At 35.3% G+C, this 72,089-nt stretch overlaps 2 protein-coding genes, 2 long non-coding RNA genes, 1 other non-coding gene and 2 pseudogenes across 6 annotated transcripts; 3 read left to right on the forward strand and 4 right to left on the reverse strand.

Annotated features, from left to right (window-relative positions):
- Nucleotides 1-207: 207 nt before the first annotated feature.
- LOC146905715 (uncharacterized) lies at nt 208-3,852 on the reverse strand (annotated as a pseudogene).
- A 7,419-nt stretch (nt 3,853-11,271) lies between these two features.
- Nucleotides 11,272-12,538, forward strand: LOC146905716 (uncharacterized). Its single transcript, XR_015020405.1, has 2 exons — nt 11,272-11,628; nt 11,991-12,538. It is a non-coding gene; the product is annotated as an uncharacterized LOC146905716 (long non-coding RNA).
- A 740-nt stretch (nt 12,539-13,278) lies between these two features.
- On the reverse strand, nt 13,279-14,363 carry LOC146905717 (uncharacterized). 2 transcript variants are annotated; one of them, XR_015020407.1, is made up of 2 exons: nt 13,969-14,363; nt 13,279-13,762 (listed from the first exon to the last, which is right to left on the reverse strand). It is a non-coding gene; the product is annotated as an uncharacterized LOC146905717 (long non-coding RNA). The 2 variants fall into 2 exon arrangements; XR_015020406.1 differs by having other exon boundaries at nt 13,962-14,363.
- A 298-nt stretch (nt 14,364-14,661) lies between these two features.
- Nucleotides 14,662-26,540, reverse strand: LOC146905718 (ABC transporter B family member 26, chloroplastic-like). The gene is made up of 18 exons (XM_085729912.1): nt 26,137-26,540; nt 23,757-23,884; nt 22,918-22,960; nt 22,433-22,477; nt 22,188-22,310; nt 22,001-22,104; nt 20,357-20,411; nt 20,204-20,274; nt 19,065-19,167; nt 17,894-18,104; nt 17,738-17,811; nt 17,437-17,493; nt 17,283-17,357; nt 16,170-16,244; nt 15,813-16,094; nt 15,522-15,583; nt 15,385-15,445; nt 14,662-15,097 (listed from the first exon to the last, which is right to left on the reverse strand). Exons 1-18 carry the CDS (start codon nt 26,503-26,505, stop codon nt 15,017-15,019), a joined length of 2,019 nt encoding a protein of 672 aa, XP_085586038.1. The 5' UTR covers nt 26,506-26,540; the 3' UTR covers nt 14,662-15,016.
- Nucleotides 26,541-31,885: 5,345 nt separating this feature from the next.
- On the reverse strand, nt 31,886-32,856 carry LOC146905719 (uncharacterized; annotated as a pseudogene).
- Nucleotides 32,857-32,951: 95 nt separating this feature from the next.
- On the forward strand, nt 32,952-34,674 carry LOC146905720 (RNI-like superfamily protein). Its single transcript, XM_085724071.1, has one exon. The coding sequence runs from the start codon at nt 33,012-33,014 to the stop codon at nt 34,410-34,412; it is 1,401 nt and encodes a 466-aa protein (XP_085580197.1). The 5' UTR covers nt 32,952-33,011; the 3' UTR covers nt 34,413-34,674.
- A 22,998-nt stretch (nt 34,675-57,672) lies between these two features.
- Nucleotides 57,673-57,779, forward strand: LOC146905721 (small nucleolar RNA R71). Its single transcript, XR_015020908.1, has one exon. It is a non-coding gene; the product is annotated as a small nucleolar RNA R71 (small nucleolar RNA).
- Nucleotides 57,780-72,089: the final 14,310 nt, after the last annotated feature.

Below are 72,089 nucleotides of genomic sequence, written 5' to 3' on the forward strand. Positions count from 1 at the left end.
TGGATATCTAATCCATTTTAACACCTTATTAAGGGGTTTATAGTTTATAACTAATCTAGGAACACCTCGTTCCTTTTCAGCAGCATTATTAACATAAAAAGCAGTACAACTCCAAGGAGATTTAGATTTTCTAATTAGACCTTTATCTAAGAGACTTTGAATCTCCTTTTTACATAAATCAAGATATTCTTGATTCATTTGAGCCGGTCAAGCTTTAGTTGGGATTTGATTTTCATTAAAATCATCCTCATAAGGTAAAGAAATAACATGTTTCTTCCTATCCCAAAAAGCATTGGGCAAATTGTTACAAATTTCACTACGAAATTGCAGTTCTAAAATCTTAATTTGTCTTTTAATTTCTTCTTTATCAAGCTGATCATTAATATTAAAAAAACTAATTTCTTCTTTGAGAAAACATAATTGTTTTTGCTTTTTAAGAAGGATGTCTTTAACTTCATTTAACATCCTAGTGTGAGGATCAGAAATGAATTCAAAAATAATTCTTTGATTGTTGATAAAAGTAGTAATTCCCTTTTGGTCAATATTAGTAATAGGCATAATATTATGCAGGAAAGGAGTTCCTAATATAATCCTATGAGTTAAATTTTTAACTAAAATGAAATGAGTAGGTAAATAAATATTTTGGTTACAAATATAAGCATTAGATAGTTTGTAATTAACTTGGAGTTTATCTCCACCAGCTTGGGTAAGAGATTGAGTAGTTTTCGAAAAATATTTAGTAGGGATTATCCCTTCTTGAATGCAGTTAAGATCTGCACCGCTATCAACTAAAGCAATTTCATTTTTCAAAACAAAATTTTTATTAACAACTAAAGTGATTCTTATGAACCATTTTTGAGAAGTGACCCTATGCAAAAGATTTAAATAGGTTGCACTAGAATCAGAAGGAATATCATCTTTAGAAGTACTAACTTCTTTTATTTTAGAATTTTCTAAAATACTAATTCTATGGGATAATATATTATTATCCTTTTTAATCTGAGATATTTCGGTTTTTAAGAGATTTATTTCTCTTTTTAAGTCAGTGGTAGAGACAGGTGTCTCTCTAATATTAGACTCTTGAAATCTGGATAAAACTTAACTGATTTTGTAAGGAGCTTCTATAATTTGAGGAGCTTCCTTTTTAGAATTGTCCTTTATGAGAAATTCTATCATTTTTCTCTTCAGATTATTATCTGAAATGGATTCTAAAGCTTTTAAAGCTTCATCATGTTCAGCAGTGAGAACATTTAAACCATTCATTTCGACAATTGATTTCCAGTAATAGATTTCATCACTACATTGACAATTATTATTATCAGAAGAGGATCCATCTTCATCAGAAGAGAATTCATTAACAACTTCTATGTTATCAGAAATATCTGATTCAGAGTCAGAATTAATTAAAAGAACTTTCTCTAATTGAGTACGAAGATTTTCATCCTAATTTCATCAAGAGCCTTTTTGGTCCAACATTGGTTAGCATAATGCCCAGCTTTTCCACATTTGTGGCAAGTAATATTAAGCTTATTAGCTTTTCTTTTTCTATCAGTTTTAGGAAGTTTCTCTCTAGGTCTATTCTTAGAATAATCTTTTTTACGTTTCTTTTTATGAGAACTTTTCTAACTTTTATAAACTTTCTCTTTAGAAAGATTTCCTTTGTTTTTAGTTTTATTACCAGGAGGTTTTCCCAGATCAAAAGCAAATTGTTCACAAAATTCACCTAATTGGTGTTTCTCAGTCAGCTTTTGTTTCTTCAATTGGTTTTTGAGTTTTATGTCATTACATAAAGCTAAACCTTTCTGAATACAGGTATTAGTAATCTGCCCATAAGTTAGGTTAGAATAATTAATATTAAACCATCGCTTTTATTTCTTAAGGTTTGCCTAATTCTTTCAGCAAAAAGATGAGGTAAACCATCCACAAATTTGGCTTTCCAATGATCATTATTGAATTTTTTAACATTAACATAAACAATCTTGATAAAAAGGTATCTTTGTACCAACGGAAATGAGTCAGAGAAGGACATCTAAGATTTTGGAGTAAAGTGGCAATTCTTTCTCCTACAGGAACACTATTTCCAACAAAATTTTGTAAAATAGATAAACACAGCAGGACCACTACTACTAGTAGTTTCAATTTTAATAAGTTTCTTATGGGAAAGAATTTCTTTCCTTTGAGAATCAGTGAGATAATATTCCCACCCGCCTCTAAGTTGACCAACAAATCCTGTTGTTATAAAGACGGCTATGACACTATCAGAATTGCCTTGTTGTTTACAAATTGTAGAATACATAAGCATTTTCTGAGTGACATCTACGATTTGTTTTTCATTAAGGCCATCAATGTTCCATTCATAAATGGATCTTCCTGAAAAGGAGTTTTGATAGAAATCATTTTCTTCATAAAGTAAATCTTGAGGAGAAGGCCTATCATAGTAATATTTATCAACAGATTTTTTAGCATAAATCGGATTGATATCAGTTCTATCATGATTAATATCTTGATTAGCAAACATAGTAGCTAATTGATCTATATATTCAACATTATTAGAATCATTATTATCTGAGTCCACAAAATCATCAGAATTTTCAGAGTCTTCTTTTTGTGAAAGAACACTAAGACTCATTTTCTTAAGTTTTTCTTCTAAGATAGAAATAAATTCAGTAGTGTCGTTATCAATTTTAAAACCCTCTATATTAGGAGGAGGTTGTATAATAGGAGCCTCGCTAATTATAGTAGTAGGAATATTTTCAGAAGTTTGAGAACTATTTTTCTCATTTTTTTTTCTAAAATTAGATTTGATTAGCTATTTGCTTTTCAACCAAATTCTTAAGATCGATTAAATCTTTTTCAAGGGAGATAAATTGATCACCTATGCAAGTAAGAAAAGCATTCATAAAATTTTGAGATCGCACAATAGAGTTTAACTCTTGAAGGGTTATCTAGGTATTTCCAGCTTTTTGACCTATATGCGTATTAGCATAAGCAACTGCCTCTACATTTTTTTCCTAAACTAATGATTTGTTCAGGAGGAAAAGGAGCATTAACAGTATCTTCACCAAGAATATTCCAAAGGTTTAGATTTTAAAACTAAAGTTTCGTTTTTTGTTTTATTTAGAAAATAGTCTATAAACCATTTAATGAAAGGGACATAATTCTGAGTAATAGCAAGATTACTATAATAATCATCTTTAAACTGGGTTATCTCCCAAGAAGCAAACTTATTAAAGTACCATTTACGAAATTCAGAATATTTTTCTTTCATAAATTCATCATTGATGAATTTCCTCCAATCACTTCCTGGAGATAAATCCATAAAAAATATTGTTCAGGGAGATGAAAACTCATCTCTGATTCAGTAGGTGATTTCCTACGTTCATTCTGACTAACATTAGTCTGGTATATTCCATGAGGAATTTTATTCTCACTTATTATTATATGTTCAACTGTTTCTAAATCATCTCTGATTTTAGATATTGACTCAGAAATTGAAGTTCTAGACAAATTACTAGGCGCAGCGTAAAAATCATTTGAAGAGTAACGAGAAGATATACTTCTAGGTATTCTAAAACTTCTCTGAGGAGTAAATTTGATTTCAATGTCTCCTTCAGTAGTTTGAATAATCTAATCTATATCTTTATTAAGAATAGGTTCAGGTTCAACTTCTTGTGGTAAAGACCACGTTTCAGGAAAGTCTATTTCATTCTATTTTATCAACCTATTTGTTGCAATATTAGAGGTCAATAGATTAGTTTGAACTAATGTAGTAGTACCGGGAAAACTTATCTGTTTCGCTTTAGGATTAAGGGTGTTTAAAACTTCGTAATAAACTCTATAACAAACAGCCATAATTTCACTGCCAGTTTTAAAATTATAACCATTCGTATGAATATTCATTTGCAAAGCATTAAATAAATGCTTATCGGTCAAAGAGAGACTTAGATTAGGAGCTATTTCAAAATAAATCGGGCCATGACATAGGCTGGTTTCAATAACAGCAACAAGAGATTGTTTGAAATTATTACATCTACCATCTCTGACATATGCCATAAGACTAGTATTTAATCCAAGCATCGTTAAGGGTTTAATAGCAATTTGTATTAATCCAACATGAATAAAATTGTATCCTTTAAAAGATTCTAAATCTTTTTTTTTAATAAATATATAGTCTGAGTATTATCAGAAACTTGAATTGTTTGTTCTATAGTCTTAACAGCGAATTTAGACATTATGCCGAACATTCCCAATTTATAAATTTGTTTTGAAGGAACAGATGGGATAACCCATTTATTCAATTTCTCCAATTTTTTTTGGATATTCGAGTAATTCTTGATTCTTTATCAGACTATTCTGATTCTGATCTTGTTCAGGATCTTCCATAAAATTGTTAGGCAAACAGTGTTATGGTTAGACAGAATACTAAGTAAAAACAAATTATACAAGACTTTCTTATGCTTTTATTACCAATTAAATTAAACAATAAAAACTTTCTAAAAGTCTTTGTAAACATTTCTGTTTAAACTATCAACCCGAAGGGATAGAAGGATTACTCCCAAAACAAAGTCTTCAAACTATTCTGGCAAAAATTCAAGTTCAAAAATGACCTTTCCTTTATACTTCCTCCCAAGAGAAAAAGGAGATATGGTCGTGAACAAGAACACCAGAGTAGTTCCAAAATTCGTTTTGTTTAATTAAAAAGGTAAATTAGTCATAAGAACTTCTTATATACTTAGTTTCAACCAAGTATTTATCTGAACCATAACAAAAGTTTAGCCTCTAAGAGCACACACATCGGTTGAAAAAATGGGTGGTATCACACTACCCAATGCTACCATGTCATAGTATCATGGATATTTGACAATGAAATTGAGTGGTTAAACTTGCAATGGTAGCAATGCATTGCCACTTTGCTTTTGCTGTAGTTTGTCAGGTTTTAGAATACTTTTGATTTTTTTTCCTTCTTTTAATTACTATTTAAATAAGAAGAGGAGCCAACGGTTATATACATCATTCTTTCTTTTTTTTATTCTTTTAATTATGAGAATAACCACAACTAAAAAATATTTTAAAATTTAGTATGTTTTGAGGTAGTAGTTTATTTCGACGTTTAATAATATTATTAATGTATTTTCTTTTTTTTTGAAGGACTTTAATGTATTTTCTTATAACTTATTTGTGTCAAGTAGTACATTATTTAATATAATTTTGTATAATTTTAGTTTAATTTTATTTATTTATTAGATATTTTGATTCATTTTGAGTATAATGTGTGATACATTTTATATTTTTTTCATTATACATTTTATATATTAATGTAAAATATAATTTAAAGTATATTGTTATTGTAAGATAAGTGGGACCCATCTTAGAGTTTTAAAAGAGTGGTATGGATATTTAGAAAATGTAGTTGAGTGGTTTAAATAATTGGGAAGTGTGAAATATTATAAAAGATTAGGTGGGGTCCATTTATACCACAAAATAGAGTATCATGGATGTGTATGCTCTAATTGTCATTACAATAAAAGAAGAGTGTACCTGAATCGTGTAAAGGCTCTTTTTTTTTTTGGTTACAAGAGGAAAGAAACAGGAAAAAGAAACAGGAAAACGAGCAAAAAGAGACTAGCGTCTCAGGTACAAAGTCCCAAGAGCATCATTTCTCAAGAGAGGGCGGAGATCTTCTAGAGGCGAGTGATGGATCAGGGTGTCAGCATCTGAGATAGCTCCTAACTTAGCAAAAAAATCAGCACAATGGTTGCCTTCACGGAGAGTGTGGTGGAGCGAATAATTCGTCAGGGAAAGCTTGTCTTTGATGTCTTGAATGAGGACAGCATAAATATGGAACTTTGAGCTGTTGCCGGTTATGAGATTGATAGCTAGAAGAGAATCCGAATAAACAACCATGTCTGTGATGCCCATGTCTCTAGCGATACAAATACCATGAAGAATAGCTAGCAGTTCAGCTTGTAAGATGTCAGAAGAAGAAGGAAGGAAACCCGAAAAACCTGACAGATAAAAGCCGGCACTGTTTCTAAATAAACCACCAAAGCCTGCTCGAGTTGGAGAACCAAGACAGTCCCCGTCCACGTTCAGAATTGTACAATTAAAATTACCACTATTCCATCTGACATGAATGTCCGAAGCGGACACAGGCAAAGGCTGATGGAAACTGCGATTGATGTCGTCAACAGAGGAGTTAATATGCGATGCCAACCTCTGAAGAGAAATGGATTCATTGTTCAAACACTTGGCATTACGGCTCCGCCAAATCCACCAAAGACCTGATGCGAACGTACTTGCTTGACTGCCTTTTAAACCGTTCTTGATCCAGTCAACGATTCTTGTTGCTGCAAAAAATGAGGGATTCGAAAAACCAATGTGCTGCCATATGATCCAGTCAACGATTCTTGTTGCTGCAAAAAATGAGGGATTCGAAAAACCAATGTGCTGCCATATGACCCTGCTGAAACTACAATCACGGATACAATGAAAAACAGATTCATCAAGATCACCGCAATGCAAACACGTTGCTGAAGGAGTAATCTGCCTGTGATGAAGCAGAGACAATGTGGGGAGGGAGTTATGACAAGCCAGCCATATGAAAAATTTATATTTCTTCAGAATTTTTTGCCTCCAAATCCAAGACCAAGAATGAACATCAGAGTTAGTTCCGTTGAGGGAGAGCAGCCACTGGTAACCACTTTTAGCTGAATATATACCATTTTTGTTATGAGGCCAGATGAAAGCGTCATCAATGGCATCATTGAACCTGAAGTTGGTGTTGTTTATAAAATTGGACACAGCTGGAGGAAGAGATGTATACAACATAAGAGACTTCTGAGTATTAGTAGTAACATCTTTGACCGAAAGGTGAATGTCGATGATGGGGACAAGATGCCCAAGAGGACCGAATTCACTCCAAGAGCTGAACCAGAAGGAAGAAGAGCCGGATCCCGGACGCCAAGAATAACCGCTGATGAGAACATTCTTGGCACGGATAATGGAAGACCAGGTGGGGGAGCTGCTGCTTGTGACGGATGCATTAAGCAGATTCTGCCCTGCTGAATATTTGGCAGAGAAGAGAGAAACCCAAAGCTTTTTATTATTGTGAAAAAGATCCCAAACCAACTTCCCCAAGAGACAAGTGTTCGCCTCTCTTGCCGATCTTATACCTAAGCCTCCAAGATGCTTAGGCTTAGCGATTTTGTTCCACCCAACCAAGTGAACCCCTTTATCATTGGCACCTTTCCAGATAAAATTGCGGGTAGTTTGATCAATATTGGCACAAATACTTTGAGGGTAGTTTGATCGTGTAAAGGCTCTGATACCAAATATATATATATATATATATATATATATATATATATATATATATATATATATGGGGATGTATCAAGTGAGAGGAGTAAATATAATGAGAGGATGAGAGGATCAAATATTAGCCATTGGATTAAAATCAAAGGCTATGATTACATTTTGTTTAAAAAGTATCATGTAGGGTAGCGCTACCTTTTATCCCTGTTTGCTTCAACTCCCCTTCCTCTCAGTTCATTGCTTCGTTTTCCATAATTCTATCCCACTGTTTTTGATAATTTGCATGTTCTTTACACAAGCCATTCATCTCAGATTTTAATATCGTTCTTGTATTCCTTCCTAGTTTTTTCACCTTCGAATTTTAAATTGGAAATTGGATTTAGGTTTTCGTATTTGTGCTCTTACAAGTTCGGACCACCAAAATTTAATAAAAAATTCAATTCAAATTAAATCGTTTTCTTTAAACAATCGATTAGAAGAATAGAGGAATCTTCTTAATCATCATGATTTTTAATTCATGAATATCCATGGACAATTGAAAGTTTTCTAAGAAATGGAAAAACAGAAGAAAGGACAATTGAAAGTTTTCATCCTTTCTCAATGGAAAGAGAGAACAAATATTAATGGTTTCAGCCAGAAAGAAGACGCATTTACGTTTCTGCACTGAGGATGTTGTGAATGAGAATGATGTGCAGGGAGGAAGATGGAATATGGAATAAGAAACGTTTCAGCTTTCAAAGGGAAAAGAACTCAGAAGCGCGTAAACGTGAGAGGAGGAGTGTCACGACTCACGTGAGCTATTTTAGCTCTAATTTAATTACAACCATTTGATTTAATCTAAGGGTCATTATTTCACCCTCTCATCTCTCATTATAAATTGTCCTCTCATTTGATACACCCTCTATATATATATATATATATATATATATATATATATATATATATATATATATATATATATATATATATATATATATATATATATATATATATAGAGGGTGTATCAAATGAGAGGACAATATATATATAAGGTAGCGCTACCCTACATGATACTTTTTAAACAGGGACAATATATATATTGACCCTATATATATATATATATATATATATATATATATATATATATATATATATATATATATATATATATATATATATGGGGTTTGCTAGAACACACCCACTAGTTTTTATGTGGGAGTGTTTTAGCAAAGCTACACCTTAGGGTGTAATTAACCACTTTTTAGTTATTTACTTGCTAAAACACTCCCACATAAAAACTAGTGGGTGTGTTCTAGCAAATGCCTATAGGATTTGCTAGAACACACCCACTTGTTTTTGTTAGAAGGTGTGTTATAGCAACATACACCTTAGGGTGTATTTAACCACTTTTTAGTCATTTACTTGCTAAAACACTCCCACATGAAAACTAGTGGGTGTGTTCTAGCAAACCCCTATATGTATATATATATATATATATATATATATATATATATATATATATATATATAGAGGGTGTATCAAATGAGAGGACAATTTATAATGAGAGATGAGAGGGTGAAATAATGACCCTTAGATTAAATCAAATGGTTGTAATTAAATTAGAGCTAAAATAGCTCACGTGAGTCGTGACACTCCTCCTCTCACGTTTACGCGGTTCTGAGTTCTTTTCCCTTTGAAAGCTGAAACGTTTCTTATTCCATATTCCATCTTCCTCCCTGCACATCATTCTCATTCACAACATCCTCAGTGCAGAAACGTAAATGCGTCTTCTTTCTGGCTGAAACCATTAATATTTGTTCTCTGTTTCCATTGAGAAAGGATGAAAACTTTCAATTGTCCTTTCTACTGTTTTTCCATTTCTTAGAAAACTTTCAATTGTCCATGGATATTCATGAATTAAAAATCATGATGATTAAGAAGATTCCTCTATTCTTCTAATCCATTGTTTAAAGAAAACGATTTAATTTGAATTGAATTTTTTATTAAATTTTGGTGGTCCGAACTTGTAAGAGCACAAATACGAAAACCTAAATCCAATTTCCAATTTAAAATTCGAAGGTGAAAAAACTAGGAAGGAATACAAGAACGATATTAAAATCTGAGATGAATGGCTTGTGTAAAGAACATGCAAATTATCAAAAACAGTGGAATAGAATTATGGAAAACGAAGCAATGAACTGAGAGGAAGGGGAGTTGAAGCAAACAGGGATAAAAGGTAGCGCTACCCTACATGATACTTTTTAAACAAAATTTAATCATAGCCTTTGATTTTAATCCAATGGCTAATATTTGATCCTCTCATCCTCTCATTATATTTACTCCTCTCACTTGATACATCTCCTATATATATATATATATATATATATATATATATATATATATATATATATATATATATATATATATATATATATATATATATATATATAGGGTTATGTTACAAGACACCTTCATAAAAAGTAGTGTGGTGTCTTTTATCAAGTCACACCTCAAGGTGTGATTTTCACTTTTTTAGTTATAACTTTGATAAAAGACACCTTCATAAAAAGTAGTTGGTGTCTTTTAACAAATGCTCATAGAGTAACTTGATAAAAGACACCTTCACAAAAGGTGTCTTCTATCATAACCCATATATATATATATATATATATATATATATATATATATATATATATATATATATATATATATATATATATATATATATAGAGAACATATCTAGTGAGAATGAGTTTGTTATGTGAGAATGTGAGAATGCTTTATCAGCCATTAGATTAAAAATAGATGGTTGAGATTAAAAATTATCATTTAATTACTCATGTGTCTCTCCATAGTCTATTATATTTCCAAAATCCATTTCTCTTTCTTCTACACCGTGACTGACAATTTCTTTTCACCGTCTCCTTCCTTCCGCCGGTATAGAAACCCAAATCCAATCTTTGATTATGTTCTCTTTCCTTCATCTTCACCATGTATTCTTCTTTAATTAATTTAGGTCATATTGATATTTTATTTTTTTAAATTTCCAGCAAACCAGCAAAAGAAGAGGAAACATCAACCAATTGCATCAATAACACAAAAAGTATTCATCTCTAAACAAATGAAATCTGAAAACAGACGAAAATCCCAATTTTTATGATTTCAATCCAACGCTAAACCAGTAAGGGTTCATAAAAGGGATTGTCTCCAACATGATTTCCAATTTCCATTTTTTTTCCAATGAAATTGTGTTTATATAGATCCAAACAAACAAACATAATTGACCGTGAATGGGTGTGGCCGTGTGGGTATGTATGACTTGAAACACAAAGAAATTGACCGTGAATGGGTGTAGGAAGGTGGTGGCGGCACCTCGAATCAGTGGTGGAAGGTGGAGACGGCGGACTTTGCGCCGGTCAAGGTTGGGGTCGCCGGAGAAGAACATCGTTGTTGATGGGGAAGAAGAAACAGATCTCCAGAAGAAGAAAAATCTCAGGAAGAAGAAAAGCTAACACGTACTCGTAGAATGAAAAACGTAAAAAGAATTGAGTGACATTTGGTTAACATACTCACTTTTAATCTTAGCCTTTACTTTTTAATCTAATGGCTGATAAAGCATTCTCACATTCTCACATAACAAACTCATTCTCACTAGATATGTTCTCATATATATATATATATATATATATATATATATATATATATATATATATATATATATATATATATATATATATATATAGATTAAGATCGAAATAAAATATCAATTCTTACTCTTCTTTGTAAACATCATTTAAATACTACCACACCACAATCAACTTCAGGTGATACGTCAAAGAAGCTAGAACATGGATATCTACGAAGTCAATCAATAACAAAGAAGCCTAAATTAACTCTTTTGGCTCTATCTTCAGTGTACTTCCAAATCAAGCACTTAATCATTTTAAGGTTCTCTAAATCAGTAGCATATATTATGTTGAGTTCAGATCCTCTCCATTTGGAGAGTAAATGGCCATCTCCCTTTACTTTCATATCCAAGTGACATGTGGTTTAAATGAAAATCAATGGCTCAGATTTAAATTTATTTTTTTCATATTAATTAATAATTAAAAAAGGAAATGAAGAGACGCGCGCGGGAAAGGAGTTAGAGTTTCCAGAAATCACTCTTCTTCATCAGTGCAGGGTTCCCAGAAAATCACTCTCCTTCAATTTGCAGAGCTTCCAAAAATCACTCTTCTTCATCAGTGCAGAGTTGCTAACCTGGAGCACCATCTTTCTCTACAATTTGTCATTCTATCTCACTCCGGCGCTTTCCGCATCGTCGCTTTGGCTCATGTATGCGTCACTTTCCGCATTGTTATTTTGTTATCAATTTGTCCCTCTTTTGATCTTATTATTCATGTTACTATGTTATTTAACATCTCATGTCTTTCATTTTATACATGTCCCTGTTATATACTGGTTTCATGTCCCTGTTATATACTGGTTTTTATTGTTAGTTTGCTGTCAATTTGGCCCTCTTTTGATCTTATTATTCATGTTACTATGTTATGTAACATCTAATGTCTTTCATTTTTTACATGTCTCTGTTACTATTGTTGTATGTCCCTGTTATATACTGATTTTTATTGTTACTATTGTTGTATGTCCCTGTTATATACTGATTCGCTCTCATCGACGCATATACGAGTCTCAAGCTATTCAAATTGTGTTAGCTGATGAATCTGGACTGAAACCAAAAGATTTCCATGAATATGTGTCAAGGCAAGTTGGTGGAAAAGAAATGATTGGATATACAAGTCAACATGGAACTGCAAATCATTTTGGCACTGCAAGTTTACAAGGAATTGGGAGTACAAGTCAACATGGAACTACAAATCATTTTGGCACTGCAAGTCTACATGGGACTGCAAATCAACATGGCATTGCAAGTCTGCATCTGAATTTAAATGAATATGAAGGTGGAAGTCAACATGGAAATGCAAATCAACATGTCAATGCAAACCAAGTTAACACTTTAGGGATGTTCAACTTCTTTTGATTATTTCTGCAAGATATGAAGATGAAGATCTTAAGACACTTATAATATTTGCTTTGAATTTCAATTTTTGTGAGACTTTTGTCAGTCATTTTTTGGGGGACATGTATTGCATTTCTAGCACAAGCTTTAGACAAAATTTACTAGATTTAATGATGTACTGGTTTGAACCATTTGCTGATGTGAAACATCTGTTATTTTAAAGCATTTCAGAGGTGTTATTTTAGTTTTATGTTATTTCTGCTGTCAAATTTTTGTTGTGTATGTATGTTATATAATTGCATTTTCTGCTGTGTATTATGTTTGTCATATAATTTTTTCCGCAGCTGGTCTGTCAATTTTTGGGACTGTTTTGGCGTCAGTTTTGGTGTTGGTGGCTGCTAGTACAGCAGCTGGGATATGTCCCTGTAGGCTGCTCCCTCCTTGGTTTGTTAGTGCCTCGCTGGGTTTGGTTTTACGGGCTTGTTCGGCTTTGTTTTTGGCTGTTCGGGCGTGACAGATGGCTGCATGACAGCAGCTGTAAGCTATTGTTGCAGCTTCTGTTTCGGCCTGTTTGTTGAATCTTTACCTTCCCGTTTAACATGCCTTGTGCCGGGGGTGACAAACATATACAATGAGTTTAGCCTGATACTCAATTGCAAAATTCCTCAACAATTATATTTGCTACAACACAATTCAAGACATTGATTTTCCATTATGCTTGGTTTGTTCATCCGGTTTTCAATTTTCTGCTTTTCTGCTGTGTATGTATGTCATATAAAACCAACAGCTACAACAGTCTTTTTTGCTTCATGTGGCTGTTTTTTGGTTTGTTCACAAGTTAGTTTAGCCATATGCTTAACAAATATATTTGAATTCACACAACATCAACAGATACAACGAGTTTAGCTTTATGTTCAATTGCAAAATTGCTTAACAAATATATTCACCACAACACAGCAACACAATTCAGGACATTGAATTCGGAAAAATTTATTAATAATAGGTGCCGCATATAGACGGAACACCGCAACCAAATACAACATTACAAACAAACACCTCCACAAGGACTCCAAACAAAGAATCCAAAAGACTCTCTAAGGTACCCTAAAACAAAGGACTTGCTGTTTCATCTCAGCAGCTGCTCGGCTACATCAGCACAAAAAAAACAGCAGGTGCTGTTTGAAAACCAAATAGCAGCCCCCAAAAGCTCAACAAGATTAAAATACAAAATACATTCACTACATGTTTGAACAACACAAATCAATAGTCCTATGTTTGATTACAATTCACTACATCTATAACTCCAATTCTTCTATAGTATATAGTAGTCTTCTCCTTTCTAGTCTTCTTCCAAATTATGTTGGAATCAGTCTTCTAATCCCTTAATCCGTCTTCTTACATCAAGTTAACTAAAAGGTGTGCTTCATAATCAGCTACCTTGTTAAACACCTGTTACATCAATACATTAGGCAAAATAGAGAAAAATTTATCCAAATTGAATTCACTCAAATTTATCTCAGTCCCCTTTTATATGACAACAATAACCCACACAGGTAAAATAGAGAGAGGGAATGAACGAGAGAGGCAATAACAATGGAAAAATGAGACCCACACTAGTTGTAAACCGAAATCGAAGTTTTACGCTTACCACCGACCTGTTCTTCTGCCGTCGCAATTAACAATCACTACACCATCAAGAACCCCGTGGTGGAATTTTACGACAACGACAAAGAATTGACAAGACACTTGAGCGACCTCCGTCGTCCGGTGAGTCTCGTGCAGACGAAAGGAACCATGTTTTATGGCCGATATCATGAAGAATAAGAAGAAGAAGAAGAAGAAGAAGAGAAATGGGTTTTCCAGAGAAGAAGGGAAAAGCGTTTTACGAAGATGATGAGAGAGGATAGGATCTGACAAAATTCGATTTTTAATTTTTAAAATAAATGATTTAAGTTGATTATTAAATCTGAGCCATTGATTTTCATTTAAACCACATGTCACTTGGATATGAAAGTAAAGGGAGATGGCCATTTACTCTCCAAATGGAGAGGATCTGAACTCTATTATGTTGCCTCAATGATAGCAATTAACTGCTTGTTATTGATGGACTTATTCCAATTGTTTACTTTGTCTCTATCGACGAAGTCCTACTAATACTACATACGAAACTATTACCTTTTTTGCATCATTATTTGGTAAGCTTCTATGAAAGAAAATATTACGAATAAATAAAATTAAGTTTCATTTTCACTTTTCCTTATTTTAAATATACCTTTCACTTACCTATTTACAATATAATTCATTTAAGCCAAGATCTCCAATTTTGAGCTTTGTCAATGGAAAAATAATACTTAACAGAAGTTATTCATCAACAAAATATATGATTAACAAAAAACTATTCCTCATTTTCTCCATATTTTAAGCCTACACGACTCTTTGAAGTATTAGCTAATGACACAGATTGTGTCACATGAGCCATATGATTTGGGAATGTAATATAAGCTAGGAGTACTAAACCCAAATACAAGTCAAGTACACATTATAAACTTTCAAGGCACCCACCTAATTGGACAATAGCCCTAAACAATCATTTCTATCTGCTCTACCAACAAACCAACCTCAATGTGCAACTACAACTAACACTTTTTTTTTTGCCACACTATTCAGATACTCCAAAATAAATCACAGCCACCCAAACTCAAATCAAGTTAAAATATCTGCTTGAATTTTATTTAACTTCGCATAGAGCCCATTTTTTAATATAAGCTCTTCATGGTTACCCATCTGCAAAACAAAAAACACATTGTTTAGGCATTGGTTTTAATCTATAAAAAAACAAGAATGATTGAGTAGTGTCAAATTCTTGCGTAGCACCAGATCATTAACCAGGTCAAAAAGCTTAACTTTTCTTAAGGTAAATATATACAATTTTTTAACTCAGTGCTGTAAACAAAAACTTGCAACAACCATATAATTGCAGAACTGGTTCATGTCTAAACATAAAAGAAAACACATTCTTTTCTTGGGGTCAAGTGTTATGATAAAAATAACGAAGTTCAACAGGAAATCACCTCGATAATGCGACCATTATCCATAACAATGATCCTGTCAGCAGCTTTTACAGTAGAAAGCCTGTGAAATGTCGATAATTTCAATGCAACTACTGTTATAAAGCAATTGAAACAAAGGACAAGGGTTAAGAACTTACCTATGTGCTATGATAACGACAGTTCTTGATTTAGCTTCGTCTTTTAATGTAAACAATACCTCCTGAAATAAGAATTGCATAACATATCAACAACTGCACGTCATAGTTTCATTTAGATAAGCAAAATATATTTAACAAAAAATTGGGAATTAGAACATTGAAAAGTCAGAACCATGGTTTCAAATTGCAGCTGTGATACCACTGTAAAGACCTCTAAAACAATCATATTGTAGCAACAATTGCGGTTGCAGACCACAATTTAAATCTATGGTCAATACTTGAGAAACGCACCTTGATGTAATGTTCACTTTCAGAATCCAAGGCACTGGTTGGTTCGTCAAGAATCATAATAACTGGATCCCTAAGAATGGCCCTGGCAATGGCAATTCGCTGCTTTTGTCCTCCGCTAAGGGTATTGTCATCAACAAGGGTTTCATAGCCATTAGGAAGTGAAGATATAAAGTCATGGGCATAAGCCAGTTTTGCTGCCTGTTTAATATCTTCTTGACTTATGTTCCTAGGACAACCGTATTTTATGTTTGACTTTATGTCCATGTTGAAGATATGGGGTTCCTGTTTGAAGTAAAAATGATTCAGAAAATGAATTTATAATCGAGTATTAGTTAAATATTCTTTCAGTAGTTTAACCTGTGAAACATATCCGATGTTCTGCCTTAGCCACCTGATATCCAACTCCTTTAGAGGGATACCATCAACAGATATCTGCGAGTAAAAATACTACAAACTATAAGAAATTATTACCATATGAATGTTTATGTAAATATACACTAGCTTTGATATGGTAATGTCCTCTCTTTGCTATTTTGACCATGGGTTTATCAAGTGAATTTCTACAACAAAATTGAATAGCTTAATTGTATTATCTATCCACTTTGTTAGCTGTATCATCATCGTCGTCATCATCTTTTTAGCAGGATTTATCATCTTCACCACGCTATATTTTCACTCCTCTTTCTAACAAGATTAAAAACAAAACAATGAACCATGTGCCAAATCACACATATGTAGATAGATAGAAAGATGTCATAACTGTGAGGTTTAAACGTTGTAAACATTGGTTAACAATTTAGCATAGAAAGCACACCTGTATCAAGTCTATGAACAAAATTTCCACAAGCGCAATAGATCATATATAGGTTTAAAGGTATGGAGATGTGTCATTTTTAGTCAGTAGTATCCTATTTGTCACCATCTCAATGGTGGAGGAGAATATTAAAGAAATAGTTTTTCCATTTCAGCAGCAGTAACTAATCAAGATCATGACATCACAGATTTGCTTTTCGGAAATAAGATACAAGAAGCTGATGAGATAGGGAAATGTGATGGGGCAGTCATGATCATTAGAAAAGCTATCTTCATAACTTGCACCAAGAAGGTAGGGAAATGTTTGCTGTAGTAAGATGTTGCTCTTGTTTCAATGTAAACGTACTTAATGAACTTACGGAACAAGGTAGATGAATGTGGAAGTAACTCAAAATGGATTAAAAAAAAGGATTAATCTAGAAGTGAATGATGCGTATTCTTATATTTACATTAATTTGTGAGTGTGTGTATTGGAGATCCAGCGACTAAGAATAACTCTTGCCATGCTCCATTCAACAGATTTTGCAGACATTTTGTTTTTATCAATAAAACTGTTGTTCTTATTAAACAAAATAAATGAATTCCTACCATGAGCTTGGTTACACGTACAAACATTTAATTCCAATTTACCAGGATTGAAAGATATAAATAATTTACCTGACCACTACTAGGCTCATAGAGACGAAGTAAAAGGTTGATTAATGTGCTCTTTCCACTTCCACTAAGACCAACCTTGGCAAGGCAGAAATATCCAGTTAATCTTTGAGCACCACCAACATAAAATCACTATAAACAAAGAAACAAATCTTACAATGGCGATGACTTGATTTGCTTTTATAGAGAAGTTTAAGTGTTCGAGAACAGGCATCTGTGTCAAAAGTCAGGAACAATGAAAAATTAACGATAACTATACACAACAACAATGCCTTAAAATTGAAAGGTGTAGTAAAAGGGATGAGAAATATCTAAACTGAAAGAATAAAAGCATTTGATGGGCGCAACAAATGAAATGAGCATATGCGTTCAAATTTTGAGCAGACATTACTAACTTAAAACCGTGTTTTTGGTAAACAAATGTAGTGAAATATGCTTAATAGAACAAAAAAACATACCATACTCCTTGCAGGATAATGAAATGATACATTTACAAACTGAACATCGCCCATTAACTTCTGCAACTTAATTCCTGTAGACGTGGGAAGAACAATTTAACAATATGTAATTTCATACAAAAGTAGGGAGAGCAAGGGACTGAAATAATTACTTGCCTTTGGTTAAGAACTGGTCACAGGGCAAAAGATTCATCAACTGGAAAATTTGTTCAGATGCTCCAATGGACTGCAGTAATGATGATAAGCTGTTTGTCACCCTCCAAGTAGCAAAGATCAACCACTCACAGTATAATACATACTTAGTAAGTTGCTCAACAGTGACACTACAACTAAGAACAGACATTCCTCCTAAAAGCACTGCAAATATCTGCAAGTTGCAATTTAACAAAAAACAATTAAATAATTACCAACACAACACTGTCCCTAAATATAAGACCCTCTTGAAAAATTTCTTTATTTATTTTTATAAGACCCCTTTCAAATTTTCAATTGCATTATTTCTTTGCCAAAATAATCCTAATTAATATACATCTTCTCTTGTAGTAACCAATAGCAAGCAATAAAATTAATATTGTTACCAACTTCCTTAGTTCCCGTGAGTTAACGGAGTCCTATATTTTGTGACATAATCTATTAACATTCCTTGGAAAATAGGCATAGCATTAAAGATTTCAAAACCACCGGTCAGTTCTTCAAAAACGGTTAAAAATATCGAAGACAGATACCAAACTTGAAAAACTAACTGATTTATCCAAGTATTTTGCCAGTAGAATATTTGGACTCTCATAGAAAGGAAGAATAAGTTGAAAGAATTTTAATTTGATCATAATTCAAAACTAAAAAACTTATGAGATACTCCCTCCTGTCACTATTATAAGCAAAGCTTCACTTTTTAGATACATTGAATAATTAATGTATCTAGTCTATAATAAAGACTAGATATATTAATTACTCAATGTATCTAAAAAGTGGAATTTTGCTTATAATAGTGATCGGAGGGAGTAGAGGATTATTAGATTGTGGAAGATTTACAAAAGAACCAACAACAGGACAACTGGCCAAATAATGATAAACAAACACAAAATTGAATACTCTTTTTTTTTGATAAATATGACATATTATGATACCTTTTAGAAGTAAATCAAAATTCTATCAATGCCCAAAAAATATATATTAAAGCAATTAAGAGGAGGCATGAAGGGAGCATTGTTTCTTTCATTATAAAAAAAATTATAAAACACAATAGAAGTATACTAAAGTAAAGTAGTATCTACTACTACTACCTCCGTCCCTAAATATAAGACATTTTATGTTAAATGAGTCAAACCTGAGTTGACCGGTAAAGGGTATTAAAGCTCAGGTTCCATAAACCATTACCCACACTCTCTCTACCGCTAATAAATGCTAATTTCTGTAGCCACTGATCGTACCTGATTAGATTAGATGTAGTATAGGTATTAATAGAATTACTGACGGCCATTTACAAAAATATATGATCAATTGGTGTATGCATTTATCACACTCAGGATGCGTAGATGAAATCAAAAAATAAATTATGTTGCTAATATCATTGCAAATATCTGCAACTTTCGATTTAACAAACAAAAAATAGATTAGAAATGTGTATGTAGTATGTAATATGCCTTAAAAAAAGGGAAAAACTTACAAACAGCTCTAATAATTTTTTATGCGCATATTTTCTTGTAGAAACCAAATTATTTAACAGTAGCTGTTATAATGTGACATTTGAGAGGGAAAAAAAAATTAGGTTCATTTATACCTATAGACTAGTAATTAAATTTGTTGGAAAATAATTAGGCATATATATTTTAAAAAGAAGTATTTAGGCATATTATAAAGAGTGAGACATAAGGGAGATTGAGAGAAAACTGAACTTGTATATTTACAAAATGTGTAAAATGATTCTTTGATGTTATGGGTTCAGAGAAACTCATATTTATAGGGTACATTTGAAGGTCAGGATAAGAGAGACTTGATATGATAAGATATCATTTCACGTCTCAGTCCAGTGTTTGATGAGCCAGCAGATATGATAAGTTATCATGTCACCCTAACTTATACTGTCTCTTGAGTTGAACTCTTATCCTGGGGTGGGGTCTAGGTCAGAACCAGAAGATTGGATAATGGATGAGAAAAATGATTTCCTCATTTACCCCTATAAAATATAATTTAATAATATAAAAAATATACATTGGTATCTTTAGTTGTATAAAACAAATTACATTTTAAACAAATGTATATAAATTCTATTCATTGCTATCCTAAAACTTAAATTAAGGGAAAGTCCTAGAACTAGAATTAAGGGAGGGTGAATATGTCCTAGTAGTATCAAAAAAATAATGGGAAATAGTTTACAACATAAGAAGAAATACATAAAATAAAAGTTAGCAAACAAAAGGTTAAATCCTAAAATACATGCCAAGGTATAGATTTTCAGCAAATTACCTTTCAAATTCTTCTTTTCCGGTTCCATACACTCGGACAGTTCTTATCGAAGAAAGTGTCTCCTGAGCTACCTGTAATAGAAAAGGTATTAATAATTAAAATAAGATTATGGTCAATATTTCAGAAACGGTATCTACCAGATAATGTGTATACGTCGTTGGCACAAGCTGTGAAATCTTGGGTTAACTTTGCGGCTTTTCTTTGATACCTATTAAAACAACAAATACATGCTTTAGACAATCAGCATTGCCAGAGAATATGGCCAGGGATATGTATTCATCATCTTCATGTGTGACAAAGAAAACTCTTCATCTCAAACACGATGGAGAAAAAAGAAAAGTCATCTAGTTTGAGATACAAACAAGTTCGAAGATAGACCAATCAAATAGCAATTAAGCAATTGAGAAGTACTCCCTCCAGTCACTATTATAAGCATAAAAAAGTGTTTTAAATCTTGGTCACTATTATAAGCAACCTTAGCTACTTTTGAACTATTTAAAGCTATTATTCCTAATATACCCTTCATCTAATTTAAGAACATTTAATGCAGGTAGTTGATGAGTTTTTCTTAAAAGGACAATTTAGTAAATTTGACATACGTTTTATATGAAAGCTACAAAATTAATTGCACTCAACTGCATTTCTTAATCTCCATGAAGTAGTTTTTTTGCTTATAATAGTGACCGGAGGTATAAACTTAAGTATCAATTATGAGCAACACTTTCTGATTCTAAAAGATGCCTCTTCTCTTTCTCTCCTCACTCCTCTTATAACAGAATACCCATTTCACTCGTGTCATTCCCCTTTACCTTCAGCCACATCAGCAGACTACTTCTGGACTCTTCTATTTGTTAGCATAAACGCTTCACTCATTGGAACCCAAATTCTTATTTGCAGCCCCATCACTTTGTTATGTGATTAATATCACTATCACTATCACTATCCTATACAAATACAAGATTGAAATAAATAAAAACTAGAATGAATAAAAAATTCCAAAACGCCAAGTTCATGCTTATGTGGATGACAGCAGTTTAGTGGCATACCTTCATTGCGCACACACTATCTCAATTTATATATCATTTTCGATACGCAAACAAAACAAGGATATGTCTATGCTGTCACTCCCGGATAGCAGAGTGAAGCAGTTAGACTCAAAATTGGTATTGCATCTCTGCATCTGCGGATGCAGGATGAGCATTTTTCTATTATTTTTATGTTTATTAAATAATTAATACACACACACACTAAATAAGTCATATGAAAATATTTAAGTGATTTATACTATGTTTGCATATAAATAGTTTTTCATTATTTTTTAAGTAATTTTATTTGTTATGTTTTAAGTATTTTTTTTTCCACAATTCCCTTTAGGTCAATGGTAAATTAAAAGAGAAAGAGGGCAGTCCAAATGCTTGGCCCATCATTAAGTTTTCACTTTTTACCAAGTTAATCAAAACTAGACCAAAACCTATGTCCGATATAGAAGACCCTGCAAACCGCCCTGTCACAGAACTGGAAAAAAAGAAGCTAAACACCGGGTCAAAACATGCAGTTGACCTAGTCATAACAGTTAGATATCCTTTTTTGACTTATTTTTGAAAAATTGTTCTTTTATATTACTCACCAGCTTTATTTTAAGGTAGGAAAAAAAGAAGAATAATCAAGATAAAAGAGATGAATATGACAAGAATGGAGTTCAAGTTATCTTCTTAACAAGAATACAGTACAAAACTAGAGAACCAAAAGAAAAAAACAATCCCTTAAAATAAACATGGAAAAGTTACCAATGCTTACCTGCCATAAACCATGAAAATTGCAGATAACATAAAACAAATCATCAATGCGGATAATGCTAGAGGCCAAGATAAAGCCAGTAAATTAATCATTGCTCCTGATCCCTAGATATCAAAGAGAAGAACATGTCATGCGCAGAAAAATAATACCATCAAATTTAACCAGAAGATTGATATGAAATCAAGACCTGCAAAGTGTTGCGTAATATCAACTGAAGATCATTTCCTATAACATGTGAAAGCCGTTGACAATCTGCTGCAAGCCTGCTTGTCAAGGTACCAACTTTTTCTTTATCAAAATAGGACATGTCCTACAAATCACAAGCCTAAGGTAACCATAAGAAATGAAGAAAAGAAAGACAAATAAATTACTAAAAAATGCTAAAGAACACCTTTGTTAGCACAGTATATATTCGATTTGCAAAACATATACCTGAAAAAGAATGGCTGTATACAAGTTTTCTCGGAGACGCTTTACCTGAAAAATGACATATGCAGAATGGAATGATGCGTTCTGAATTAGTAAACACCGATAGTACTTAAAAGAAAAAGCAATAACCTGTATAGGAGTTTAGAAGGGGGGAAATCTTATACAATTGCAATAAGAACATAAAGAGAACTAGAGAAGGGCAGTCTCAAGTTATAATAAGGAAAAAACTCTTCAATCAATGTAAAAACTGAAATTATAATTGTTAGAATGCAAGAAAATATCTTAGAATGAGAATGCACAAAACATCCTCTATTTGTTTTTAAACACTAGCCTAAAATCATCCTAGAGGAGTTCCAACGACGATATTGTCCAATATAAAATTCACAATGATACAAAGCAACACACATGCAGGATAAAAAATCCTAGCATACAAAAGTTTAGGCATCCAAAGCATTAATTGAAAATATGAGCGATCAAAAACAACTCACCAAGGTTACATTCAAAATTCCAAAGCAACCACTTCGCAAACCACTGAAATTCAAATAAGAGATCCAAATAACCACCCACTCAATCTTAGAGATCCAAATAACCACCCACTCAATCTTAATAATGAAATATATAACATAACAAATGAGGAAATTAATTTGAGGCAAGCATTAGCCTTATTGTCTGTGCAACCATGCCACTTCACAATGTAAATGTTGATTTAGGATATGAGTCGTGTGTTTTAAGAATCTGGAGATCAGTAGCTTCCTACATTTACATTGTTGGAGATCAGTAGCTTCCTACATTTACATTGTGAAGTGGCATGATTTCTCTTAGATTTTTTTATTTGGAGATCAGTAGCTTCCTACATTTACATTGTGAAGTGGCATGATTTCTCTTAGATTTTTTTATTTGGAGATCAGTAGCTTCCTACATTTACATTGTGAAGTGGCATGATTTCTCTTAGATTTTTTTATATTGGGCCTAACTCATCCTTACAAACAGGCTTGTAAAGTGAGGGCTGCCCATGCTTTATAAACACTACACCAGCCATATCTCTAAGCAATGTGGGACTAAATCCACCCTTTTCAACCCAACACAATGAAGGTGTTGAAGGCTGCAAATAAGGCAGCCCAAATGCCGCAATTAGGCAGCTAAGGGCGGACCACAATGAAGGCGGAATTTCCAATAGTTACTTTACGACAGCTCCGTTTTTAGGAGAAGATCCTTGATTAGTCTAGAGTTCATTTTGGTTCAATACCTTGGATGTCCTATTGAATTATAATGATAGCTTTTGAAAAAAGTAGCTAAAATTAGGTTAGACAAGCTCTACAAGAATTACCTGCATATCCCTGAAGTGAAACATAGAAGAACCAAAAACATTGCATTCCTAGAGAATGCCACGGTCTCACCACTCTGAGCTGAAAATATTGATGCTGCTAATATACTTGGCATGGTGATTTCTGAAAGCTGCAGCCGCAGATACATCAAATGGCATTAAATGTTGAGAATTAATGCAGCGGAGCAGAACATAAGAAAGACGATGAAGCTACAGTGCCACACATATATCACGTTTCTATAGTCATTTTATGATACCAATGCCATTCCAAAAGCCATTTGAAATTTAGCCTTATACGAAATATGATATCAAATACCGTTTAGGCTGCTTTGTACGAACTTTAGCCTACTCTACCTCACACCAGGTTTTACATCTTTGTAAACAAACACCAAACACAAGATTATAATATAACTTTGAAGCAACTTAGTGAGTCCACTTTTGATCCATCATACTTAAATAGACCTGGTAGCTTGTCAGAGCTAATGGCCCGGGCCTATTTACTAAAAAAGTTCGGCGAAGGCATTTTAGGCCATCTAAAAATCTTCTAGGCTTAACATGTAAGCCTTAAGAAAAAACTTACACAATATTATCGTTATTGTTGTTGTTTTTGTATTACACTTCTATAATATATCTAGAAATTATACATTAGTTTACCTATAAAAAAAGCTTTGGTTCGTTGTCAACCATAAAGGCTTAGGGCTGTTTAGAGGTAAATCTGTCACCTATTTAAAGGCCTTACTACAAAGTATACCTTGAAAGAGGCAAAAGGATACACCGAACACCAAGATTTTAAAAGGTCAAATCATACCATAGAAATGGCCTATATAAAGTAAATAGGTCAAAATCAAACCTTGAGTTTTTAAAATAAAACAAGCTGGTTTGAAGCAAGACTTCATCTTACTTGATCCATTTCTAATAAATCCCAACCCATCATATATCTCTCTTAATCAACGTTAATCAACAGAAATAGCACGTTTGCAGAAACATTAGAGGAATTCAAAAGTGAGATTGGAAGAGTTTGTTGGAGCTCCCACAATGACCGATGGTATGGCCAAATTAGTACTTATAAATGGTGGATAACCCTCACCCCCTCTAACTCTTTGGTGTTTACACACATTGATTTCCATTGAAATACAACCAAGGATTATATAGCATTTCATAGACAAAGTTAGTGTACAGAAAAACAATTTTTGCCCAAATTGCAATAACAAGACTTCATAAGAAAAAACCCAAGTAAATATATAGTTTGACCCCTGAAAGTATTACTTGTGCTGTTATGGTCCTTGATCTACAAAAGTCCACCCAATGTTGTCAATTGCAGATCGCTGAAAATAGCGGTATATTCAAATTCTGCTATGCTATAGTGCTATAGTGCCGCTATAGCCTCCATTTGACAATACTTTCTACTACATAGCATATCGCAGAACAACAACGATTTGCTCAAATTCCGCTACACTATAGAGCTATATCCATTATTTGACAACACTAATCCGTGAAAGCATTACTTGTGCAGTAATGGTCCCTAATGTACAAAATTTCATACTTCCAGATGTAGCAAACATTAAAAACAAGTTTCAGAACCAATTCACATATATCAAAACTTTCAAAACTAAATCAACTAAAGTAACATCTTTCCAAACTGAATGCATTTTTAGAACCCCACTGGTGTTGAACGTTACACGAAAAATGGCTCAAATTAATAAAAAAACACGTCTTCATCACAGTTTTTCATCAGTAAGCAACGAAAATAACTTGTATGTTTGGTTGCCCTTTAGAAGGAGCATAAATAGATCCTAGAGGTGAGGTGTAGAGTTGATTTTGACATGTTTGGTTGCTCTCAAGTAGAATTGATTTTGCCTTCAATTATGAATTAACTTGAAGCTAGATATTGAAGCTTTTGATGTCAACTCTTCAACTCTTTTACATGAATCTAGCCAAACATAAATCACTTTATCTTCAACTCACTTTTAGCCAGAATCAGTTTTACAGAATCAATTATGCCTATGTTCACTTCCATGTTTGGAGCACCCATAATTGATTTTGACATGTTCGGTTGCTCTTGAGTAGAATTGATTTTGCCTCAAATTGTAGTCAGGATTTGTTGTTTTTTAATCCAAACACGATTTTTACACTAAAATTTCTCAATTCAACTCACTTTAACATAAATGTAGCTAAGTTGGTAGGGACATTACAAACAATATGCAGGGACAGGAGTTCGAACCATTTATTCACCCTAACGGCTTACGATCTAGCCAATAAACTACTTGACCAAAGAAACAAAAAATGTATGCAAGCAAGTATAAACTACTCTACATTCAAAACATAGAATTTAAGTAATAATAAATTTAGAACATTGTTAGTTAGAGAAAGAGTAAAAACTCACAGCAGCCACGACAAGAGAGGCGAACGCCACAAGTGCAACCCATCGCTGATCAGCAACCAGCTCCCACATTCGTCGAAGAGCAAGCAATGCGGGAGTGGGTTCAGCGCGGTCTTCTTCCGGATGTTTGGGTAGCGTCCACCAATCGCCACCGGGTAAAATTGAGGCAGCGAATTCGAGCCGTTTGGGGAGAATGTTGTGAAAGGTAGAAGAAGAAGAAGAAGAAGAAGAAGAAGAAGAAGTGCAACGGGTTATAAGGCTCTTCTTTCTGATTTTGAAGAAGAGAAAAGGGGTTTGGGATTTGTTGTTGATGATGGAGTGTGGGAAAGGAAGTGAATTTGAAATGGAGTAGGAGTAGTAGGACGAAGACATGGCTATTGCAATTTCCAACTTCTGTCCTCCATTCTGCTTTTCCACGGACATATTCCACCTGATTATCACTGCATATAGGATATGTGGCATAACATAACTGGTCGAGACAAATAGACACGTGGTTAACTTAATATAAATATAAAGAAGTATATCACTCTGCACTTCCATTATCAATTTAGTCTTTGATGTAAAATAATTTTGTTGAGTGATGATGTGACACAAGTTTTACAATGACATTACATACGAGGTGTCACATGGACTAAAGTGAAAGTAGAAAATGATCATTTTGATACCTGAACCAAAAATCAATATCTCTAAATTGAATATCAAATCTCTAAATCCCTAAATTTTAAATCTTAAATCTCATTCAATTCTCTCTTTTGTTCAAAATCAATCTTCCATCAAAAACCAATTTATTGTTAAGTCTCTGACTCTGTATACTTACTATCAATTAGGTCTCTGACGGTAAACATTTACTCTCACTAAGGTCCTTGAGAAGTTGTTAGTTTTACTCTCACTGGTGTGACTCATATTAAAGATAAATACAAAAAATGATTGTTCAAATAACATACCTCATATTAAAAACACAAACTTCTCGTGTTTTCATCTATCCATTATATCTTTTAATATTTTGTCTTGCATACAAGGTAATCAAACAACTATACCAACAATTAGTAGTCAAGTGTAAGTTAAAAATAAACACGAAAAGTTAAAAACTAAAAAAAAACAAAAAATATTTACAAGTTCTGTTTGGTTAGCTAAGCGAGTTAAGCTTGCCAAGTGAATTTAGTAGAACAAAAACAAATATTTACAGGTTCCAGCAATGACGCAAACTCCAGCAACGACGCCATTTGATAAAGAGGAATTTTCGGATCCTCCAATAACAAATATTTTTGTTTGATTTGCTGTAATCACTTTCATAACTATCCAATCTAACATCTTATCAAAACACTTGAGTTGCATAACACTAAAGGAAAAGGTCTTCCATGAATCTGAGCAGGTTTTAGAGATGATCTTGATAAACTCAGCTTTATCATATCCAATCATAGTTTCAAATGAATTTAAAGTTTGCCTAATATCAATGGTGCACTTTCACTATCCATATTTTCCATGACTAGCAGCAGCAAGTCCTTTGTGAACTTACATTCTCATGCGGTGATGTTTGTATTGCCCAGCTTTTCACAAAGCTTTTGACATTTTCCATCAACGAACTTTAACACCTTGGTTGCTGGTTAGATTACAACTATATCTTTAACATGCTCCAGGGCTATGAAATCGTTACTTGAACCGAGATCAACCAGTGATATTTCAATGCGTACTCCAACTATATCTACTGCCAATGTCACTCTTCCTGAATATCTGCATTTTGTGCTCTTCAGAATTGTTGTATACAGTCATTCGTCCTCCTTTTCATAGTTTTAAAACTCGGGTCAGACCGGTCCAACCGGGAACCGGTGTCATTACTGGTTCGAGCAGGTAGTTGGATCAGGTATGCAGTTGAACCGTGACGAACCAGTAAGAACCAGTCGGTTTCTAAAACTGAATTCACTGTTCAGAACCTAATGGAGTTCAACTTCTGAAGTAGTGATCAGAGTCTAGTTGCAGCAGATAAGTAAAGAGAGAGAGAGAGAAAGAAGAAAGACATAAAGCAATTTATAGTGGTTCCTTCCACAATCCAGAAGCAGTCCACTCCTCCTTGCATTTCCATGGAGAGTTCACTAAAATCAATATCTGATTACAATTGCTCAAGCACTAAAGCAAGAGACTTCAAACTAACTCAAGCACAAGTGCACGAGGTTTCCTAATGCTCAAGCACAACTGCAAAAGACTTCCTATGCTCAAGCACAACTGCAAGATACTTCCTATTCAAACAGAATTACACAGAAAATTGTTTAAGGTTGAACATCTGATATACAATCAGTGCGGTTCACAATACAAATTAGATACAGACTCTTAAGACTCTAGAATTTCTAAGATATGAAAGTTGATAAGAAATTCTAAGTGAACTTTGATGTGAAACAATTTCAGCAGAGGTTTGACACTTGTAAAATTATTGTGAGTCTCATGGAAATCTTCAAGTCTTCACTCCTTTATATATAGGTGTGAGAGGAACGTTGTAGATTGCCAGCACATCAAAAAAGAGTCGTTGTTGAAGCTTAATCAAATCACCAATGATATGTTGCTTCATTTGGTTATTGTCCTAGGAGGGAACAATTTCAAATCCATTCCTTGTATAGAGAATTACCAGCGTAGTCACAGCTATTGTCTTATTGTAGACATAAAACAGAGTAGTGGAGATAGTGGTTGTACAATTGTACTATTGTCCTTTTTTGCGCTCTTCAGCGGATAAACATCCAATGCCTTTCAAATTCCTCTGAATTAGCCGTTACTCCAGGCTTATATTCCTTCTGCAATGATGCAAAATCCGAATGACAACATTTAACTAACTCCAGCTTCTGGTAGACAACTTCTGATAAGAGTGCTTCTGATGACGTCAACTTCTGATGATCTTTAGAACCTCTTTTCTTTAGATGCTTTCTTGCAACACAAGCTTCCTTTTTGTAGATTCAATTGCTCTCATTTGTTCTTTCAGAAACTATGCTTGATTTAAGACATTCAGATTTTTGTGTATGGTCATGCACACTTGAACAAATATTTGCATATCCAATTCACATTTTTTAATACCTTGTTATCATCAAAACTCAAAGGGTAATGTTAAACACATTTTGTTCCAACAATGTGCGGGGTCTTATTAATTCAAAGGTAATTGAAACATAAACTTAAATTGGCTTTCCAGTGTTTCCCAAGGCAATGAAGGCCAAGGTTCCCTTAGATCTGCCCATCTATGAATCTTAGGACACTCATAACACACATTCTCTATGCTTACTTAGTAGTTCTACAAACAGGAATCCCTAATCTACGTCTACCTTACTAAGGGTTTCAAAAAAATGGTTCTATTAGGTTATATCTTTAAGTCAGACAACTAGGTGCTTGTTTCCTTAATTACTAACCAGTTACTTCCTAGTTTCGGTAATGCACCACACGACCCAATGGGTATCATCCACTGGGTACTTACGTATAGGGTCAACAATTCCTATGATTTTCTTTCGCTAATTAATAATCACTTACATCCGGTTAGTGATAGCAATATTAGGCCCTGTCAAAACCTAAGTACCTAATCTAGGGTTGCACCTCTCACAGAAATAAAGACTATAATCTAATAAAACTTAATAGTGAACAAAAGAATAAATAAATAAATAAATGACATATTAAATTAAATAAATATCCAACAAAAATATACGGAGGTTCATCTTAGAACTCTAACTTAAAAAGATTTAGTTACACATGGTAACTAAAAACAAATTACTAAAGATAAAAACATACCCTAGAAAATCAAGGAGAAGATATATTCTCTCCTAAAGCTCCAAAGTAGCCTTCCTCTTGAACTGCTCCAGTTCTGAATGAGGAAGGCTAGTATTTATAGTGGAGATTTTATAATTGGGTTTGACTAAAAACGTGGGCTTTACCCACAAAAACGAATAAAATGACAATTGCGCCCCCACTTTTAAGCATGCTTGAGGCGCATGCAATATGCCCTAGGCGCATGGTAATGCTTTGCCATGCCCTAGGCACATTTGAGTGCTCTTCTGGGCCCAAAGTCTTCGATCTTCGTTGTTCTTAGGTTTTCGTCTTCAAATAACTTGCCTGGGAAACATAATTCCTTCCTATGTAAAGTCTCCTGAGGCCTCTTGAATCTTCATTTTTCGTCTTCCCAAAGGCTTGACAATCTTCAGTTGTTCTTGATTTGCTAATTTGCATGATTTCTTCGTGAATTACTTCAAAAACCCCCTAAAATTGCTATGTTTCGGGAAAACTAGAATTACATACTCAAATATATAAAACATTACAAAAGTCCCGAAATCACAGGCAATCGTTCTAATACTCCTCCTTATTGCTGCTAAAATCTACTGAAAATGATTGAAAACATGCTAAGAATAACGTAAGATGACCTGTGATCAACTCCGTGAGTTGTTCCATGACGGTCTTTGACTCTACCATCTTGAATGAGTAGAGTTGTTGCTTTAGGAATTGCCTATGAGCCAAAGACTTTGTTATATACAATGACTTCAACTTTGACCACATCGATGCCGCGGTAGATTCCTTCAGGACATCTCTCAAAAACTTTATCCCCGAGGCACAAGACAACTGAACTCCCAGCCTTGTCCACCATCTCGGTCTTCTCCGCTTGTGACATGGTGACCGGTAACGCACCTTCACCCTATAAAGCTTGTGCACACTTTTGCTGTATCAAAACCGCTTCGATCTTAACCTTCCATACTTCTAGTGAACTTCTCGATATCCCACATTGAACCCATGATCCCTGATTATCGATTTGATCCTTGTCCCACGGTGGGCGCCAATTATTGTGAATTCATTTAAAAATCACACCAATAAAAACTTGATGTGTGGAGAAAATTAACCAAGCAACCAATATAAATGTGGATAACAGTTATAAACATAAGAAAAATTAAAAAACCGCGAGAGAGAAGAGAAAGAACATAAACAAGTTTGGTTACCCAATTTGGTCCAATACTGGCCTACTATGGGGAGAGAGTGAGCAGCTCTCTGTTCCACTATAATTAGTGAGTAACTTTACAAAAGATTCCAAAGGGTTACAAGAATCAGTCTTCAAACCTAATTCTACCCAAAGTCCCAAATCTCTTCCCGTGGCCAAGAGACTCAATCCTAGCAGTGTTTGTTCAATATGAATCAACGGTGATTCAATCCCAACCCTACTGTTTGTTGCAAGAGAAATCTCTACAAACCCTAGTTTTGTTGTTGACTTCTAATCCTTGTTTTTCCCTCTACTTCTCACTTTTCATCTGATACATGATCTGTATTTATAAAGAAATATAACTTGTGATTTTGGAACAGATATCACGCTGAAGATACATTTTTTTTTCTTTCTCCTTTAGCGCAAAATATATTTGCATCAAATATTCCTGTTAAAAATATATTTGCATAAATTCTTCCTTTATATGGTACAAAAAATATATTTACTGTCCATAAATATATTTTCAGCAACAATCTTCTAGAAGCACAAAATATATTTGAAACAAACCTTTTATATTAGTAGCAACAATCTTCTTCATCCATCAAATTTTGAGTTAACTTCATCAATAGGTAATGAAAAAGCCAACCCAAACCAGGGACGGATCCAGGAATTTCAGAAAGTGGGGTCAAGATCGTTTATCATAAATATTTATACAAAAATATATAAAACCATAACCATTAAAATGATGAAGTCATTACCATTAAGCAAAACAGTGAAGATTACAAAAAGTATATGACTATATAAAAAAACTAAAGACACGAAGAATTACAATTGCCCTCTTCGTGACGTCATATTTGAAAGCGTTGCAAGACTTTTTCATTTTCAACACTATCAAATATATCACTCTCAATGTATGTTACCAAACAATCATTCAAAAACTCATCTCTCATACTGTTGCGCATTTGATTCTTCACAAAATTCATAGCAGAGAAACTCCTTTCAACCGTTGCAGTAGCCACAAGTAAAACTAATGCTAACTTCAAAAGTAAATACACCATTGGATAAACAATATGTCTTTTAGTTTCCACCATCTTTCTTGAAAGATCACTAATCCCATCTAAATTAAAAAACGAACATCCATGATATAATTTTCAAGTTGATTGTCTATTCCCGTAAGCTCCAAAGAAGAAAATTCTGATGGATAAAGTCGAGCCAAATTAACCAACTTCTCCTTGTCAAATCCAAAAATGAATCTCTTGGATTTAAGCTTGCTACACAAATAAGCAATTCACAACTCACCTCGATGAATCTATTATTAAGCTCTTGAAGTTGTCTATCAATCACATGATAAAGTACCTCAACTTGAAAGTGATGCAAGTTTGAAACCTTTTAAAGTTTACGCCTTGGTTTTCCTTATAACATGAATGCATCATCCATATTTACAATGTCAAGATTTTGCTTCTCACAAAACAATGTCAGTTTTCACCTTCTTTTTTATTAATGAGTTGTGACCACCAATTTTTCTTTAATATTTTTTTCAATGTATAAAGTAAAAGTAGTACTACTATTTTTAACATATATAATATAATAATTTATATTGTTTGTCTCAAGTGTATAAATTGAGTCATGTGTGAGCAACCTAAATATTTTTTTATTTGGTTTAATTTTATTTTTTGATTCAATTTGGTTTAGTTTTACATAAGTTTCTATTTGCTAGAAAAATATATAGACATCCCAACACAAAGAAAAGCAAGGACGTGGCTTTCACGTCCATTACAAATGCGTCTAAGATTCATTTTCAACAAGTAATCTTGCTCTTTCAAACACACTTCTCTTCTCACCTAATCCTAATATTTTCTCTTAATAAAAAAAACCAGACACACCTTGCTATATTCTCCAAACAACACAATAAAAGACAGACAGAGAAACAGAGAGAGAAACACAAGAAGAGATGGAAAATAGCTTATACGATGAACTATTGCAAGAAATATTCCAAAAACTTCCATCTTCTTCTTTCTCTTCAATCTCCCTTGTTTCAAAACGGTGGCTTCATCTCTACCGTTCATCAAAAACCTCTCTTTCTCTTCGTTTCAACAATCAACACCTTTCTTCCTTCATCTCTTTCCTCAATCAACACCCTTCTCTCTCTTCTCTCTCTCTCATCCTCCTCTCATCATCATCATCACCATCAACAACACCCCTTCTTCTCTCTGCTATTTCCTCTTCTGGTTCTTCTTCTAAACTTCTCTCTTTAAAATTCTTGGCTGCTCCTGTTCCTCTCTCTTCCATCACCTCTCTCTCAAACTCTTGTACCAAGTTGACTTCTCTTTCTATAACTCTCTCAAGACCAATTTTTCTCAACTGGGTTTTACTTTTTCCTTGCTTGAAACATCTCTCAATTGTTTTTTGTTCTTCTGAGGAGGTGAATTTCCAAAACGGTGTTTTTGAAAGTGATGATTTTGATAAGGAATTGGGTTTGGAGAGTCTTTGTTTCGAGGGTATTCGTGGAGATGATTGGGGAATTGGTTGGTTATGGAAGAGATGCAGAAACCTTAAGAAATTGAAGCTTCTAAGTTGTCAAGGAATTGGTGGTTCTTACTCTTCTTTTGTTCAATGTTTGCAGGGTATTCAACAAATTGAGCTCAAGACTTGTAGAAGCGTGGTTGATGGAGTTTTGTTGAACCTTGCACAACATTGTAACTCATTGGAATCACTTTTGGTTCATGATGGTGGTAGCAGAGAGGGTTTGCTACATTTCTTTTCAAATTGTAGTTCTAATAATTTGCATAAACTTGATTTTCGTTTACCTATGGACCTTGAAAACAATCATCTATTTGCTATTGCGACGAATATGAATTTTCGAGGCCTTAGGAGTCTTAGGCTTCAAAGTTGTTGTCTTGTAACTGGTGAAGGGCTTAAGGCTCTAGGTGTGGCAGTGAGTAATGGTCTTGAAGAATTGGCACTCATAAACTGTGATGTTGTTGAAAGGGAGAAAGGTTTGCTTGCTACTTTAGGGCAACATTTGAGGCAATTGAAGAAACTTGATTTGTCTCATAATGAAATGTTGTTTGATAAGGATTTTGTGTCAATGTTGGTTTCTTGTATTCATTTGGTTGATTTGAAGGTTAGAGGGTGTAAAGGGCTCACTAGTTTGGCATTGGTTACCATGGTTAGGAGTTGCAAGAGACTTGAAAATGTTGATGTTATGCATTGTTTGGGGATAGAATCTATGGCTATTGAACTCTTTGTTAAGAATTGTTCACATTTGAGAAGATTGGAAGTTGAGGATAGCAAACTCTCTGATGCTGCAAAAATGTTGGCATCAAATAAATTTATTGAACTTGTTCTCTAATATAAATACAGTGGCTTGAGCTATCCCTCCGAAGTTACCTCAGTTGGTAGGGATATTACATATTATATGCAGAGACTGAGGTTCAAATTCCGTACACCCCACCCCTCCATTATGAACCTTTATATTGTGGCAAAAATGTAATTTAAAAACCATGAGGTTATATTTGGAATAAATATGTATACATCGCACTCATAATTGCTGTATATTTACATTTTCTGTAATTAATATTTAAACATGAATTTATGTTTGGTGAGTATTTAAATAAGTTATGTACATCGACTTTTATCTGATTATGGCAACTTGACGAATATGCGTACACACAATTGTTCTACTATATGCATCATTTGGGTGTACAAGAACATGTTCGTTTGTGTTGTGTGGTCCATCAAATTGTCTTATTTCCATAGTTTTCTCAAAGGGAATTGTTATATAATTAGTGTGCTACTCGCACGGATTAATATATCGTCGATTACACATGATACATTTGCGGCAAAACCAACAACATTAAAAAATTTCTTAAAGGGAATTGTTAATTGGTGTGCCAGCTGCATGGATTAATATATGAGAAATGATATTTTGACAACCATTTTGTGACAACCTATGTGACAACTTTATCTCTCATACTCACATTATTTTTTTACTTTCTCTCTCTCTATTGCTTTGGTTTCCGTGTCACTATCTACTTTTCTTTGTAAATTAGTGATTGTCACAAAAGTTGTCACTCAAATGGTTGTTCATATAACACACCTCTTAATATATTGTCACATCCAAAGATCAAACATGATATAATCAATATTGGATGATCCAAGCAACATCCAAACAACAAAAATGAATTGACCATGAATACACCGAAGAATGTTACTATTTGGTTGAATTGGATAACCACTTGTTTAAATAAAAAGAGATAAAGAAACAATGTTGAGGGGTGGTATTGACATAAAACCATCCCTACAATGAAAAAATGAAAAGAGAAAAAAGTCGAGAGAAGGTGGGAGGAGGCTGACCCTAATATTTATTGAATAAAATTAAGAATTCTGCTCTTCTCCCAGCACATTTAGCTCACGTCCAGCATGATTTCCAGTTATACCCTTGTGTGAGTTAAGTCACGCTGCGTGACTTAACTCACACACCTTATGAGTTCTGCATGACTTAAGTCACGCACTACTGGACTGGGCGCGAGTTAACTCACACACGTTGGCCGGTGATCTGAGCTCATGAACAAACGTTTTTTGGACGATGGTCAGTTTTTCAACATTCAATTTACACGTTTTTTTACCAAATTCACACATTTTTCTGACCCAATTTATGATTGTTATAACCTATACTACCATTCCCACCTATAAATACCCCTCCATACTTCCTTATTTTCTCACACCATAACACTTTCTCTCCCTTCTCATTCTCTCCCTCTATTTCTCTTTTTTTTTTTTTTTTCTCTTAGTCTCTAGTCACCTGCGGTAAATGGTGGTCAGTTTTGAGGTAAATGGTGAGTAGCCGACTTGGGGGAAGTGATCAACCCTTGGGATAAAATTAAATTTGCTTCTTTTTACCCCAAAAACTTTTTACCGTGGGTAAAAGAAATCTTCTTGGGGTATAAAAAGAACCCGATTTAAATTTAGCCCAAGGGTTGATGATGTATTTCCTCCAAGAAGGCTGCTCACTATTTACCCCATGACTGATCACTATTTACCCCAAGAGGGTAAAAGAACTTTTATTTTCTTTTTATTTACTTTAGTGAATTCGAATAAATGTATCAATTATTGTATGAATTCTATTAATAAAATGAGATGTTGTTATATGTATTAATTTTGTTCATTTCTTTTTATTTATATTTGCTTTTATTTTCTGATTTTGTATTTAATGAATAAACTAGAATAAATATTAATTTAGTTCATTTCTTTATATTTATATTTGTATTTATTTAATGAATAAATTCGAATAAATATTTATTTTAAGTGCATAAATAAATTAGAATAAAGCAAATAAATAATTTAGAATAATGTAAATAACTTAATTTGAATAAAGTAAATAATTAAATTAAAATATAATTAAATTAGAATAAAGTGAACAAATAATTTAGAAAATAAATAAATTAGAATAAAGTGAACAAATAAATTAGAATAAAGTAAATAAAATAATTTGAATATAGTAAATAAAATAATTTGAATATAGTAAATAAATTAAAAAAGTGTCATCGTGAGCTTAACTCAGTTGGTATGGACAATGCATAATAATATGCAATGTCCGGGGTTCGAACCCCGACCACCACAAAAAAAAAGTGAGTTAAGTCACTCTGCATGACTTAACTCACGCAGCATGACTTAACTTGCGCAAGTTTTTACACTTGCGTTAGTTAACTAACATATGGATAGTTTAGGTATTTCAGCTGGGCATGAGCGAAACATGCTGTGAGAAGAGCAGAATTCTAAAATTAAGTGATATGGTCTTTAGATTTGAAATTGGTTTTTACATTCAATAAACAGAATTTTAGACACACTACTGTTTGCACCACATTTTTTGGCATACCCTCGTCCCAGTGGCGGAGCCTGTAACACCCCGTTTTTCCAACATAAAAATTTCATAATAAAAATCAGAGTTTCTCAATCATAACAGAATGTCACATTCTTTTCTTAAAATCATAAACTGAATACATAAATATTTATCCTTCAAAATCCAACAACGTAATTATTTTAAACTTCGCAGCGGAATAGTTTCAACAACTTAAACATAATCTTTGGCACAAGGGCCTCAACATAAAATCTCATAATATCTTGGTTCAACAATAGCTCTTGGAAAATTCATAAGGTAATACGTAAGGAACAGAAAAGAATGACAAAATTCTCATCCCGTTACGTATCAGAGCACCTAAGACACACACTTGTGAGGAGTCCACTCACGACCGCAACTAGTCTTGGTAACCTTCAAGTTAATTACCCATACGAAGAGCAACATTTTCAAGCAGAAGGGGTGAGATTTCACAAACAACAATATTAAGCATAAAATTCATCAATTACATTTAACAACATAAACATCATCAACATATCATAATAATAATCATGTAACATCATATCATCATCATAAACAACTTCATATTAATCATCGACATCAACTTCATAATCAACTTCGTAAATTAATCTTTAACAACTTGACGACTTTGACTCGACTATGCAACTTCAACTCGACTATGCAACTCTTAACATCTTAAATCATCTTGACAATGCAAATCCATGTGGTACCAATCAGGGCATCAAACCCCCAACATATTTGAGCGTAAAAAGGCTCCAGGGCATCAAACCCCCAACATATTTGAGCAAAAGCTCCAGGGCATCAAGCCCCCAACATATTTGAGCGTAAAAAGGCTCCAGGGCACCAAGCCCTCAACTTTGAATGAGTATGCATGGACTCAACATCTTACATCTTAAACATCTTGAACATCTTATATGACTCCAGTAATTTGGACGATATCTTACAACTTTACAACTTAGACCGACATTTACAACTTTATGACATTAATGGTCAACAACAGAAAAACAGCAACATATGCAGCAAATAACAGCTCTTATACATCATATAATCATTAAAGAATGAATCGCATCAACATAATCATCATAAGTAATACTTAAGGTGCATATTTAACAACATCACATTACTATTAGTATTAATCATCTTAATTTAGGTCTTCTGGACAACTTCTAACATCATCAATAACTTTCATTTCCTACCCCAAGGTCATCTCAAGACTACACGTGCGAAAAGGATCGCAAGGCAACAATTCAAGGCAACCTACCACTAGTTAGACTCATCACAACATAGGTTAAATACTCTTAAACACCTCAATTAAACTCATAGTACACAAGCTTTGAAGTTTGGAGACAATCCATAAGTTTTGGTTTAACTTAGAAATAGTTATGCTGAATTTTCATAAAGTTTTACTAAGACCCACTTGGAGTATTTTCATCATAACTCAAAATCTAAAAATCATTTTTGAGCCAAACCAAGACCATTAGAAAGCTAACACAATTATCTAAAACTTTCATGTTTACACCTAAGGCCAATTCAAAACAGAAATGTGTGAAAAAGACACAAGAACGCAAAAATCGAAGTCCTGACAGCACGCAAACGAAGGCACAACAAAGCAGTCACCCATGAGGGGCTGCTGTAATATCCCGCTTATCAGTATCAGAATATTATCAGTCAAGCGTGCCAGAAGAAGGAAGTTTATGAAAAGTAAGTTGACGGAAATATTTATTATGTGATGTCAACTTAATACAAGTTAAGCATCAGTGTCGGATTTAACACGCCTGAGGCAAGGGTATTCTGGTAATTTCACGAAAAAGGATATTTATTGGATTTTGGCACCAAAATATCACATTTTTCCATCTTCCTTCTCTCTCTAGGTTTTTGGGTAAAGAATTCTCTCCTCCTTCTCTCTAGATATGCGCCCCTCCTTCCCTCTCCAATCCATCCAAGGCTTTCCAAATCATGTAATTGGTAACCAAACAAGAATCATAGAAGCTTCAAGGACAAGAAACAACAAAGAGAAAGGATTGAGCAAGGATTCTTGGCTTAGGGTTTGAACTTGGGAAAGCTTGGAACTTGAGGAATCACAAGGAATATGTTAGGTGAGTTCTTAGATAGAACCCACCATTGGGATTATGTGTTTAATTGCAAGCAAATCATGATTTTAGTTAAGTTTAGAGAAAAATGATTTTTAGTACCCTAGCCTTGATCTAGTCTTGTACATGTTAATATTGCCATGAAAGACGTTTTATAAGGTATATATATGTTGCTGGATGTTTTGGTGCATTGCAGGAACCATTAGAATGAGTTTTGGGTCAAAAATTGGAAATTTGGTACCACAGACCCGAAAAACTACGCTATTAGCGAAATCTATGCTAATAGCGAAATTCTTCAGGATGAGCCACGCCCCAGCTGAGTTATTAGTGCAACTCACTGGTCTTGGCCAACATGCTTTGGCTTGTTGGTCCATCCAAGGGTCGGTGGTGCATTCCATAGCCTTTCTTTCATCGTTTTATAACTTTATAACCCCAAAACAACATCTAGGCAATGCACATAACATCAAACGATTCTTGAAATGAAAATCATGGCAATCTTAACATGAATGGCAAGAGAGATTAGCCGAATTACTCGGGTAGCAAAGAACTAGGCATGGGATGAAAGTAGAGCCTTGACATAGCTTGTCAAGAACTAGAATAGTTAGTAAGGAATAGAATGCTAGGCATGAGTAGTATGCTTGATTAGATGCGAAGCGATATAGAGTATTCTCTTCGTATAGAAACTAGAGTGCCATACGAGTGTGGCCAGACGTGAATTGATTAGACATCTCTTCACATAGCAAGTTAAGCAAGCATATAGTTTACCTCTAGTCGGATCGTATAGGCATCCGAGGTAAAAGAGATAACATTTATAGATTTAATACTCATGCATATATATAGACCAAGACTTTTAAGTTAAAGGTGCCATGTCTCTTGTGTCCACACTAGGTTGGCTCAAGGGGTTTCCATTAGGTGAAACGGGGTTAGCCGTAAGGAACTCGCTTGTCACTTAGTAAGCAAGATGTAGTGGTCGTGTCTCTTGTGTCCACACTAGGTTGGTTCAAGGGGTTTCCATTAGGAGAAACGGGGTTAGCCGTAAGGATCCTGCACGTCACTGCAGGAGTGCCGTTGGTTATACCTTAGATAGGTTTCCATCGGATAGATAGGGATTGCGCTCGGGGTTACTCCACTCGGGGCTTTCCGTAAAATGAACTCAGATAATGCTTGTTTGTTAAACGCTAACTTATGAATGAATCTGACTGTGCATATTTATTAGACATATTTATGTTAGGTCATAGAGCCTTGACGTAGATCGTCAAGAATTAGTAGAGCCTTGACGTAGATCGTCAAGAATAGTAGAACATAGACGTAGATCGTTAAAACTAGTATGATAGCAAGATAAGATACGTTGTTAGAAACATCGTATTTTGCATTAGAGCAAATAGAGAAAGATATGCCAATGACGATCTTAGGTTTCCCCTATTCGTCCGGTTTAGAACTGCGTCATGATTATGTTAGAATTAGGCCTCGATACGTAGAGCGTATTCTTGGCATTGCGGTTTTAGATTCCCCTTGACCGCCATGACACGTATAGGAAGTGAAGCCTATAACAAGTGAGATAAGACTATGACGGCCCTAGTATGCACGACCGTCTAAGTATGCAAGTCCCCACACACGTATAATCAACCGTCAGGTTGTATTTTAGACACGTAGTTACCGTAGGTTTCCCCTGAGGTTGCCTATAGCCTAGGATTTAGGGGAACTCACTGAGACATTATGTCTCATCCCAATCCTTATTTGTTTCAGATAAACAGGTTGGATTAGCAAGCTAGTAGCCGAATGGATGATGCGACAAGTGTTCGTTCGTACCGCTGCAGGACGATGCAGATATTCAAGGATGTATCTATTATACTTTAGAAAGTTGAGTTGTATTATTATGTACGAACGCATTTGGTTGTATATATATTCATTCGTAGTTGTATTGTTGTAAATTTTTAATGTATCCAGCACTAAACTAATACACATGCTAGACTTTCTAGATACGTTTAGTATGGGTGTTACATTTGGTATCAGAGCCTGGTTGATTCAGATCGTGCCTTGGGTCATTAAGTTACACAAAGGTAGTGGGACCATTGGGTTCCGGGTAAATGTTCTAGTTGTTGTTGTTAGTTGAGCCTGATCAATTCAATTTAGCATTCGACAATTAGAATGGATGCCTGAGAGCTGAATAGGACCATGGAGGAACGAAGTATGTGATGAAGATGCACCGGAAAGTGTGAACTCAGAAGTAAGAACTCGGAATGAGTATTAGTAAGAAGTTGATCGTGCCAGTAGGTGGCCGGTGAACTAAGCAAGTAAGAAGTATGAATCCTCCGGGAATGTAAGACAATGTTGAGAAGGGTCGTTCCGAAAGTGTTGGGTAACTTGTTAATGAAACTTCGTATACCCGTAAGTGAAGAATATGGAAATATCTTAGCAGGACCTGAAGCTTCAGTAAGGGTCGTAGTTAGAACGGAATTGTATTCCGGAAATTAAGCAGCAACGCAAAGAAGCAAGCTACTCGTAGTAGAAAAGGATTCAGTGAAGGTTTTATGTTATCAGGAATGAGGCATTAATTTCTAAAGTGCCGAAAATTGTATCGAATTAGGTTGATGCTTGCCATGCATATGTAGTAGGATATTTTAGATGTTGGGAATGACTGATGTGCATTGATTTACTTGAGAAATAAAAATTTATGCAAAGAATGTTTTTGAAAAAAAAAATTGAGCTGAAGAAACTCGACAATAGCGAACCTGGAGCGAAATTTTCGGTTTTCCCGAAAACTTTCAGTTTGTCTCTAGGGAATGCAGTGACTATTGGAGAGTTGTCTTCACCATCTTTTATGTAACGAAATTTTTTTGATATCGAGTGACGAATGCATATCATATCTTAAAGTTTTCAAAAGGGAAAGAGGCATGGGCAATCATCAACGAAAATCGATTCAGTTTAACGTGACTTTGGAAGTTAATGTGACAAGAGATAAGAATGAGTTTATACCAAGAGTTTAGAGGCACCAGTATCTAGAATGGAAGTCACAGATGTGAAGGCATAAAGTAAGGAGTTAAAGTGGTGCAGAGTCATACGAAATCACAAGGATGTTGGATTTCGCGAAGTTATGAGTACCGCTTGAATCTATGTTTTGCTTGATTGACTTGCTAAGGCTCATTATGATGTTGAATCACAAAGTTTACATGATTTTAGAAAGATAAATGCATATGGGTGATTGGAGTTGCTATTTTGGGAATTAAAATGAAAATTTTGTAGGTATCGGTTTGTTGCGACTCGTATAGTTGGGCTAAACTCACTAGGACTAAGATATGATGGCATGTATGTGTTGTCAACTCGTCCTGTGAATTTAGAGTAACAATTGGAGCCTAGATTCAGTATATGTTTTTATTTAGTAGAAAAATCATCAACGTCAATGACCCGTGTGTTAATTTATGAAGTTTTCTTTTAAAGAAAATAAACGAGCACGCATAGGAATGATTAAGCAAAACATAGTATGCGAGATGTGAAAATACAATGTTAGATGCATAAGGAAGTATGTCCGAGTGCAAGATGAGTCTACCATGGGAAGATGTAAGAGCGATTCATGGAATAGTAGGTATGTAATATTAAAGATGTGCTCCTTGAGTTAAGTTGCTCGGGAATAAAAGTAAGTATGACATTGATATGTCCAGAGGTAAGTTTCCCTAAGATTCAATCTTACCAGCAAGGAGTAGAGCGAGGTTGCAGAGTAGCATGCAACATAGAAGTATCGAGCAGAGTTCAAGCAGATATTAATGTAGGGATAGAAGAAGAATAAAGTTCACTCGTCTCAACGGATCAGAGTATTGGTTGAAGCCAACCGGTGAGAATCAGAGTAGCGCAACGGAAGTTAATCAGTAAAGTTGTTAACAATAACCATGGAACATGGAAATTGGTAGTAAGAATCTTCGTGAAGGAAGTTCAGGATAGAAATGCAGCTTTAGTGAGAAGTATTATGAAACGAGTAGGGAGTTCTCGTTATGTTAAGTAAGTATAGATGCTTATGCAGCCAGTATTGATTAAGGTAAAAGTTTAAAGAAAGTATCTTCACTCAAGTAAGATGAGAAAGACTAGAGTTACACATATGAATTAATCGGGTTGCCTATTTGGTGATGTTGAATGCACAGAAGAGCTGTTGGTCAGTCAGAAAGAATTTGTGATGTGATAAAAGAATACGATTCATGAGATATGCACGGAGAAGCACATATCATTTTATACCATACTTGTTAGGTGATAACGGTACTTTCTAGAATGGTGTCAAGCCATGATTTTATAATTTTTAGAGATAAGATTGGTATTGAGGAACTTGGGAATGATGTTTATTTTAAAAACATAAAATTTCACATTGTTAAAACTGATGAGATACGTCGAAAGCGAGTAAGCTCACTTAAGACGTACAGACTTCAGGACCAACTCGCTAGAGGCAAGTGTGAAGGAGAGTCGTAAAACCTTTTTCAGATATAGAGACTCGTCCTGTGGTTCTGCAGTACTAGTATAGACTCAGTTTTAAAATGATATTTTTCTAGTCATGTATCTATTCGTTCCAAGAACCTATGTACCAGAGTTTAGAAATTTTAGAAACAAAATGCTAGAATGAGTATCGTTATTAACAAACAAGATGCCGTATTAAAATGTGTGCAAACTATAGAAGATAAGGTTTTATGAGGAAACGACGATGTTCATGTGATACTAATGTCCTACGGGATGCACAGATTTGTGCTTAGAATGTCCAATGCAAGTGTAAATGGACTTAGTAGAAAGTTTTAAGAGCGTGCAAACCTCAAGATTGGTTAATAGATTTTCAGGTGAATCGGTGTATATGGTTTCGCTTCTTCATACCAAGTTAGACAAGTTACCCCTGGATTCCGGTGCAAGGAGACTGTGAGAGATAGAAAGGTTTCTTAAGACTCCGAAAAGAGATAATAGATTTGCTGAATCATCAAGATGAGTAACAAAGTAAGAGGCAAAAGTCGCAAGGTGCGGCAAGAAAGATTATGTATGCGTGATAATATGTATGCATGATAAGATGTGTTAGATACAAGTAAGCACTGCAGGGCAAACCTGGATATCAGTAGAACTCCAGTTTAAAGGCAAATCCTGAGTGATTCAGATAGAGAAAAGTTACTTGGATGCAGAGTTCATGCTAAGCAGAGAAGGAATAGATCCGAGACAAGCAATCCTCATATAACAAAAGTTAGTTTTAATCACTATGTTCTCAGACAGTTCTGTGATTTTGATAAAGATAGTAAGATGGAAGAGACCATATTCAATCCCGCTTATCAGTATAGGAATATTATCAGTCAAGCGTGCTAGAGGAAGGAAGTTTATGAAAAGTAAGTTGACGGAAATATTTATTATGTGATGTCAACTTAATACAAGTTAAGCATCAATGTCGGATTTAACACGCCTGAGGCAAGGGTATTCTGGTAATTGCACGAAAAAGGATATTTATTGGATTTTGGCACCAAAATATCACATTTTTCCATCTTCCTTCTCTCTCTAGGTTTTTGGGTAAAGAATTCTCTCTTCCTTCTCTCTAGATATGCGCCCCTCCTTCCCTCTCCAATCCATCCAAGGCTTTCCAAATCATGCAATTGGTAACCAAACAAGAATCATAGAAGCTTCAAGGACAAGAAACAACAAAGAGAAAGGATTGAGCAAGGATTCTTGGCTTAGGGTTTGAACTTGGGAAAGCTTGGAACTTGAGGAATCACAAGGAATATGTTAGGTGAGTTCTTAGATAGAACCCACCATTGGGATTATGTGTTTAATTGCAAACAAATCATGATTTTAGTTAAGTTTAGAGAAAAATGATTTTTAGTACCCTAGCCTTGATCTAGTCTTGTACATGTTAATATTGCCATGAAAGACTTTTTATAAGGTATATATATGTTGCTGGATGTTTTGGTGCATTGCAGGAACCATTAGAATGAGTTTTGGGTCAAAAATTGGAAATTTGGTACCACAGACCCGAAGAACTACGCTATTAGCGAAATCTACGCTAATAGCGAAATTCTTCAGGATGAGCCACGCCCCAGCTGAGCTATTAGCGCAGCTCACTGGTCTTGGCCAACATGCTTTGGCTTGTTGGTCCATCCTAGGGTCGGTGGTGCATTCCATAGCCTTTCTTTCATCGTTTTATAACTTTATAACCCCAAAACAACATCTAGGCAATGCACATAACATCAAACGATTCTTGAAATGAAAATCATGGCAATCTTAACATGAATGGCAAGAGAGACTAGCCGAATTACTCGGGTAGCAAAGAACTAGGCATGGGATGAAAGTAGAGCCTTGACATAGCTTGTCAAGAACTAGAATAGTTAGTAAAGAATAGAATGCCAGGCATGAGTAGTATGCTTGATTAGATGCGAAGTGATATAGAGTATTCTCTTCGTATAGAAACTAGAGTGCCATACGAGTGTGGCCAGACGTGAATTGATTAGACATCTCTTCACATAGCAAGTTAAGCAAGCATATAGTTTACCTCTAGTCGGATCGTATAGGCATCCGAGGTAAAAGAGATAGCATTTATAGATTTAATACTCATGCATATATATAGACCAAGACTTTTAAGTTAAAGGTGCCATGTCTCTTGTGTCCACACTAGGTTGGCTCAAGGGGTTTCCATTAGGTGAAACGGGGTTAGCCGTAAGGAACTCACATGTCACTTAGTAAGCAAGATGTAGTGGTCGTGTCTCTTGTGTCCACACTAGTTGGTTCAAGGGGTTTCCATTAGGAGAAACGGGGTTAGCCGTAAGGATCCCGCACGTCACTGTAGGAGTGCCATTGGTTATACCTTAGATAGGTTTCCATCGGATAGATAGGGATTGTGCTCGGGGTTACTCCACTCGGGGCTTTCCATAAAATAAACTCAGATAATGCTTGTTTGTTAAACGCTAACTTATGAATGAATCTGACTGTGCATATTTATTAGACATATTTATGTTGTGTCATAGAGCCTTGACGTAGATCGTCAAGAATTAGTAGAGCCTTGACGTAGATCGTCAAGAATAGTAGAACATAGACGTAGATAGTCAAAACTAGTATGATAGCAAGATAAGATACGTTGTTAGAAACATCGTATTTTGCATTAGAGCAAATAGAGAAAGATATGCCGATGACGATCTTAGGTTTCCCCTATTCGTCCGGTTTAGAACCGCGTCATGATTATGTTAGAATTAGGCCTCGATACGTAGAGCGTATTCTTGGAATTGCGGTTTTAGATTCTCCTTGACCGCCATGACACGTATAGGAAGTGAAGCCTATAACAAGTGAGATAAGACTATGACGGCCCTAGTATGCACGACCGTCTAAGTATGCAAATCCCCACACACGTATAATCAACCGTCAGGTTGTATTTTAGACACGTGGTGACCGTAGGTTTCCCCTGAGGTTGCCTATAGCCTAGGATTTAGGGGAACTCACTGAGACATTATGTCTCATCCCAATCCTTATTTGTTTCAGATAAACAGGTTGGATTAGCAAACTAGTAGCCGAATGGATGATGCGACAAGTGTTCGTTCGTACCGCTGCAGGACGATGCGGATATTCAAGGATGCATCTATTATACTTTAGAAAGTTGAGTTGTATTATTATGTACGAACGCATTTGGTTGTGTATATATTCATTCGTAGTTGTATTGTTGTAAATTTTTAATGTATCCAGTACTAAATTAATACACATGCTAGACTTTCTAGATACGTCTAGTATGGGTGTTACCGCTGCCTTGCTGCGCTCAGGCACTGGCAAGCTGCGCCCAGGCATGGGCAGGCAGTAGCCAGTGACCTGCGCTGCAGCTCTGTGCAGTTCTGGTTTTTTCCCGGTTTTACCATTTCGTCTGTAAAAACCTAACCGTTACCCCGATTCCAATTCCGTTTTCGCCTATGCGTTCTATTTGACAAATCCTATCATATTTTACTGAAAAATCATATTTTCAAATCCCCAAAACAGCTTATCCCAGAATCACTTATTTCCCAAAAACACTTAAAATCGCTTTTTCTCAAAATCTCAATTTTCATCAACCCAACCCCAAAACTGGTTCTAATCATTGTACTATGAAAGTTCTAAGGTCTGAACACTGTTTTCCTACATCAATTCATCAGGTTTCCATCATCTAATCAACAATTTACAACCTCTAACCCTAATTCCCAAATTCTCACAAACTAAACCTACAACATGTTAGATGCAATTTTCAGAATCATAGACTTAAGATTAATGAATGATAGTCCCACCCTTATCTTAGAAAGTAGAAATCGCAGCACTTCTAGGTCTTCTCCTCTTCTCTTGACTTTTTCTCCCTTTTTCACCAAAAACTGATCTTACGCGTTCTATGTCTTTCTAACCTAACTTCTCTTATTTATAATCCCTCATCTAATTTATCTTATTCCTCTTTCTACCACTAAACTTTCTAAATCCACAAAATAACCCCACAACTTAATATTTATTTTATTTTCGAATCTTATTTTATTAAACAATAAAATAAGTCACAACGTCTCATAAATTTCCCTAAAATCATATAAATCACATAAATCTCATATAAATCACGCCAATCATATAAATATGATCTAAAACTCATTAAAATAATTAAATAATCGAAACGGGCGTTACAAAGCCACTCATGGAGTAGGGTCGGCCGGTGGACCACGGCCCACCCAAACCCTAAAAAATATTATTTTTAATAGGTATATAAATACACATTTTAGAGTTTGGCGTTATATATATATATATATATATATATGAGATATTTAACTTACTCCCACCTAAAAACGTGAAGGAATAAGTTAGCCATCCTACTCTCACTTGCTTATGACCAAAAACCTCAAGTCTTTGTTTTTAAACCAAGTTAAATTAATGGGTAAAAAGGTAATTTACTTTTTAAAAGACAATTAATTAATTTCTTTTTTCAGGAGGTTAATACTTCAAGCTTAACCAAATTTGTTTTTGCACCCATTTCATCATGACTTCGCCTTTTTTTTGTGGACTTAGCAATTTTTTTCTACTCATGTTTCTAGATATATTTTTATTGGAGAAAGATTATTCATTGTGACAAAAATGATTCCTTTGAATTGAAGAAATTTTCCACTCGTCCTCGTGAGCTTAGTTCAGTTGGTAGGAACAATACATAATATATGCAAGGTTTGAGGTTCAAACCCTGACCACCACCAAAAAAAGAAGAAATTTTTCACTCAAGGTAGGCTTGTTCTTTTTTAAGAACAATTATCCATCGTGAAAAAAAGAAACTCAATTTAATTGTTAGAGCTAATATACTAAAATCGTTTTATGAAGAGTGATTTGTGGGTATTGCGAAACAAACAGAAAATTAAAACACAAGTATATATCCTTGTTGTAGTTGGGAGTAGTGGTGGGAACAGGCCAGACCGTTCGACAGGGGTCTATGGCCTAACCTATTTAAAGCTTAGTTCGACCCAGTTCATTTATTAACAAGGCCAGACTCAAGCTTTTTTATAAAGCCTATTTAATTAAATAGACCAGGCTAAGACTTACAAAAAAAGCCTATTAATCCCGTCGGGCCGGCCTATTAAGCCTTTTATGTATAATATATCTACCATTATTGAGATCGTTGAAGTTTTTTTCCCATAAACTCAAGCATTCATATGATTGGTTATTTAATAGCAAATATATTGGTGTGATTAGACCTTCGTAAGATTTCATTATTTAGTAGCCGATATATTCACGTGCTTTAACCCTTCGTAAATTTCGGCCTATTTAGTAGTATGCTTACATGTGTTGCTAGGCTTTAGTGTAAAATAGGCTTTTAAATAGGCTTTCAGGCTTCATCAGGCCTTTAAATAGGCCAGGCCAGGCCTCGAAAATGAACCTTTGACGGGTAATAAGCCATACTCAAGCCTATAATGTTTGAAGTAGGCCAGGCTTAGGCGTTACAAAGTCCGGCCCGACCTAACCTATTTTCACCCCTAGTTGGGAGCAAGCAAGGTTAAACAAAAAACAATAAAAAGTAAATTACATTAATGCCTATCACTAAAGTAGTGTTTATTATAGATGTAATGGAGTCTACTATACTATCAATCAAAACAATATATAAGCAATTTTACCATATTGCCCATCAGTAAGGACATTTCGGGAATCTCTTTAACAATTACATTTCCAAGCTCCCCATTTTATTTCATGCTGTCAGAGGCGTGTGAGAACATTCCCTCTTTATGTAGAAACTGAAAGAAAAGAATTATATAATGTAATGGATAGTTTTCATTCATCATAGTAAAAGATATATATACACACACACAAAGCTAATGTGTAAGTCATACCTATGGTAATGATGACAAACATGAATGAGAATAACTACAATTAATGACAAATATGAATGAGAATAATTATAAATGACTACAATAATAATTACAAGAATATTCTATTCTATCAAATTCAAATGGGAATTAAATTCTAATTATTATTATTGATATTCTCCCGCAAGTTGTATGGTCTGAAAGAGAGATGCAACTTGGACAGTAAGTAATTGAACCTAGGACGAAGCAGGGGTTTGGTTAGAATATCATCAAGTTGATCATCGGTAGAAACAAAGGGTACTCGAAACTTGCCATGTTGAACATTTTCTCGGACAAAATGATAGGCTAAGGCTATGTGGTTCATCCGGGAGTGAAATACAGAATTAACACTAAGATGGGTAGCACCAAGATTGTCACAATATATGACTGGATTGACTGTTGGAGTGTGGCCATGTTTGGTGAATAGGGAAAGGACCCATAGAAACTCACTTGTTGTGTCAGCCAAGGCTTTATATTCTGCTTCTGTGGAAGAACGAGCAACAAAACGTTGTTTTCGAGAGCTCCAAGAGATGGGCGTGCTACCAAGATATAATAGATATAATAGATGGGCCTGCCCAGTCCACATTCAAGTAGGCGTCGAGATTTAGTGGGGCGGTCGTGGAGATGAAGACGCCTTTGTCACTTGAACCCGCTAAGTATCTGAGCACTCTTTTGAGTGCAATCTAATGCGTCGTTCTGGGGTTCTGCATGAATTGGGCGAGTTTGTTTGTGCTGAAGGAAATGTCTGGGCGAGTAAGGCTCAAGTATTTGAGGCTTCAAACGAGCGCTCGATATTCGGTTGGGGACGACAGGAGATCACTGAAATCCTTGAGTAACTTATCTGTGGCAGACAATGGAGTGGATGCTGGTTTCGTATCTGCCATGCCTGATTTATATAGTAGATCAGTAATATAATTCCTTTGGGAAAAGAATATACCCGCAGTAAAGGGAATCACTTCGACCCCCAAGAAATAATTAAGACATCCAAGGTCTTTCAAAGAAAAGCGAGCGACGAGTGTGGAGACCGCTACAGGAGATCTACCAGTGACAATGATATCATCAACATATACTAATAAGTACAATGTAACACCTGATTTGTGGTGGATGAATAAAAGGCATCAACAGTGGAGTTGACGAAGCCAAGGGATAATAGGAATACCCGAAGCTCCGTATACCAGGCACGAGATGCTTGCTTTAATCCGTAAAGTTCCTTTTTGAAGCGGCAAATATGATCAGGGAAGTTTTAGTTGACAATTCCAGGTGGCTGTAACATGAATTCTTCCTCCTTGAGCGTACCTTGGAGGAACACATTGTTGACATCAAGCTGACGAAGGGGCCATCCTTGACGAACTGCAAGTGTAAGGACAATTCTAATAGTCATCGGTTTAACAACTGGACTGAATGTTTTCGTGTAGTCATAACCAGGGCGTTGATGAAATCCTTTGGTGACTAGTCGTTCCTTGTAACGATCAATGGAGCCATCCAGATTTCCTTTGATACGAAAAACCCATTCACACCCAGCCAAATTCTGAGCAGAGTACCGGCCAACAAGATCCAGGTGTTATTGTTGTATAAGGCATCAAATTTAGCTTGCATAGCCGAGCGCCAATCAGGGTCACGAAGGGCTTGAGTGATATTGCTGGGTTCGATGGGACATAAGGGGCGAACATGAAGGTTAAGCTTTTTGATGGGTTTAACAATGTTGTTTTGATAACAGGTGATGATCCCATCGACGTTGGTTAACTGGTTTTTGTGTGGGCGAGCAGTAAGTGAGGGCGGTGATGGAGGCGTTGGCGATGTAGTGATGTGGGCCAGTTCATTGGATATTGGGGACGTGTACGAAGACATTTAAATGTTTTGGGCAACCTCATTGGAGTTTGGTGAAGAGGGAGAAGATCTTTGAGTGGGTTGGGCGATCTAGCAGGAAGTTTGTGAGAAGGGCGACTATTGTTGAGTGGTGTAGGCGAGGTCATTGAGCATTGGTATGAGGGCACATACGGGTGAGTGATATGGGGGAGTTCATTTAGGATTGGAGTTGTGAGATGTTGAGTGATTTTAGTGAGCTTGTATTGGTCTGACGAAGCGATCGTTGAATCTGGGGCGAGTGCATGTGTTTGAGTAGCAAGGGTGCTAAACGAAAATTTCGATTCGACAAACTTTACATGGCGAGAGGTGTAAATCTTGCTTGCTGTGGGATCGAGACACAATTATGCATGTTTATCAACCGAGTAACCTACAAAAACACACATAACAAACTTTGGTGCAAGTTTATGGTTAACATATGGCTTAATCCAAGGAAAACACAAACATCCAAAACATTTTAATTTATGATAGTTTGGGCTAATGTTGTGCAACTTGAAATAGGGTGATTGGTACCCAAGAATGGGAGTGGGAAGACGATTTATAAGGTAGGCTGCAGTAGTCATGGCGTGAGGCCAATAGGTGATGGGTAGGCCTGAGTGATGGAGAAGGGTGAGACCAGTCTCGACAATGTGACGATTCCGGCATTCTGAAATTCCATTATGTTCAGGTGTGTGGGGTGGAGTGGCGTGATGACTTATACCATGATTTCTTAGAAAAGGGCGAAGACCAATGTATTCGCCACCATTTTCTTTTTTCACAAATGTTTTCGAAATGGAAATAACGGAGTATTGTTGTTGTTGTTATTGTTGTTGTTGTTGTTGTTGTTGTTGTTTTTATTATTACTACTACTACTAGTATTTTTTTTGAGCTATAATCTGGATGTGTTTGTAATTTTTGATTTATTGTTGGTCACACACAGCATACTTCAAGAATTTTAGTGAAAAATGAACGAGGGAAAAAGTCAAGGAAGAATGTCCTTACGGATGATTATGACATATTTTGTTGACTGATTGAGTTTTGTTCAGTTAGTTTTTTATTCGGCGTAATTACTTGTTGTGAGTAATAAAACATTTGGAGTAGATTTCAAGTTATGTATTACACATACACCTCTAATCAACTAACATTGTATTTCCATGTTTCTTCACACTATTATGTGTGCATTGGTACACTGTTTTGTACGAAAACTTACTATTCATAACAACTGATCCAACCCTGCTCCATTAATTGATATTCATTGGTTTAGCTAAAAATAGAGGCTCATCTTAGAATCTGATAGGGCCAAACCGCAAGTACATGGCCTATCGAAGTAATAGTAGTAAGAAAGAGTATCGTTCCGCTAGGGAGTTGTGGATTCAATTAACTTTTAGAGAATGATTAGAAGAGAAGAAAGATTATAAAATAGGGGGTTAATTGCTGAAGGTAAATAACAATAATAATAAAAGATCCTTGGGATCATTGGTCCATCATAACAACAAACCCTTCACTAGACAAGACTTAAACATCTAATTTCATGGTTTACACCTTAATTTCTAAAGACCGGTTTCCCTTAGCCCCTCACCTTTCCGATGAAAGTCCGGTGAGAGTTTACTTCTAGTAACCAAGCCTATTTCGCTGACTTGATTACTAGAAGATGCGTATAAGGATTGAAACTACTTGTGTCTCAATAATTGCAAAGACTATTTCGCTGCCTTTGCAATTATTGTCTAGATTCACTTGTTCCAACATCAAAGCTCCGCTCTCGCTCTATGAATTGATGTTTGGGATGATGGATTAACGATTATCAAACCCTCCGCTTCCGCTTCCACAGTTTGATAATTGTTAATCCACGTTAAGACGGTGAATCTAAATTAGAAATTAGGGTTACATAAAATTAGGGTTTAAGCTTGGTTTGTTTAGGATTACGTCATTAGACTTATCCAACAATCCCAAGACAAAGAAGAGTCTACTCACTAACGTTCATTGTAGACATGGGGGAAGAAGAGAGAAAGCAATAAAGTAAAAGAACAATAATATAAAAGTGAACTTTTATTCCAAGAACAAAAGATGAATGTTTATGATGGAGTGCTACTCTATTTATAGCTTTACAATTGACTTAAAATCTAAGCAACTATAAGGGCAAAGCAGTAAAACTACAACAGAGTAACTTGGGCTAGAAGAAAAGCAGCAAAAGAGTATCCTGGGGGGTGGCACGGCCGTGCCACATGTTGGCACGGGCCGTGCCAAGCTTCTGACTATATGGGAATATATTTTTGTCCCGTATCTACGTATTTTCGCACTGTATTTGCTCCAGTCCTCTTTCTTTTGCTCAAAGACACCTTCCACCATATATTCGTTCCTAAAATATAATAAAAAGCAATTTAAAGTAAAATATTCAAAAAGGAAATAAAATGCAATAAAATAAAATCAAATCTTAAATAAAACTAAACTAAATAATGCAATAAAATAGACTAATTAATGACTCATCAAACTCCCCCACACTTGAATCTTTGCTTGTCCTCAAGCAAAAGGCAATAGACATAGCAGCAACAAAAGATTAATCTTGGCAATATTAAGAACATATGTCTCAAAAGAAAGGTTTTGCTTCAAGTACACTAATTACAATTTCAAACATTCCTCATGAACCTATTCTACCCAACATCAAGTCTCAAGTGAGTGTGTGTGTGCAGTCCAACCCTTTTCTTACTCCTGTATAAGACATATATTATGAGGAACAGGTTCTATCCTTAATGCTAAAGTAACCGAGAAAAGTCCTTTCTTCATTTCATAAAAGATTGATGGGAATTTAAGTTAAAATTAGATTAGATTAACAATTAAGCACAAGGGGCTGCAGATGCTTAGGGGCTATCTATCCTCGTAGGAAGTCTTCCCGGATGTAATTGTCCTTTCCCCCTAGATTCAAAATCACCCTAAGTAGTGCTGCAAAATTTTTTTTATTTCATCTCCGCGTAGGAAGTCTTTTTGGATGTAATTGTCCTTTCCCCCTAGCATTGATGAATTTGTTTTAATTTAAGTTCAAATTAGGGAGTCACCACCACAATTAGGAAGTTAGGGACTGTCCTTTCCCCCACACGTTGGTGCCATTCTCCCGCCTCATTTAACTTTAACAATTAAGAGAATATAACAATATAGCACAATTGATTAATTTCCCACACAAACTTATACTACTTTTACTCTGAAGACTTTAAAGGGTCTAAGTTAACATTAAAGATAGAAGGTGCTCCTTAAAATACCTATTCATACACTTGCTCAAAGATTGCAACTGGGTGCTTTTCTCATTGGAGATTTTTCACAATAAAACAAGATATGGGTATAGCAAGAACACAAGAAACACAAGAAACTACTTTCATGTACAAGAAACAACCTTTAAAGAAGAGACAAAACAAAAAATTTTATGCCATATTTGACATTAAAAACAAGCTACTTAATCATGCCTCTTGCTATAAAAACAAAACAAAAGAATAAAGTTCAAGGGAGTTTGGGAACACTACGACTCTAGACACTTTATTAGGCCCCCCCCCCCACACTTAGGAGAAGCATTGTCCTCAATGATTCAAAGAAAAACAAAATTAAAAGAAAAGAAGAAGAAGAAGAAGAAGAAGAAGAAGGAGTAGAAGAAGGAGTAGAAGAAGGAATAGGAGAAGAAGAAGAAGAGATGAGATAAGGGAAGAGAGGAAGAGGAAAGCTCACAATTTATTGGGGTCCATAAGGAGGACCTTGGATATGAAGGTGTTGCATCATCTGGCGGAGCATTTCATTGTTTTCTTGTGTTAAGCGGTTGCCCCTTTGGACATCATTTCTTAGCCCTGTTAGGTCAACACCTTGCCTTTGTTGCTCGGTGCTTATCTTCTCAATCTCGGTTTGCATCCATGCCCATCTTTGATTGTCATCTAGCTCTTCGGCTTCTTGGTCATGGTGCTCTTCTTCATAGTGCAAGTTAGCACCTTCTCCTTCATCTAGATTTTTCTCCTCAAGTACCTGCACATCATCAACATGCAACAAATTTTCTTCCACCTCAGTGGTAGTCCGAGATGGGTTAGGAAGTAGTAACATAATAGGCACATTAAGCTTGAGTGAATATTGCATGGGCGGATAATATTTTATGAAGTTCATTGCAATGAGGGTCTTTATGTTAAGCCTATTGTTCCCTCAATTGGATTTATCCCCTCATTGTCACCCACTCCAAATTGCCTAGCTATGTATGTGATGATGCCACCCACTACTATCTCCTCCTTTTCGGCAGGCGTATTAACTACATCGGCAAGATAATCAAGCAAAAAGAAACAAGTGTTCACAGCCTAAGTGGAAACAAACTCTATGGTTAGGATTATCAAAATTCAACCTATCTTTAGTAAAAACAATTGAACTTAGAAACTCATAGGTGAAATTCTCATACCCTCTCTTAGGTCTCAACATCTCAATTTATCCTAAGTTTCCTAGCAACTTATACACATTATCTCTAATGCCTAGCATATTCAACCTATGAGAATCAGGATATCGACAAGGATCTAAAGGTTTAGAAGTTAGAACTTTATACCTATCCCTTTGTGTGTTGTCTTTGAATTGGATTCCATGATTCTCTGCCGGTGCTTTCTTCTTTGCTTGAGGTCCTCCAGAAGAGCTTGCTACTTCTTTACCACTTCTTTTTGGAGCCACGACCTTGACATTGGTTTGACTTTGTGTGGTTTTGGTGAAGGTTAGGGTTTGGGAACATTTTTGGTGGTAAAGGTTGGTTTAGGTTTGGGGTTAAGGTTTAGGTGTGGAGACTGGTTATGAATTTGTGGGTTTTGGGTTAGGTTTTATAGGAATAGGGTTTTGGTGAATTATGGGTTTGGGTGGATGAAAGTTGTTTTTGATTGGTGGTTTGTGTTTAGGATGAAGTTTGTGATTGATTGGTGAAAGAATTGAGTGGATTGGTGAAGTTTTGAGGGAGATATGAAGGTTTGAAGATGGGTGGTTATGGAGGTTTAGAGAGAAGTTTGAGAGATGAAAAAGGTTTGTGTTTGAGAATGAATGTTGAAGAAGAGAAAAATTGTGGTTATACCACACTAGAGGTCGGGCACGGCCGTGCCAACTTTCTTGACTTTGGCCACTTTTTGTGTTGTAATCATCTGGCACGGCCGTGCCAACCTTAGCACAGGCCGTGCCAACCTTCTGGTCACAAGGCTTCAAAATTTTTCAGTTTTTCTTGAATCACACTCGGACAATTACCTAAAAAACAACTTAAAACAAGGAAAAACAAACAAAACAAAAACAATTAAATGCGTGGGTTGCCTCCCACGAAGCGCTTGTTTAGAGTCACTAGCTTGACGGTTGGAAGGTGGTTTTAACTATCCTATACCCAATCTCGCACTAAGGGATAATGGCAACAAACTAACATTCTCTCCCAAATCACACATTGCTTTCTCAAATGTTTTATATCCTATGACACAAGGTATGGAAAATCTCTCTGGATTCTTAAGTTTAGGTGGCAATTTGTTTGGAAGTATTTCAATCAAATTTCTAAACTACTCATCTAACTTGGATTTAGCAAACTCGTGTGTTAAAGGAATTTTAGGCTCATGAGATGGTGAAACAAATGGCTTGTCATTCTCTCCCATAGCTTTCTCACTTTGAGGCTCATCACTTCCTATATCTCCTTCATTGTTCTTAATTTTCACAACGGGATCCTCTAATTGGTTACCGTCCTTAAAAATAATAGCACTTATATGGTCTTTGGGGTTGGTTTCGGTTTGGCCTAGAAGGACTTTGGAGGTTTGAGAGGGAGTATCCACCTGTTGGGGTACTTGAGAAGTCTGAGTCTCTATCATCTTACTGTGAGTAACTATGGAGTCTACGTTCGATGTATGTTTGGCAAGAGAGTCCTTCAAAAATTCAGTTTGATTTTTAAGCTCTTGGAGCTGCTCGGATTGATCCACAACATATTTTTCTAGTAAAATTTCCAAGCTGGATTTTTGAGGGACTCCTTGGTTGTTTGCATAACTGGGTGGTGTTGTTTGTTGTCCAAAAATATTTTGAGGGGTTTGTAAAAAAATTTGATTGTTTCTAAACCCTTGATTATATTGAGCATAGTTTACTTGCTCAGGACTTCTAACAACACTACCTAGTTGGCAATCAATGCCAATATGGCCAAATACACCACAAACTTCACAAAGAGGTGATACAGGGGCAGGTGTGACAGCACTAGTATTTATTTTATCAAATTTTTGTGTGAGTGCGTCAACTTTAGCAGCTAGATGATCAAGGGAAGAATTTTCATACATACCTACCTCTTTCTGAGAGGGCGAAGGAGCAACATTAGTGGTGTCCCTTCCGTAGGTCCACTGATAGTGGTTTTGTGCCATGTCCTCGATCAAAGCATATGCTTCTGTGTATGTTTTGTTCATCAAAGCTCCACCTGCAGCTGTATCAACATAAATTTTTGTGGGAGGCAAAAGACCATTATAAAAAGTGTGAATAATAAGCCAGTTCTTTGAACCATGATGGGGACAAAGTCTAAGCGTCTCTTTGAAACGCTCCCACACATCGTAAAGAGATTCTCCATCTTTTTGAGTGAATTGTATGATTCGATTCCTTAATTGAACTGTTTTAGAATAGGGGAAGAATCGGGCAAGAAAAGTTTGCTCCATTTGATGCCATGAAGTGATAGAACCAATTTCCAATGAATTAAACCAAGTACTAGCTCTACCCCCTAGGGAAAAAGGAAAGTAGTGCAGCCTTACGACTTCTTGGTTTGCATTCACGGTTCCACTGAGTCTTAAAAAAGTTGAAATATGAAAATTCGGATCCTCAGTGGGTGATCCGAAAAATTGATTTTGCTGCACTAAGTAAATAAGTGCAGGTTCTATTTCAAAATTGTCATCAACCGTTGGGTACACAATAGCATCGTATGACTCATTTGAAGATGGGATTGCATACTCTATGAGAGTGCATTCCTTAGCCATATCGTTATTATCTTCCCAAGAAGTTAAAGGCAAAAGAAGAAATAGAAAAAGAAAGAATAAGAAAGATATATATATATATATATATATATATATTTTATATAAAACAAAACAAAGATAAAGATTTTTTTTATAAAATAAAATAAAATAAGGAAAAAGATTTTTTTTTCCGGTCTAATCACTATTAAAAAGTTAATCAAATTACAACAACTCCCCGGCAACGGCGCCAAAAACTTGATAGGGCCAAACCGCAAGTGCACGGCCTATCAAAGTAATAGTAGTAAGAAAGAGTATCGTTCCGTCAGGGAGTTGTGGATTCAATTAACTTTTAGAGAATGATTAGAAGAGAAGAAAGATTATAAAATAGGGGGTTAATTGCTGAAGGTAAATAACAATAATAATAAAAGATCCTTGGGAACATTGGTCCATCATAACAACAAACCCTTCACTAGACAAGACTTAAACATCTAATTTCATGGTTTACACCTTAATTTCTAAAGACCGGTTTCCCTTAGCCCCTCACCTTTCCGATGAAAGTCCGGTGAGAGTTTACTTCTAGTAACCAAGCCTATTTCGCTGACTTGATTACTAGAAGATGCGTATAAGGATTGAAACTACTTGTGTCTCAATAATTGCAAAGACTATTTCGCTGCCTTTGCAATTATTGTCTAGATTCACTTGTTCCAACATCAAAGCTCCGCTCTCGCTTTATGAATTGATGTTTGGGATGATGGATTAACGATTATCAAACCCTCCGCTTTCGCTTCCACAGTTTGATAATTGTTAATCCACGTTAAGACGGTGAATCTAAATTAGAAATTAGGGTTACATAAAATTAGGGTTTAAGCTTGGTTTGTTTAGGATTACGTCATTAGACTTATCCAACAATCCCAAGACAAAGAAGAGTCTACTCACTAACGTTCATTGTAGACATGGGGGAAGAAGAGAGAAAGCAATAAAGTAAAAGAACAATAATATAAAAGTGAACTTTTATTCCAAGAACAAAAGATGAATGTTTATGATGGAGTGCTACTCTATTTATAGCTTTACAATTGACTTAAAATCTAAGCAACTATAAGGGCAAAGCAGTAAAACTACAACAGAGTAACTTGGGCTTGAAGAAAAGCAGCAAAAGAGTATCCTGGGGGGTGGCACGGCCGTGCCACATGTTGGCACGGGCCGTGCCACATGTTGGCACGGGCCGTGCCAAGCTTCTGACTATATGGGAATATATTTTTGTCCCGTATTTACGTATTTTCGCACTGTATTTGCTCCAGTCCTCTTTCTTTTGCTCCAAGACACCTTCCACCATATATTCGTTCCTAAAATATAATAAAAAGAAATTTAAAGTAAAATATTCAAAAAGGAAATAAAATGCAATAAAATAAAATCAAATCTTAAATAAAACTAAACTAAATAATGCAATAAAATAGACTAATTAATGACTCATCAGAATCCTACTCAATTAGGGTTTAGTTACATACAGTAACTAAAGACGAACTACAAAAAAAAAATCCAATAAACTAAGGGTGAGGATATACTCCTCCCTTAATGCTCCTATTGGAGTAGGAAATGGACTTATTTGCGGGGAACCATCTTAAACTCATATCAACCTTCACAAATTGAAGACGATGTTAATGTGAATGTTCCTCTGGTCGCCACTAATGTTAGTCTTACTCAAAATAACGAGAATCAAAATCAAAAGAAGAATCACAAAAGAAGACTTATTCCCGGATTGAAGTTAACGACGAGTTATGTAATATCCCGCCTGTCAGTATCGGTATATTACCCGTGATCGTGCTAGTGGAAATAAATTCAGGGAAAAGTAAGTTAAAGGAAATATTTTATAAGGTGTCAGCTTAACACGATTAAAGCATCAGAGGCGTTTTAAACACGCTTAACGCAAGTGTATTTTGGTAATTGCACGTCAAGGGAGTATTTAATTGATTATGGGGCAAATTATCTCATTCTCTTCTTGTCTTTCCCTCTCTAAGTTGATGGCAAGAGCTTCCTTCTCCTTCTCTCTTCTTCCATCAATCCTTTCCCTCTTCACACCACATCATGCATCAAATCTTCTTCTTCATAGATTCAAGAACAAATTTTAGTGTCTCTATCTTTCTACAAGAGATTGGTGGCTTGGTTTGAGCTTATTTCCAATCCTTCCGTCTCTTTAGAAAAGATTCAAGGTTAGGGTTTTGATGAAGAAGCTTTGGGTGGGATCAAAGATGATGAAGCAAGGATCATGAAGCCTTAGATTGCAAGAAAACATCATGATGGAAAGGTTATGAACAAAAGAAGCTAGTGGTACAAGTTAGGGTTTTGGTTGCTTGGAAAGCTTGGGATCTTTTGCAGCCTTGATTAGGTGAGTTCCTTAGTTAGATTACCACCCTTGGTTTATGTGTTTTCTTTTGTAAGATAACTATGCATTTTCTAGGGTTTACACATAGAAAAGTTGCCCCTTTCATGTCATGTAACTTTACACATGTGAATACTTGCTCAATGATTGTTTTACAAGTTGTATATGATCTCTAGTGCCATGATATGTCTTGGAATGATTGGAATTGAGGTTTTTGAGTGAAAAATATCATTTTTGACAGTTCTGGACTGTCACAGCTCGCCACGGCGAGTAAATGGCTCGCGAGGCGAGCTTGAAGGTCGAATGGGGGTGTCCACTAGCCTCCTACTCGCAATGGCGAGCAGGTGCTCGCCTCCCACACACAATCACTCGCCAAGGCGAGCAAACAGTGGGGCAACTCATTATTTGTTCGCTTACGGGTGGTTCTGGCGTTTCACGAGCGGTTCTTTTCAAGCAATCTTTTTAAACTATAATCCCTCAATCATGATTCCAAGGCATAGGTTGTAAAAAGATTTTCTTGAAGGTAAAGCAAGTATTTTTCTTTGTGTAATGTAGCATGGCATATGAGTGAACTAATGACTTTACGAGCGGGTAGCAAATTATTCATTAAGCAAGGGAAAGAACTAGAGCCTCGACATAGTAGTCGAGAACTAGCATGTTAGTAAGAATCCTAGATGATAAGACGCGAAGTATATTATCTTCGCTCATGAATAAGAATAAGATAGCAAGCATGATAAGTTGTGGTTTGATTAGTTAATCTCTCCACCATGTTTAAGTATGTACAAGCATGAACAAGTATAAGTTACCATTAATCGGATCGATCAAGGTTCCGAGGTAAACAAGCAAATATGTATATGTTTAACTTATATGCACGACAAGACCATGATTAATATATGTAGGTGACATGTCTCTTGCTATCCACATCAGGGGGATACAAGGGGTTCTCATAATGAGAACGATTCAAGCCGTAAGGGACCCGCATGTCACTGAGTAAGCAAGACGTAGGTGCTCGTGCCTCTTGTTGTTATCCACGCCAAGGGGATACATGAGGTTCTCGACCTAAGGGGAACGGTTTAAGCCGCAAGGGACCCGCACGACACCGAGGGAGTTCGATGTACGTACATCGGTCATGTATGGGATTGATATCGGGGTTACTCCACCCGGGACTATCCATAAAATGAATCAAGATAATAATTGTTTGTTCAACGCTAACCTAATGAATGAACTTAGACACGATTATGTTTCTCCTGATTATGATTATGTTATGTTTATGCAAGAATGATTACATGTATGATCAAGTTAAGAGAATTAGATGCTAAGACAAGTATAAGTTATGTATAGAGCAAGTTATGAACATGATACCGATGACGATCTTAGGTTTCCCCTAATCGTCCGGTTTAGCATCGTGCCATGATTATGATATGTTTAGGCCTCGATACGTAGAGCGTATATTTGGCAACGCGGTTTTAGGTTTCCCTCGACCGCCATGACACGTATAGGAAGTGAAGCCTATAACAAGTTAAGATAAGATTATGACGGCTCTAGTATGCACTACCGTCTAAGTATGCAAGTCCCCACACACGTATAATCAACCGTCAGGTTGTAATGTAGACACGTGGTGACCGTAGGTTTACCCTTGAGGTTGCCTATAGCCTAGGATTTAGGGGAACTCACTGAGACATTATGTCTCATCCCAATCCTTATTTGTTTCAGATAAATAGGTTGGATTAGCAAGCTAGTAGCCGGATGGATATTGCGACAAGTGTTCGTTTGTACCGCTGCAGGATGTATGGATAATCAAGGTTGCTCATAGTATATTTATGAAAAGTTGAGTTGTATTTATGATGTACAAACGCATATGTTGTATAAGAATATTCATTCGAAGTTGTAATGTTGTATATTTTAATGTATCTAGTACTAAGAATAACGTTCATGCTAAACTTTCTAGATACGTTTAGTATGAGTGTTATAATTGGTATCAGAGCAGGTCGATTCAGACTGTGCCTTGGGTCATTAAATTACAACTAAGGTAGTGGGACCATTGGGTTCCGGGTAAATGTTCTATTAGTAGATGTTAATTGAGCCTGATCAACTCAAATTAACATTCAACGAGTAGGACGGATGCCTGAGAGCTGAATAGGACCCAGGAGGAACGAAGTATGTGATGAAGATGCACTGGAAAGTGTGAACTCAGAAGTAAGAACTTGGATTGAGTATTAGTAAGAAATTGATCGTGTCAGTAGGTGGCCGGTGAACTAAGCAAGTAGAAGTATGAATCCTCCGGGAATGTAAAGTAATATTAAGACAGGATGTTCTGGCAACGTTGGGTAAGATGCTAGTAATATTTTGTATGCCCGTAAGTACAGAGTTTGGAATATTTAACTATGACCGGAAGCTTCGGTAAGAGTTGTTGTTGGAACGGGTTTATTGTACGCAAAGGAAATATATTCTGGAACGTAAATATAAGGCTAAAAGTTAAGGAGAAGTCGTCATGTGTTGATGGAATTAGTAAGCTCTCAGGGATTGAGAAATAAGTTAAGCCGTTCGTAGCGGATGAAGTTAAGGTTTTATGTGGAAGCTTTATGTAGTGTGTTATGATGAACAAGATATTAGTTTCTAATGTGCCGTGAATTGAATCGATTGATGTTAATGCTTGCCATGCAAAGGTTATAGAATTGTTTTAAGATGTTTGGAAGGAATGATATGCATTGGAATACTTGGGGAAATAGGATTTTTATATAAAATATGACTTTTGGAAAACTGAGCTGAAGAAAACACGCCAATAGCGAAAATTTCGCTAATAGCAAAATTACTCCAGAGGATTTCGCTAATAGCGAACCTGGAGCAAAAATTTTCAGTTTTTCCAAAACCTGTCATTTCGTCTCTAGGGCCTTAAGTAGCTATTAGGAGCTGTTTTCATAATCTTTTATGCAACAAATATTCTATATAACATCAAGTATCGAATGCACATCACATCCTATGATTTTTAAGGAAGAAAATGCATGGACAAGTATTAACGGAATCAATCCGGTTTAAGGTAACCTTAGAAGTTAACATGGCAAGAGCTGAGGAAGAGCTTGGGTTGAGAGTGTTAAGGTTCTGACATGTGAGTGGATAAAGCGGATGCGAAGGCATGAGAATAAAGGTAAGTGGTAAAGAATTATGCAAAGTCACAAGATTTTCAGATTTAAGGAAGTTATGAGTATTCCCCCGGACCTATGTTTTGCTTAATTGAATTATTAAAGCTCGTTATGATGATGAATCAAAAAGTTTACAAGATTTTAGAAAGGTTGATGCATATGGGTGATTGGAGTTGATGATTATAAATTTTAAAATGGAATTTTGTAGGTTCTGGTCGGTCATGACTCGCATAGAGTAAGTTAAATTCACCTGGAACAAGGTTTGATGGCATAGTTATGTTGTCAACTCGTTTCGTGAAAACTAAGGTAACGACTAGGACCCAGAATTCAATATGTTTATTTTATGTGATGAGAAGTCGTCGACACTAATGACCCGTGTGTTATGATATAATGTTTTCTTAAAGAAAGAAGTTAACGAGCAAGCATTAGTTGATTACGCAAAACATAGTATGTGAGAATACAAGGATGCAATGAAGCAAGATCATGAAAGGCATGTATAATTTATGATGGATCTACTATGAGGATTCGAGATTTCTCAGAGACAAGTATATGTATGATAAGTGTGTGTCATGAGGTGAACTCAACCAGCGAGAAAGTAAGGTTTATTCCCAAGTAAAATAATATGGTAATTCGACAAGTCTACCGTGAGATCCAATCTTGCAAGGTATTGGGAAGTGCATGTTTATGGCAATGGTTGCCACATGAAAGGTTTTGAGAAAGGTTCAAGAAGATGATGTTCATAGGGAAAGAGAATGTGGAATTTAGTCGTCTTAAAGGATTGGAGTATTGGTTAAGGCCAACTGGTGGGAATCAGAGTGGCGCAACGAAAGTTAACAGTATGGAACAGGGAACTTGATAGTAAGAGTCTTCTTAAGAAGCATTATGGAACAAGCGAGGAGTTTTTGAGATATTGAATAAGTAATGAGACTGATGCGGTCAGTGAAGAATATGTACTATGATAAGGAAGATGCATATAAGAGTATGTGCTATGACAAGAGAAATACATGTAAGAGTTGAAGGATTCCTTTTGTGACTTATAGTAATGATTGAATTATCAAGTGTAGAACCGGTATTAAAAGAAGAAGTGTTATGCAGGATAAGATAATAATATGTGATCGTAACCGGATATGATGTTTTGAAGATTCAAGTTTATTGTTCTTAGAACGAGGAAATGAGATAATGTTATGAGGGTTAAGGATCCTATACGATTTATGTTATGCAATTATGTGAGCCTCCAAGATATGTATGTAAGTCGAGAAAGAATAAGAAAGAAGTTACTTTTGAAGTTCAAGAATTTCATTATGGATGTAGATATGAATCATGAGTTATGCATGATGAAGTGCACGCCCTCTTATGTCAAACTTGTTAAATGATCACGATACTTGCTATGAAGATTTCGAACTATGATTTAAAAACTCTTAAATTTAAAATGGGTATTGAGAGACTTGGAAACGAAATTGTTTTTAACATGATATTTTCATAAAATTCTTTGAAAAGGTTATGTCTCTATTCGTTCCAAGGATCCGAATACTCATGTTTAGAAAACTTTTGAAGCAATATATTAGAACGGGTATCGTTATTATTTAACAAGAAGTGACATTTGGAAGTAAGCGAATGCTATGGAGAGCAAATGTGTTGAAGTGAACAACAAGGATTTTCGAAAAGTCTTATGAGACGCACAAGTATATGTTAAGAGTATTCAAATGCAAGAGGTTTAAGTTGGAAGTTTAAGAGCATGTAAGTTACAAGATGGGTTGATGAATGTTATATGTGTAGGCGTAATTAATTTCACCTCTCTACGACAAGTTATATGAGTCATCCATGAATTTGGGTGCAATAAGAATGGTAATGAGATCGAAAGATTTCTTAAGACTCTGAAAAGAGATAAGAGATCCGCAGAATCCTCAAGATAAGTAATGTCAGAAAGAGACGCATGTCTCAAGGTACAATAAGTAAACTGAGGTGTGAATTATATGTTTACCCGATAAGATTATGTATGTATGAAAAGATGTTTTAAAGTTACAAGTAAGCACTGCAGGGCAAACCTGGTTTCTGGTAGGATTCCAGTCAAAAGGCAAATCCTGAGTGTTCAAGTTTTTGATAAGATACCTTTATGAATGGTTTATGTTAAGTGGGTAAGGTACGAGTCTGAGACAAGAAGTTTATGTGTAGCAAGGTAAGTTCCAAGTCATGATATATTAAGATGACTCTAAGTTTGAGTGATATTGAGATCAAGAAGGCTATGTTCAATTGCATGTGGGTTAAGAAACAAGATGAGGACATGATACAATGAACCCTTTGGGATATGTATGAATGGAAAATGTTTGACTCAGACCATAGTTAGTAAGTCTTGTCATGATGATTGGTAGTCGATCTCTAAATTTCGAGGACGAATTTTTTTTAAGGGGGGTAGAATGTAATATCCCGCCTGTCAGTATCGGTATATTACCCGTGATCGTGCCAGAGGAAATAAATTCAGGGAAAAGTAAGTTAAAGGAAATATTTTATAAGGTGTCAGCTTAACACGATTAAAGCATCAGAGGCGTTTTAAACACGCTTAACGCAAGTGTATTTTGGTAATTGCACGTCAAGGGAGTATTTAATTGATTATGGGGCAAAATATCTCATTCTCTTCTTGTCTTTCTCTCTCTAAGTTGATGGCAAGAGCTTCCTTCTCCTTCTCTCTTCTTCCATCGATCCTTTCCCTCTTCACACCACATCATGCATCAAATCTTCTTCTTAATAGATTCAAGAACAAATTTTAGTGTCTCTATCTTTCTACAAGAGATTGATGGCTTGGTTTGAGCTTATTTCCAATCCTTCCTTCTCTTTAGAAAAGATTCAAGGTTAGGGTTTTGATGAAGAAGCTTTGGGTGGGATCAAAGATGACCAAGCAAGGATCATGAAGCCTTAGATTGCAAGAAAACATCATGATGGAAATGTTATGAACAAAAGAAGCAAGTGGTACAAGTTAGGGTTTTGGTTGCTTGGAAAGCTTGGGATCTTTTGCAGCCTTGATTATGTGAGTTCCTTAGTTAGATTACCACCCTCGGTTTATGTGTTTTCTTTTGTAAGATAACTATGCATTTTCTAGGGTTTACACATAGAAAAGTTGCCGTCATGTAACTTTACACATGTGAATACTTGCTCAATGATTGTTTTACAAGTTGTATATGATCTCTAGTGCCATGATATGTCTTGGAATGATTGGAATTAAGGTTTTTGAGTGAAAAATATCATTTTTGACAGTTCTGGACTGTCACAGCTCGCCACAGCAAGCAAATGGCTCGCGAGGCGAGCTTGAAGGTCGAATGGGGGTGTCCACTCGCCTCCTACTCGCAATGGCGAGCAGGTGCTCGCCTCCCACACACAATCACTCGCCAAGGCGAGCAAACAGTGGGGCAGCTCATTATTTGTTCGCTTCCGGGTGGTTCTGGCGTTTCACGAGCGGTTCTTTTCAAGCAATCTTTTTAAACTATAATCCCTCAATCATGATTCCAAGGCATAGGTTGTAAAAAGATTTTCTTGAAGGTAAAGCAAGTATTTTTCTTTGTGTAATGTAGCATGGCATATGAGTTAACTAATGACTTTACGAGCGGGTAGCAAATTATTCATTAAGCAAGGGAAGGAACTAGAGCCTCGACATAGTAGTCGAGAACTAGCATGTTAGTAAGAACCCTAGATGATAAGACGCGAAGTATATTATCTTCGCTCATGAATAAGAATAAGATAGCAAGCATGATAAGTTGTGGTTTGATTAGTTAATCTCTCCACCATGTTTAAGTATGTACAAGCATGAACAAGTATAAGTTACCATTAATCGGATCGATCAAGGTTCCGAGGTAAACAAGCAAGTATGTATATGTTTAACTTATATGCACGACAAGACCATGGTTAATATATGTAGGTGACATGTCTCTTGCTATCCACATCAGGGGGATACAAGGGGTTCTCATAATGAGAACGATTCAAGCCATAAGGGACCCGCATGTCACTGAGTAAGCAAGACGTAGGTGCTTGTGCCTCTTGTTATCCACGCCAGGGGGATACGGGAGGTTCTCGACCTAAGGGGAACGGTTTAAGCCGCAAAGGACCCGTACGACACCGAGGGAGTCCGATGTACGTACATCGGTCATGTATGAGATTGATCTCGGGGTTACTCCACCCGGGACTATCCGTAAAATGAATCAAGATAATAATTGTTTGTTCAACGCTAACCTAATGAATGAACTTAGACACGATTATGTTTCTCCTGATTATGATTATGTTATGTTTATGCAAGAATGATTACATGTATGATCAAGTTAAGAGCATTAGATGCTAAGACAAGTATAAGTTATGTATAGAGCAAGTGATGAACATGATACCGATGACGATCTTAGGTTTCCCCTAATCGTCCGGTTTAGCATCGTGCCATGATTATGATATGTTTAGGCCTCGATACGTAGAGCGTATATTTGGCAATGCGGTTTTAGGTTACCCTCGACGGCCATGACACGTATAGGAAGTGAAGCATATAACAAGTTAAGATAAGATTATGACGGCTCTAGTATGCACTACTGTCTAAGTATGCAAGTCCCCACACACGTATAATCAACCGTCAGGTTGTAATGTAGACACGTGGTGACCGTAGGTTTCCCCTTGAGGTTGCCTATAGCCTAGGATTTAGGGGAACTCACTGAGACATTATGTCTCATCCCAATCCTTATTTGTTTCAGATAAACAGGTTGGATTAGCAAGCTAGTAGCCGGATGGATATTGCGACAAGTGTTCGTTTGTACCGCTGTAGGATGTATGGATAATCAAGGTTGCTCATAGTATATTTATGAAAAGTTGAGTTGTATTTATGATGTACAAACACATTTGTTGTATAAGAATATTCATTCGAAGTTTTAATGTTGTATATTTTAATGTATCCAGTACTAAGAATAACGTTCATGCTAAACTTTCTAGATACGTTTAGTATGGGTGTTATAAGTTACTTTCATTAGCAGGAATTCCAGTAAATCAAACCAATTCTCTTGATAAAGGAAAAGATATATCTAAATATTATTCATCTCCAACTCCAAAATGTAATGGAACCAAAAGAGATTATTTTCTAGCTAGAAATTTTCTATCCTCGATAGTGAGTATAACTCTACATTATGATCTCAAAACAACAACAAGTTTGCCTAGTAAAACTCCAACAACTAAACCACATGGAAGGGTTAGCCAAGTAGATAAAGGTTTGTCAACTAATTAGAAGACTAAAATTCCAAATGTTGAACAATGTAATGTAAAATAATTAATCAACTATGAATTATACATTGTTTAAAGTAGACGACAAATAAGTACTTACTTGGTTAATTATTTCACATTGTTTAGTGTCATATCCCATTTTTTGACCTTTTCAAAATAAACCTTTTTTCCACACCAAATGCATTCCCATTAATGTTTTTCCCCTTAGTTACTTGTTCCACAAGTTAACTTCAAATTTTCCTTTTTTTTATGCATTTTTTATTTATTTTTTTTCACTTTCTTATATTGTTACTTCGTTCTCAAGAAAACTCAATTTCATCACACCAAACATTCCAATTTCAACTCCTCTCATTTCTATTACATTTCTAATCACAAAAATCACAAACTTTACACCATTTTGTTTTATTATTTTCAAAGTCACAAAATTCATTTTCAAAAATTAAAAAAAACACTAACTTTAACAAATTCACCCAAAATGCACATTTCACTCCCATTTCATTTCTTTCCCCACAAATTGTGCATCTAGATTCTTCTTCACATATAACACATCATCATTATCCAACACATCATCACTCACCACCAAAAATAATCCAAAAAAGTCCCAAAAACTATATTTTTTTTTGCAAAATTCCAAACTACCCTTTCTTACACACCACTTAACCTAATTTTTGCACTCTTGGTGACCAAGCCACTCCCTCTATAAGTACCCAACAAACCAGAGAGAGTGTGGGGCGAAATTTAGGGTTTAGAAAATCACCATTTTCATCAAAATTTCCAAAATCTTCATTTCTCCATGAAACTTCACCATTCTTCAACCAAAAGTTCATAAACACTTCCAACAAACCAAAAACACTCAAAAACTCAAGAAAAACCACCAAAAATCATGAATTCAAAACCACAATTTCTCAAAGAAAAGTGCAGTGAGTTAGACCATTTCAAGACCTAAACAAGGTGGGTTTTGGTGTATTGATACCCCTGGAAGTGTTGTGAACCTTTTCCTTTATTTAATTTTGCTTAATTCATTGTTTTTTGTGTTTTTGATTTTTCAAGTTCAAAGTTGTGATTCACTTTTCTCTCTATACAAACCTGCTTTGTGAAATCTAAGCTTGGATCCATGATCAGTGCGAAAATCCAATCAAAACGGTGTTAGAATGTACTTAGGAACAATGTAAATACATAAATGAGAATCTTGCACCGACACACACATTTATTTATTCCGCTTTATGTCAAGACCTTAACTCGAGAACAAAATCAATTAGGGATAAATTAAGGACAATTTGAGGACTTTAAAATCAAACAACTAGTAATTTTAGATTAATTCCAAGGAAATGAGACTTTTACTTTGGATCCAACATCCTTTGTAAAACCCTTCACACATTATTTTATTCCGTTACGCCTAGATTTTTTTTAGACTTTAATTAGCTCACTTTAGTTAGAATCAAAATTTCAAAAACATTCAAATATGCAAAACTCAAAAAATATTTTTATTAACAAACCTTGGATTTTATCCCAAGTGACTCCCTTTGTTCTTTCCAATCAAATTTCAATGAATCTTAACCATATTTAGACTTGGTTCTTTCTTTAATTAAAATCAATCAACTTCACATTTTTATTCTTCTATGCCATTTCGGCTTCTTATCTCTTCTAAAAACCTTTTTTTTTTTCCAAAACTTTAAAATCAACCTTAACCAATCACTCAAATTTTTACCCCGAACTACATTGGTTTTGATCCCATTCGGTATGTAGGCAAAAGACATTGTCTTTCCAAATCAACAAAATAACAAAAATATTTTCTTTTCTTCATTTTCACACTTAGAATTTTTAGGCCTTTTTACAAGCAAGTAATAATTTAGCACAAGATAAGTAAAACAAGAGGTTCCTACGTTTAAGGTGCTTCAAACCTTCCCTTTCCGTAACCAACCCCCGGACCTTCATCTCTTAAAAAGGGTTTTTTTTTTCTTCTCGAACTTCTCCTCTTTCCCTTGGAAAAATAAAAGATCGGTGGTGAGTCCTAAATTTGCGATATATTCAAAACTAATTAATAATTTGATATCCAAAAATCACCGCGACATTTAGGAATCAAAATTTTAATGTTTTGATTATGAGATGAGAAACCTTCACCTGTTTGGTTAACTCTTGCATGTTTTTTAGTTGTTGGAGTTTTACTAGGAAAATTTGTTGTTTCTATTTGATCCAAATGTGGGGTTATACTCAATCTCAGGAATGGAAAATTTCTAGGTAGAAAAGAATCTCTTTTGATTTTGTAACCTTTTGGAGTTGGAGCATAATTATAATCTTTAGATATATTTTTTCCTTTGTTAAAAGAATTGGTTTGATTAATAGGTATGCCTATTGACGGATTAAAAAGTTTAAGCACAGTAGGCACAACTTTTTAAGAACTAGTAAGGGAATAGCCTCTAAGAGCATCTACAATGGTGAAGTCTTCACCATTTAAGACCTGGTACCTAATAGGTACTCCCGTTGTGGAAAAAAAATTGGAGGTCTTAAAAGATCTAAGGTCTAACTTAAAACCCCCATTCTTAAATGGACCCACATCACTTTTTATTAAAATAATAATTTTCATGGCTATTAAATAATATTTGTGGAACCCTATTAGACCCTTTGTTAGAGGATCTCCATTGGAGTGGTTGAGTACCTATTAAGTACTATTATTAAAAAATTATTAAAAAGTGATGTGTCCATGTGTGACCTATTTAAGACCTCAAAATTGAGGGTCTCCATTGTGGATGCTCTAAGGAAGTTTAAGCACAGTAGGCACAACTCTAATTATTTAAAAAATTCCGCAGGTAAATCGCTAGATTCTAGTAGTGCCTACTGTGCCTACTGTGCTTAAACTTCAATTGTTGGAGTAAAATAATTAGAGTTTTAGATAAATTTTTAAATAATGAATTTATGGTAAAGATAGAATCTCAATATATGACTAATCTGAAAGTTATTCATCATCAACTTCATAATTAGGAGTAATTTTATTAATGTTGATATAGATACACGACTAGGGATTCTATATGTTTTGGAGATGAGTCTTCTTTTGATTTTGATTCTTATTATTTTGAGTAAGACTTGCATTGGTGGGGACCAAAGGAACATCCACATTAACAAAGTCTTCAATTTCTGAAGGTTGATATGAGGTTAACATAGCTCCCAGCAAAGCAAGTCCATTTCCTACTCCAATAATGAGCAAGTATCCACCATGAA

This window comes from Medicago sativa, chromosome 7 (genome assembly GCF_051527215.1).
Source record: "Medicago sativa cultivar Bolivia chromosome 7, Bolivia_mono, whole genome shotgun sequence".
NCBI classification, from domain to species: Eukaryota; Viridiplantae; Streptophyta; class Magnoliopsida; order Fabales; family Fabaceae; genus Medicago; species Medicago sativa.

Excerpts from the sequence above, each read along its gene's own strand:
- LOC146905718 (XM_085729912.1), bottom strand. The coding sequence starts at position 26,505 with ATGTCTTCGTCCTACTACTCCTACTCCATTTCAAATTCACTTCCTTTC. Across the intron at positions 23,885-26,136 it reads CCTCTCTTGTCGTGGCTGCT|CTTTCAGAAATCACCATGCC; the intron begins GTGAGTTTTTAC and ends CTGCGGCTGCAG. Across the intron at positions 22,105-22,187 it reads TATTACGCAACACTTTGCAG|GGATCAGGAGCAATGATTAA; the intron begins GTCTTGATTTCA and ends TTTGATATCTAG.
- LOC146905720 (XM_085724071.1), top strand. The coding sequence starts at position 33,012 with ATGGAAAATAGCTTATACGATGAACTATTGCAAGAAATATTCCAAAAA.